This window comes from Coregonus clupeaformis, unplaced genomic scaffold (assembly GCF_020615455.1).
Source record: "Coregonus clupeaformis isolate EN_2021a unplaced genomic scaffold, ASM2061545v1 scaf0041, whole genome shotgun sequence".
Taxonomy (NCBI): Eukaryota; Metazoa; Chordata; class Actinopteri; order Salmoniformes; family Salmonidae; genus Coregonus; species Coregonus clupeaformis.
Window position 1 is genome coordinate 669,358 of NW_025533496.1, and position 61,248 is coordinate 730,605.

Here is a 61,248-nt window from a genome sequence, read left to right on the forward strand (position 1 = left end):
AAAAATCTGTCGATGTGCCCTTAAGCAAGGCACTTAACCCTAATTGCTAATGTAAGTCGCTCTGGATAAGAGCGTCTGCTAAATGACTAAAATGTAAATGTAAATCTAGTGGAAAGCCTTCCCAGAAGAGTGGAGGCTGTTATAGAAGCAAAGGGGGGACCAACTCCATATTAATGCCCATGTTTTTGGAATGAGATGTTCGACGAGCAGGTGTCCACATACTGTTGGTCATGTAGTGTATCTATCAACAGAGAACCACATTTCTTTATGAAAAGAGAAGACAGTTATAGCAGTTTACTCAGTCAGACTAGTAATAGGTACAAGAAAACTGAACCTCATTAGATTTATGAATACTACCCTTTTGGAAACACATATATACTGTAGGGTTGGACAATTCCAGTAACTTTCCCAAAATTCACAGGTTTTCCAGAAATCCTGGTTGGAATTAGGAGGCAATAAGCAGGAAAACCATAGAATTTTGGGAAAGTTACTGGAATTTTCCAACCCTACACATACAGTACCAGTCAAAAGTTTGGACACACCTACTCATTCAAGGGTTTTCTTTATTTTTACTATTTTCTACATTGTAGAATAATTGTGAAGATGTCAAAACTATGAAATAGCACATATGGAATCATGTAGTAACCAAAATAGTGTTAAACAAATCAAAATATATTTTATATTTGAGATTCTTCAAAGTAGCCACACTTTGCCCTGATGACAAAGGGGGTGACACTCTAGATCCAAACTGTTACAGACCTATATCCATCCTGCCCTGCCTTTCGAAAGTTTTTGAAAGCCAAGTTAACAAACAGATCACCGACCATTTCGAACCCCACCGTACCTTCTCCGCTATGCAATCCGGTTTCCGAGCTGGTCATGGGTGCACCTCAGCCACGCTCAAGGTCCTAAACGATATTATAACTGCGATCGATAATAGACAGTACTGTGCAGCCGTCTTCATCGACCTGGCCAAGGCTTTCGACTCTGTCAACCACCGCATTCTTATTGGCAGACTAAATACCCTTGGTTTCTCAAATGACTGCCTCGCCTGGTTCACCAACTACTTCTCAGATAGAGTTCAATGTGTCAAATTGGAGGGCCTGTTGTCTGGACCTATGGCAGTCTCTATGGGGGTGCCATAGGTTTTCTATGGGGGTGCCATAGGTTTTCTTTTCTCTGTGTATATCAATGATGTCGCTCTTACTGCTGGTGACTCTCAGATCCACCTCTTCGCAGACGACACCATCTTGTATACATCTGGCTCTTCATTGGACACTGTGTTAACAAACCTCCAAACGAACTTCAATGCCATACAACACTCCTTCCGTAGCCTCCAACTACTCTTAAACACTAGTAAAACTAAATGCATGCTCTTCAATCGAACGCTGCTGGCACCCGCCCACCCGACTAGAATCACTACTCTCTGCAGGTCTGACCTAGAGTATGTGGACAACTACAAATACCTAGGTGTCTGGTTAGACTGTAAACTGGCCTTCCAGACTCACACTAAGCATCTCCAATCCAGAGTTAAATCTAGAATCGGCTTCCTATTTCGCAACAAAGCCTCCTTCACTCATGCTGCCAAACATGCCCTCGTAAAATTGACTATCCTACCAATCCTTGACTTCGGTGATGTCATTTACAAAATAGCCTCCAACACTCTACTCAGCAAATTGGATGTAGTCACAGTGCCATCCGTTTTGTCACCAAAGCCCCATATACTACCCACCACTGTGACCTGTACGCTCTTGTTGGCTGGTCCTCACTACATATTCGTCGCCAAACCCACTGGCTCCAGGTCATCTATAAATCACTGCTAGGCAAATCCCCGCCTTATCTTAGCTCATTGTTCACCATAGCAACACCCACCCGTAGTATGCACTCCAGCAGGTATATCTCACTGGTCATCCCCAAAGCCAACACCTCCTTTGGCCGCCATTCCTTCCAGTTCTCTGCTGCCAATGACTGGAACGAACTGCAAAAATCTCTGAAGCTGGAGACTTATCTCCCTCACTAACTTTAAGCATCAGTTGTCAGAGCAGCTTACCGATCACTGCACCTGTACACATCCCATCTGAAATTAGCCCACCCAACTACCTCATCCCCATATTGTTATTTATTTTGCTCATTTGCACCCCAGTATCTCTATTTGCACATCATCTCTTGCACATCTATCATTCCAGTGTTAATACTAAATTGTAATTATTTTGCACTCTGGCCTATTTATTGCCTTACCTCCATAACTTGCTACATTTGCACACACTGTATATATATTTTCTGTTGTATTTTTGACTTTATGTTTTGTTTACCCCATATGTAACTCTGTGTTGTTGTTTTTATCGCACTGCTTTGCTTTATCTTGGTCAGGTCGCAGTTGTAAATGAGAACTTGTTCTCAACTGGCTTACCTGGTTAAATAAAGGTGGGGACAGCTTTGCACACTCTTGGCATTCTCTCAACCAGCTTCATGAGGTGGTCACCTGGAATGCATTTCAATTATCAGGTGTGCCTTGTTAAAAGTTAATTTGTGGAATTACTTTCCTTAATGCGTTTGAGCCAGTCAGTTGTGTTGTGACAAGGTAGGGTATACAGAAGATAGTCCTATTTGGTAAAAGACCAAGTCCGTATTATGGCAAGAACAGCTCAAATAAGCAAAGAGAAACGACAGTCCATCGTTACTTTAAGTTCAGTCAATCCAGAAAATTGCAAGAATCTTGAAAGTTTCTTCAAGTGCAGTTGCAAAAACCATCAAGCGCTATGATGAAACTGGCTCGCATGAGGACCGCCACAGGAATGGAAGACCCAGAGTTACCTCTGTTGCAGAGGATAAGTTCATTAGTTACACAGAAATTGCAGCCCAAATAAATGCTTCACAGAGTTCAAGTAACAGACACATCTCAACATCAACTGTTCACAGGAGAATGCGTGAATCCGGCCTTCATGGTCGAATTGCTGCAAAGAAACCACTACTAAAGGACACTAATAAGAAGAAGAGACTTGCTTGGGCCAAGAAACACGAGCAATGGACATTAGACCGGTGGAAATCTGTCCTTTGCTCTGATGAGTCCAAATTTGAGATTTTTGGTTCCAACCGTCGTGTCTTTGTGAGATGCAGAGTAGGTGAACGGATGATCTCTGCATGTGTGGTTACATTTAATACATTTCATACTGGCCCCCCGTGGGAATTGAACCCACAACCCTGGCGTTGCAAACACCATGCTCTACCAACTGAGCTACATCCCTGCCGGCCATTCCCTCCCCTACCCTGGACGACACTGGGCCAATTGTGCGCCGCCCTCATGGGTCTCCCGGTCGCGGCCGGCTACGACAGAGCCTGGATTCGAACCAGGATCTCTAGTGGCACAGCTAGCACTGCGATGCAGTGCCTTAGACCACTGCGCCACTCGGGAAGCATGGAGGAGGAGGTGTGATGGTGTGGGGGTGCTTTGCTGGTGACACTGTCAGTGATATATTTAGAATTCAAGGCGCACTTAACCAGCATGGCTACCACAGCATTCTGCAGCGATACGCCATCCCATCTGGTTTGCGCTTAGTGGGACTATAATTTGTTTTTCAACAGGACAATGATCCAACACACCTCCAGGCTGTTTAAGGGCTATTTGACTAAGAAGGAGAGTGATGGAGTGCTGCATCAGATGACCTGGCCTCCACGATCCCCCGACCTCAACCCAATTGAGATGGTTTGGGATGAGTTGGACCGCAGAGTGAAGGAAAAGCAGCCAACAAGTGCTCAGCATATGTGGGAACTCCTTCAAGACTGTTGGAAAAGCATTCCAGGTGAAACTGGTTGAGAGAATGCCAAGAGTGTGCAAAGCTGTCATCAAGGCAAAGGGTGGCTACTTTGAAGAAAATGTGTTTAACACTTTTTTGGTTTCTACATGATTCCATATGTGTTATTTCATAGTTTTGATGTCTTCACTATTATTCTACAATGTAGAAAATAGTAAAAATAAAGAAAAACCTTTGAATGAGTAGGTGTGTCCAAACTTTTGACTGGTACTGTATACTTACAGTAGTCTAAAACCTTTGAGTTAGACTTTATGGACAAGCCTGCATATTGCTTTTAGAGAAACTCTGTTATGGCACAGTCAAGAAACACCAAAATCCAATAATGGAATCAATCACCTAGGATTATTTGCTTTCCTAACTAGACATATTTTCAATAAGCTGCCAAGTAGACATATGTTTGTTTGCAGTGGGCTCTGTAGATGTATTCCCTTTCATTGGCAGTCACTGCTGTTCTGAAAGTGTGTGTGTGTGTGTGTGTGTGTGTGTGTGTGTGTGTGTGTGTGTGTGTGTGTGGGCCTAACTGAAGTCAGATGTGACAACCTGGTCACAAAACATTAGAACATGAATAATCACTGAAAGCGATATAAAGAATCACACCCTTGCTTCTATATATATGCCATTTAAAATTACTTTGACAAAATGGATGAAGGCATAGATTAGTCTCTTTTGACAGACTGCACGCGAGATTTCATCTGTGTCCAAAATGGCACCATATTCTCTATGAGTCCTGGACAATAGTGCACAGAGAATAGGTTGCCATTTGGGATGCAGACTTGGTTCTGGGTTCTGAGATAACCCATAAATAAAAGTCGATGTGACATTTAGAACCATAGGCCTCACTAAACCTGCCGTTCAGCCTTCAGGAAAGCACAGGTCATAGCTTCCTCTGCACTATGGCACATCTTGATGTGTGACTTAAACATGTCAGCTGTTTTTAGTGCTGACCGTCTGGGGTAGTGCCTGCCGTTTGTGTTTTGTCTGGGCTCACAAATGTCTGTTGAAGGGTGCTTCCTGCTTGAAGGGGACTTCAGCAAGTAACTCCCGAAGTGTATTAACTGGCTCAGCTTTCCTGACGTCCACTCAATACAGTACGGTCCAGTATACTTCATCAGATTAAGAACAGATTAATCCCTTACTTAATCCTTTTTGTATTTCATTCTTTGATTGCTAACACACAGATTATAATCCCATGTTTAAGAAATAATATGATCAAACCTCTCCCTAACCCTTCAATTTGAGAAACTACGGCTGAAATAAAATTTTGAATATTAAAGGAATCAGGGAATTATAATTGTAGATTTTGTCTGTGTGTCTTGCATATGAAAATGGTAATGAACTATAATTTTTATTTTTTATTTATTCCCATGAAAATATGAATGCCTCCTGATCAACCCCATGATCCTTGGAACTAGAGGTTAGAGGTCAGTCCTATTAGCACCCCACTGCTACAGTGCTCATATGAATCAGTGCGAAAGGAAGTGCTCACCACATTGTACATACATTCACAACCAGTGTCTGCGTCCCAAATGGCACCATATTCCCTATATAGTGCACTACTTTTGACCAGAGCCCTAATCAAAAGTAGTGCACTAAATTGGGAATAGGGTGCCATTTGGGACGTATTCAGTGAGTCCACTGAGAAACATTCCTAATGCTTTCACAGAGTTGAAGCTGGAGGTGCACATGGGAAGTGTGGGTGTGTGTGTGTGTGTGTGCGTGTGTGTGCATGTTGTTTTACAGTGTGGATTATTAACCCTACACTGACTGGACCCTAATCAGCGCTATAGGGGCCCTCTGTTCTCTGACACTGGTCCTTGGGAAAGTGATGATTCTGAGTACATCCCAAGTGGCACCCTATTCCCTATATAGTGCACTACTTTAGACCAGAGCCCTATGGGAAACCCTATGGGCCCTGGTCGAAAGTAGTGCACTATATAGGAAATGGGGTGCCATTTGGGATGCAGGCCTGTGCTGGGGCTGTCCAGCTGCTAATCCAATCAGCAGTACTGTGATTATAATAATAATAACCCTCTCCTCGCTCTGTGTCTGTCCAGGGGGCTGAAGGCAGACTGCAGCTGGACTGTGGAGAGGAGAAGAGGAGAGGACGAGAGGGGGATTGTTACAGAGGAATAACAAATCCTCACACAAGCCTTTTAATTCATCCTGTTCTTAGAGTCTGTCAACGCTCCAGACCTGTACTGTTCATCACCTAACATAACGAGGCCTGAGAAAGAACACTCTGGCTGGGCCAGACACACACACACACACACACACACACACAGCCCGTGGCTGTTAAAGCCATTAATTACAGTATAGAACAGTAAGACCTCAGGGTCCTGGGTATTGGACTACCCCATAGAGACTCTGGCCTGGATGAAGTCATGGGGAGAGAGTGTGTTTGAACCCTAGGAGACTGGAGGAGGTAGGGCTGTAGTGTGTAATCAGTGTGTGTGTGTGTGTGTGTGTGTGTGTGTGTGTGTGTGTGTGTGTGTGTGTATGTGTGCTTGTGCTTGTGCTTGTGTGGGTGGGAGGAAGGTAGCGGGGCTGGAACATAATCCCACACAGGGCCGGATGGCCTGGCAGAACAGCTCCAGGTGATGGGAGTGGCTGATAGAGGGGGTGAGAAGGTCATCTGGACACTGTCCCATAGACAGACAGTCATGACCCCATCAGCCACAGCCCCGGCTCTAACCCTAACCCATACCTCAACCACCCATGACCCCTACCACCCATTCATCCTGGCCTGAAGGAAGGGGGGGGTAAGGGGAGCCCCTGGTGACATCATACAGGATGGTGGAGGCACTTTGGGCCGGAGCAGACGAGGCTGAGGATGACAGATCACTGTGTGTGCGGCCCTCAGCCAATCTAGGAGCAAATACAGAGCATCAGTTGTTGGGTTCTGTTCATCTCACATTCTGGTGCAGTCAGGGTTCTAAGTTACAGCAATCAATAAGGCCTCAGACCCCCGTCTCTCTCTCTATCTTTCTCTCTCTCTTGCTCTCTCTCGCTCTCTCTCTCTCTCTCTATCTTTCTCTCTCTCTTGCTCTCTCTCGCTCTGTCTCTCCTTTTGTAATGGGGAAGTTGCTAAATGTGGGCCCTGTCAGCAACAGACTTTTAGAGTTTGTGGGAACTGCTTTTGCTACTCTTTGGCCTATTTATATCCCTGTAAATATTACAGCGGATCTTGATTGAGCATTGTATTCAATTCCAGTATTCAATTCAGAAACATCCCTGACTGTTCTTATGTTAGACATCACTGAGTCATCTTATATTTAAGCAATAAGGCCTGAGGGGGTGTGGTTTATGGCCAATATACCACGGCTAAGGGCTGTTCTTAGGTACAACGCAACGCCTGGACACAGCCCTTAGCCGTGGTATATTTGCCATATACCACAAACCCCTGAGGTGCCTTATTGTTATTATAAACTGGTTACCAATGTAATTAGAGCAGTAAAAATAAATGTTTTGTCATACCCGTGGTATACAGGCTGTTATACCACAGCTGTCAGCCAATCAGCATTCAGGGCTCGAACCACCCAGTTTATAATTACTCTAAGCACATTCTATGTAGATCATTTGACCATTAAGTAGAGAGGGTAGACTAGAGGGACATGTGAAACGATTGAGGCCAGACAAAGTCTGCATATTTAATAGCCCTGACAATACAAATGAAAATGCTAAGTAGGCGAAAAATGTAGAGGGGGTCTGTTCCCTGTAGGTCATATTCTGACCACACACATGGCTCTCTGAGTACATATTCTGGGGAGTCCTGTCTGTTTTTGTCTCCGGGGTTTCTCTCTCTCTCTCTGAGATGTGTTTCGAAATATCACAGCTAAAAAAAATATATCACAAAAAAAATAAAAACATGTCTGCACTTCACTGTACGAGAAGAAGCTTTTAGTTTTGAAAGTTATGAAATGATATACTGTACTATATACAGTAATTCTTCACGTTCACTCATGGCAATAAAGTATTTTTCTTCCCTGCTTCCTGATTCAATTTTAAGTCAATGTGCTTTATTGGCGCAGCAAATATACTCTTGTGTTGCCAAAGAATGTACAGAACTCACAAATAAAGCAATAAACAAAAGAAAGCAATATTCCTTGAGTTTCACCATCCATGTTATTGAACTATCCAATAAGAAGTTACAAAACCTCTCTCTCTCATTCCTCGCAGTATGAAGTACTCTGCTTTTTGTCTCAAAGTTAACCCTCTCTCCCTCTGTCTCTTTCTCTCTCTCTGAAGAGGCTTAGATGCTTTATCAGTTGGGGAATTCTAAGAATGAATGAACTAGCATATTATTCTTGGAGGTTGTGTTTGCATGTGTTTATCTATTTTTCCGTACGTAGTTTTCCCTATCAGTGGGATATTGTTGTGCTTCTTTCTCTCTAGTGCTTTGAGACTGAGTTATATTCATTCGAAAACTAAAATGAGCGTTTCTTATTGGTCAAGTCTAGGTAGTCCATCCCGGTTTCAGTCCCCTAATGAATACGACCCTGGTTCTTGGTGAGTTAAACCAGGAAGCTGTTATAGCCTCCATGGAACATGATATAGACTCTATATTATAGAGCATGATAAAAACACATATTGAAGCCTCATGTGGATAGGGTTCACGATAGGTTCACAATTCATCACGTCAAGTTCATATGACCCTTTTTACACAAAAAATTGAGAAAAAAAACATCTTCACACATTACTATTCTGTTATGTCATAAAATATGGTTAGTCTCAAGAGCCAACACTAACAGTGTGAGGTTGTGTCCCAAATGGCACCCTATTTCCTACATAGTGCAATACTTTTGACCAGGGCCCTATGAGCCCTATAGGGCTTTGGTCAAAAGTAGTGCACTAAATAGGGTGCCATTTGGGATTCAACCTCACACTGTGGGCCTACTGGGAGTCAAAGGTTACATAATGAGGCAACAGGACACTTAAAACATTCATCATGGGGGGGAAATGAGAACTTGTGAACCACTAGCTACTGATGTCCTACAGGTTATCCTACATTGTTTCACCACCAGATTGTCTTTCTATGCATACAAAAAGCCAGGCAGTTCATTGGTATCAATATGAGACACAGTAGATGTTTTCCCCACTTCCCTTCTTGGGAGGTGTTGCTATTGTAAATTGGCATAAAGGCTCAGACAAACCGGTATGATTGTCAAATGTTTGCCTGCCAACAGTACTTAGCACCTCTGAACAGTGTGTCGGCAGTCAATCTCTTTTGTGTTCACACGGCATAGACCTTTAAGTCGTCAGCCACTCAGCCTTGTTAAAATATTCCAAACCAGAAGGTGGCAGTAGCGTTGTTTGGCAATGCATGTCCGTGTGTGTTGTTTTATGGTCTAGATAGCCAATGTTAGCTAGCAAGCTAGCTATCTAGCTGCACTAAGGGAGCGGTCGAAATTTACACAATTGTTATTGTTACCTGGAGGAAAATGGGGTAGGGTCATTATTTTTTCAGTCAGGGGGAGGGTTTAGTATTTTTTTATTTAGTCCAGAGGAGGGTCATGTAATTTGTAATCGATTAAATATCATATTGCTCAGGGTTTGAGAATGGGTTGCTTATTATAGTATCTCTATGTGTGCCTGATGCTGCCCCTCATCCCTGATTCTCTGCTGTAGGCCATAGGCCTTGGCTATATGAAGAGCATGCTCGGAGAAGCACAGGGAAAAGTTAAATTTTCCAAGAAAATGTACTTTCTTCCCAAGTTTTTGCACTGCTGGGATGGTGTATATAAAACTAGGCTACACTGCATTACACACTGCAATGGATAGGCGTTCCCAATCATGAACCCCAGCCTGCCCCGCTCTTGCTGATGTAAACCCTTTTGTGCTGCCTAACCCAATGACTGTGCTGTGTACGGTGGCACTTCAGGAGGCGAGTCAAAAGCTTCTTCCAGAATAAAAAAAATATTTGCCCCAAAAAATGCAATATCTGTGTGTGCGGACTAGGCCTACTAATGTCCTGTTCAGTTTGAGAGGGAGAGTGCGAAGATGAGGACTGCATGTAAGCTTGCTACTGCTATAATATAATGAAGCTATTTATCAGAGTTATTGACCTCATATTAAGCCATATTCTAGTAATTTACATAACTTACATTAATATGAAGCGGCAGCCGCGGAGATGGACAGCGCATGGGTGCTGAAAGTAGGCTAATTCAAGAAGGCCTAATTCATTTAAAGTCTTCATTTTAATTTGACGTTTGGCTACTAACAACAAGAGGGCTTTGTGTTGGAGCCTATTTCTTCCTATTCAAGAAATAAGAGGTATGCCTACCTGTTTGACAGACAAAATTATAGTCTACTATCCATAGATTTTGTCAGCCAATTCCATCAGTCACCATGCACTCCTTAAAAATCTCAGTGTCAGTGAAGAGCTTGGTGTGTTAAGTTAAAACCAGGGCAGTTATGTGAGGGTATTGTATCACGGCTCAGGCTAAGACCCAGATGCAGACACAGGAGGCGGATCGTACGAGTCTCGGGTGACATCGGACTCTCTCGGAAATGTAGACTTCGTGGATTTCCGGGATTCCTCGGAGGCGAGGTGGAAATCGAGGATGAGCGAGAGCGACAGGGAACAGACCCCCTCTCCCTCCTACATTCCCGTAGCCGTCCATCGATCCGGATGGTCAAGGCTATGAGGGAGTTGAGGTCCATGGGCAGCTCCCGGGCTGCGAGCTCGTCTTTAATCACCTCCGATAATCCGTGAATGAACGTGTCGAACATGGCTTCCGGGTTCCAGGCACTCTCAGCTAACGTGCGAAAATCCACCGCATAGTCTGCCACACTACGGGAGTCTTGACGTAGTTGGAGCAGCTTACGAGCAGTCTCTCTCCCGGACAATGGAGAATCTAACACTTTTCGTACCTCCACCATGAACTCCTCCAGACTGAGTCAAACAGTGGATTGTTGCTTCGACACCACCGTAGCCCAGGCGAGAGCCCTCCTGGACATCAGCGTTATAAGGTACGCTATCTTCGAGCGGTCCAAGGGGAACGAAGAAGGCTGCAGCTCGAAGATGAGGGAGCACTGGGAGAGAAACGCCCGGCAGGTTCCAGAATCTCTCAGATGCATATATGATATATTTGGTTTGTCTCTATGACATCCAGAGTCTGCGCTACAACATTCCATAGCCGAGGAGACAAAAGATGTACCTTGCTTGGGAAGTAATGTGTTATTCTGTCACTATCAATTGACGTTCGACATTTCAACAGGCTATTAAGCAACATACTAACTCTAAATCAGTCAGGAGCAAGCCAGTTAGCCTAATTTAGGCTATATTATTATTATTTCAAAGCTGCCATTTAAGAAATCAATTGTGAAGCATTTGTGACATGCTACATGTTGGCAGGAGCACTCAGCATTTCAACAACACATCAACAACAGCACTTCAAAAACATGCCTATACAGTTCACATTTAGGCTGTATAAAATGATATAAAAATATAGAATTACTTAGAATTAAATAATAATTAAATGAAAGAATGCCTTATTAGGCTACAGTGCCTTTGAATTCACTTTTAGAAACATGAGTTTGGCCAGTCTGTGGTTTGAGGATCACGCGGTGAGCTATGCATGCCTAGTTTATTAATTTAGCCTAGCGGATGCTTTTATATTCCCATGCCCTAATCACGGTCAACACAAATCTATTTTGTAACAAAAGTATAATGGGAAAAAGTTTTTTTAAGAACAAAAAGTTACACATGCATATAGGCCTACCTGATGATATGTGGATGCTGTGTTAAACAGCAAATGGCTTTTTCTCTAATTCATTGATGATCCGATACTTCAGTTGTAACTGGTTCTGTTGCGCTCAACTTTTACAGTTGATAGACGACTTTAGCACTGTTCCAAACTTAGACTATCCCCCTAATAGCCTGTATAGAAATCAAAACATATCTGGTGTAATGCTCTGTTGTGGTATTAAAAAAGATTCTGCTTGTCTCCAGCCCTGTAAAATGACATAGAATTGCATGAAATGCGTTAATAAAAGGTCATTTTTTCTCAGACCGCAAATAAGATGATAGATTCATGCAGTGCTTTTATTATAATGGATATATTTTCACCCAGCACCTTGTCCACCGTGGTCTGCGAATCCACAGCCTTCTGGCTACTTTTCCATGTAATGCTTACAAAACGGAGAATCGTTTCTAAAACTGCATATCTAAGGCTCTGGTCTGTCCTAGGAGTGAAGGTAAATGGTAGGCATGTTCTCTGCTATCCACTTATTTTGGGTATGGGGGAGGGTCACTTGTTTTTTTGCCCAAGCATTCAGGGAGGGTCAGGTAAAAATATATTTTGCTGAAGAGAAGGTCATCCATTTTCATTTCAGAGGTCCAATTTTCTCCAGGTATCCCTCATTATCAATAACATACAGTCCCTAATGTTGCAATTGTTGTAAAAAGCCCTTGTTGATATTAGCCAGATGGGCACAGCTAGATAACTAACTAGAAAGATGACAAGGAAACAATTTAATTCACTCTTCATAATCGCATTCAGCCCATAGATAATTTTTTTGCTAGCTGGCTAACGTTAACAAAATGGTTAGCATGATTCGCTAGTTAGTATCAAATCAAATCAATTATATCAGTTATATTACAGCACATTTCAGGCATGGAATGCAACGCAATGTGCTTCACAGGAAAAAACTAATAAAAACAATTAAAATAAAAACGGAAATATTTGCTACACAACATAAGAGGATAAAAAAACTAAAGAAGAATAATAGAATCTGAATGACTAAAAAGCACCGTAAGGAAAAGCAAAGCTAAAAAGGTGTGTTTTACGACCCACTCAGGTTTTCTGGCAGGCTATTCCAGAGGCTGCTTCGCCATGCCTCTAATAACCCTTAGCTGTTGTGCTACCTAGGTAAAGACCTAGGCATTGACTCTTGGCAGCCAGCTGCTTCATGGAAATAAATCCATTGTGATTTAATTATAATGTTACTAGCTACAGTGGCCAGATAGCTGGACTTGGAGGAAGCATTTTGTGTTTTGTGCGTTGTGTCTGTGCACTTAGCTAGCTACCATGATTGTTGGAGCTCGGAGTTTCAGTTTTTCAATGTACCCTGTAATTACACCTGCAACCCTGTACATGTGACTATTCAATTTCTAATCTAATCATAATCCTATAGATTGCATATGAAGTGTGACTGGCTCATTTAGCAAGCTGGAAAGGGGTGAATGATGTCACCGGGAAAAGTTATCCATTTTTTTCTACTTTCGGCTCCCCACTTGTGCTGTTTGATTGGCTCAAATGTCTCTCTACGGATGGCATACCATTTCACCATGAAAGAAATGGGAAAGAATGTCGCAATTTAGTCACCAGTCAAACGCCACCGGCGGGTGGTCCCTATAGCACACCGCAACAAATGATAAACAGCAGACAGACAACCGGTGCGGTGTGCATGTCCCTGGCAACTTCAGCCTGCGTTAGTTAATGAAATCACTGGCCAAACCACAAGACACGACTAGGCCTACCTGACCCACAGAGCTCTCCTCTTCCATTTTGAACAATCGAGGTTTTGTAGGGTGGAGTATTTTTATTCTATGCAGAATACACATATTTATTTAATGATTGTTGTAAAGTACACTGGAGTTGAAAAATATCATCTGCAAGAGGGGAAGGCTATGTGATGTGAATGGGTTTTGAAAAGTTCAAGAGCGTTTGGCCAGTAACCGTAAGGTCGCTGGTTCGAATCTATGAGCCGACTAGGTGAAAATTCTGTCTGTGCCCTTGAGCAAAGCACTTAACCCTAATTGCTCCTGTAAGTCATTCTGAATAAGAGCATCTGTTAAATGACTAAAATGTCAATGTAAAATGTAAAAAATAAGTGAACACAAATGTTATCTTTTGCTAGTCTTTTTTCTTCGTCTCAATGTTCAATACTGTATACCTCGGGATATTCCCAGACATGTCTTGACTCCTGACAACACAGAAAAGTTTTAAAATGTTAAAGGGGGCAATTTGCTATTCAAACAACAAAGCGGTCACACTGCCATTCCGCTGAAGGATGGAAACGGATGTACCAATCCCAGATTGCCCTTTAAGCTACAAATGTTTTGTAAAAATAAAGCAGAAAATCAGCTAATACATAACATTATGGCGATGTCAATGACATGCTGTGGTGGGAGAAGCAGGTCAATCCCACCTCATAATACTTGCATCAACAACCTGGGAGGCTCTCTTTTGTCGTCATGGTCTGCCTTCTTAAAAATTCTGCCGAGTTGTTTCACAGAAAGACCGATTACATCCCAAATTACACCCTATTGATAATATAGTGCACTACTTTTTACCAGGGCCCATAGGGCTCTGGTCAAAAGTAGTGTACTCTATAGGGAACAGGGTGCCATTTGGGATGTAAGTCACCACCAGCTACTGTACTATTCAGCTAGGTGCCGACTGTTCGCTGGTCATCATTTGGTATGCAGTGTTTTCTCCTGCTCCTGTTTGGCTGTTCTTGGTTTAATTAAATATTGAAATGGTTGTTGTATAATTCTGCCCAGGGACACTGATTCTCCCTGGTCCTGAATGAGACATCAGCTCTCCAACAACTGGGCCTAGGTTGCGTGCGTCCAATGGTACCCTACTCCGATGCAGTGCATTATTTTTGACTAGAGCCCTATGGGTCCTGGTAAAAAGTAGTGCACTACATAGGGAATAGGCTGCCCATAATTAACAAAAGAGCAGTTTTGCCTGAAAATGGACCATGTTATGTTACACTAACTGGAGTTTTTTTGTAATCATTAATACTTCATTTTTCAGTCCGTTTTTTTGGGGTAGTACAGTAGACAAGTAGCCTGGTCCCAGATCTGTTTGTGCTGTGTAGCCAACTCTTTCGGCCATTGGCTATACAGCACATAGCACAAACAGATCTGGAACCAGGCTAGAGTTGGCTATAGAGCACAGACAGATCTGGGACTAGGCTAGAGTTGGCTATGGACCGAGTTTGGAAAACGCTGCTCTAAGGCAGTGAGTGAGTGAACCCATGGCCTCATAATAAGCTATTTGGCACCATCTAGTGGAGCAAAGCCTTCATGTCTTCATTTTATGTCTGAGGACATACAGTGCTGAAACGTATCCAACTCCTGCAGCAGTGGAGGCTGGTGAGAGGAGCTATAGGAGGATGGCCTCATTGTAATGGCTGGAATGGAATCGCTGGAACGGAGTCAAACACGTGGTTTCCATATTTTTTATGTGTTTGATACCGTTCCATTTATTTCATTCCAGCCATTACAATGAGCCCGTCCTCCTATAGCTCCTCCCAACAGCCTCCAATGCCCTGCAGTACTTCAGTACTCTAAAATAGTGACTCATATGTACATGACATCCATTCAACATATGGTGACAGTAACTTTACAAACATAATGTACACTCAATAAAGCTGTCATCAGCCCTTCGATGAATAGGGTATCAGGTGACAGAAAAACATTGTATGGATGTCTTTATTTTTTCCCCCCAACCTTTCCCATATATCAGGTGTAGTATTTCAGAGGCAGCCGTTGATGTTGCTTTAGGTTTCAGTTTCTGATGTGTCTCTGACACTCATGCCCTGGGAAATCCACCCAGCATCCGGCACGGCTGCGTCCCAAATGGCACCATATTCCCTGTATTGTGCACTATTTTTGACCAGAGCATAGGGACTAGGGAGCCATTTGGAACGCAGACAGGAAGAGTGAATCCAAAGTCAACACCAACCACCAATCATTATCTGCCTGGCAGCATTATAAGACACACACACGCACACACACACACACACACACACACTGAACAGGACTCTCTAGCTTTAGTCTGATTTATTTGATGCTCCTGATGGATCTGTACAGAGGTAGCCTCTGGTGATGGGAGTGCAAGGGAATCAATGCAATGTTCTTTAGGAAGACAGTAAAGGGAAGGATACTAGTCTATCACAGGATTCAAAACACTGGCCATGTCTCTGAACATTGTGACCTCTATGTAGACAGATATTTACCAAAGGTAAGCTACTGTAAAAATAAAAAGGACTTATTAAAGACATTGGAGAAAGTATGTGAGCTGCTGCTGGTGCCACTATTTGCCTAAAAATAATAGTACATTTTAGCTGAGGAAAGACAAAGGAGCTAGTTTGATGTCCTTTGACAGAGGCACTTGGGCTATGAAAACATGTATCAGGAGAAAAGGTCGCAAGGTTTATGTTTTTGAGGTTAATGTTTTTATTTTCTTGTTCATAACTCCTAGCTTTCAACTAGTCCTAGCACTTCTTTCAATTCCAAAAGTAAAAACAGAGAGTTTGCTGTAGCCTTCTTTTCAGTTGTTGTGAGGAGGAAATTCAGCAGGTTTTGTAGGGCAGTCAGAAGGTGAAAAAAAATGCTTCTTTATTGTTATTTCATTCTATTTATTTCATTCTAGACGGAATTATGCAGAATGCACAGTTACATTTAGACAATACTTTAAAACTAAATTGTTTTAAGTAAAAACAATGCATTTGGCAGCTTTGCCGGTTTAACAGTTAGAGATGGAGACTTTTATATTATAGCGACCTTAACCCAACACCTAGCGACCTCATCAAGGGGTTTGGACCTCTTGGCGTAATGGTTAAGGTGTTGGCTTGACAATCGCTGGAACTGGGTTTGAGTCCTGAAGGGGGCAACTACCTGAATTCGCTAATATATTTCATAATGTTCAGGGACCAATGACAATGGGAATACCAAACAAAATGTGATGTAATGAGGTACACAAATCTCACTAATTATTTTTTGAAGTAAACTGATCAATATATTGTGGGTACATCATGTTATACTGTCAAATGGAGAGAAAAAATCAATGGAAATAGGTCATTTAGAAGAAAAATATATATAAAATCCTCCTTATCTTAACAATTAAGAAGCAGTTTCATCAATGATTGCTAGTATTCATGAGTCTTGTTGTATTGTCTTGCATATCCTACCGGTAAGAAATGTTTTACAGATTATAGGCCTATTCTCCTAAAAATAAATAAAATGCCATAACACGACCAAATCCAAACAGCAGGTGGCAGTACTGTTACATAAATTCATTGTTTTAGGCCTGGCTTTTTCCTTCCCAAACACTAAAAGGGATTACCTCATAATCAGGGAAAGCCCTGTTCATGACGCCTTGTGTTCGATAGAGGGCTCTTCGCGGTGCCACAGATCTCAGAATACAGCAAATCGGCAGCGTCTCCTCCTGAGCTTTTCGGCTCTATAAACGCATACAAATGACATCTTTACACCGACCAGCTGATTTTTATAAGCGCACCAACTACTAGAGCTTTCTATTATTATTTTGAAGAAGAGAGAGACATAAATGTTGATGTCCACTGACAGCCAGGCTGTTGTCAATAATACTTGAGCCAAACTGCAACGACTAAAAAAGGTCCTTTGAAAGGATAGTCTGGATGGAAAACAAGGCTCCTGTTCTTCCTCAAGAAAACTGACAAGCGGTAGTCTGAATCCAAGGTAAACCTGGATACATAACATCATGTTGTTACAATGTAAATGTTACAGATTAGATGTGCATGTTGTTTGGACGCAGCTGTTACATATCGAGGCAGTCTGTGCTCTGCTTGCGTCAACGGAATGTTAATTTTGTTTTGTTTATTATGTGTTTTGCGTGTGTGATCAGCTTTTTGTCATGAGAGGGTTTGTGAAGTAGGATATTTAACTATACTACAGTCACGTCTGTGGAGGTAGGCTGCACATACACTTACAATTCCCAGCATGGATCTTATCCGATTTAGTAGATCAGGGTTGTTTCCTTGCCCAGAGTCCCTCTCCAAGGCAAACCGGCGACCAGGGACCCCATCATACCTTAGCTAACTTTTTTTCTCTTATCATCAGGTGAATGATAATGGCAATGGGAAGTAATCAACATTTTAAAATAAATAGATTTGGTAAATAGTTGTTCATTATTTTGAACTCCCCACATTATAATTGGAAGAGGAAGTATAAACTCTAACATAGCCTAGTAGCTAGAAAGGTACACTACATTACCAAAAGTCTGTGGACACCTGTTTGTCGAACATCTCCTTCCAAAATCATGGGCATTAATATGGAGTTGGTCCCCCTTTTGCTGCTATAACAGCCTCCACTCTTCTGGGAAGGCTTTTCACTAGATGTTGGAAAATTGCTGCAGGGACTTGCTTCCATTCAGCCACAAGAGCATTAGTGAGGTCGGGCACTGATGTTGGGCGATTAGGCCTGGCTTGCAGTTGGTGTTACAATTCATTCCAAAGGTGTTCAATGGGGTTGAGGTCAGGGTTCTGTGCAGGCCAGTCAAGTTCTTCCACACCGATCTCAACAAACCATTTCTGTATGGACCTCGCTTTGTGCACGGGGAAATTGTCATGCTGAAACAGGAAAGGGCCTTTCCCAAACTGTTGCCACAAAGTCTAGAATGTCATTGTATGCTGTAGCGTTAACATTTCCCTTCACTGGAACTAAGGGGCCTAGCCCGAAACATGAAAAACAGCTCCTCCTTCACCAAACTTTTACAGTTGGCACTATGCATTCGGGCAGGTAGCGTTCTCCTGGCAGCCAAACCCAGATTCATCCGTCGGACTGCCAGATCGTGAAGCGTGATTCCACTGCTCCAGAGTCCAATGGCGGTGAGCTTTACACCACTCCAGCCGATGCTTGGCATTGTGCATGGTGATCTTAGGCTTGTGTGCGGCTGCTCGGCCATGGAAACCCATTGCTTCCAGTGGCAGTTTGGAACTCGTTAGTGAGTGTTGCAACCGAGGATAGACGATTTATACGCGCTTCAGCACTCGGCAGTCCCGTTCTGTGAGCTTGTGTTTCCTACCACTTCGCGGCTGAGATGTTGTTGCTCCTAGATGTTTCCACTTCACAATAACAGCACTTACAGTTGACCGGGGCAGCTCTAGCAGGGCAGAAATTTGACGAACTGACTTGTTGGAAAGGTGGCATCCTATGAAGGTGCCACGTTGAAAGTCACTGAGCTCTACAGTAAGGCCATTCTACTGCAAATGTTTGTCTATGGAGATTGCATGGCTGTGTGCTCGATTTTATACACCTGTCAGCAACAGGTGTGGCTGAAATAGCCGAATCCACTAATTTGAAGGTGTGTCCACATACTTTTGTATATATAGTGTAACTCCAATCACATTTTTGCTAAGAGCAGCTGTTTAGCTGTTTAGCAGGTTAAACAAAAGTTAGCCATGTGTTGGCAAACATCTATGTCCGAGTGAAGAAAGCTTACGAGCAGTCAGCGGCACCGCACTGGTAGCCTATTCGCAGGTGCTTTTTAAAAGTCTATGTCAGATACTCCAGTGAGTGTAATTTGCTCAATATTAGAAGTAGAGAAATAAAGTTGACATAATTAGAAATAAGATATTCTTCCTCTTTTCTGCTGTGGGTCGGTTATTCAAAATGTGTTTATTCCGTTGTTGCTAGCGATATTCATAAAAACATTGAAAAATAAATAAATAAATACTTTAAAATGTTGTGGAACCCCTGCAGTACCTTGACCCCGGTTGAACATCCCTGCAGTGGATAATGTTGGGGGACTCGTGGGACACCACCTCCATGGCAGCACTGTGAGCACACCTTTTACTGTTCAATACTCTTTGTTTATCATCATATCAGTCAGCAATTGAAGATCGGGCCAAATTAGTTTTTCTTTCTTCTTCATGTTGTTATGAATATGAATTGGCAAGCCTAATGAGCCTATGTAGGATAATGTCAACCGAATAATTCCGCTGACGTACAGTAGTGGGCATTGCTTGTATAAACCTCTGCAGGAGGTGATTAATGTTTTTGTAAATGTACAGGCTTAGTGGGCTTTGGCTTGTTCTGGCCTTATATGATGAGAACCAGTCTGAAAGAAAGTAAGGATGTGGCCCAAATGCCACTCTATTTCCTACATAGTAGTGTTACTTTTGCACAGAGCCCTATCGACCCTAGTCAAAAGTAGTGCACTGCACTATGGTGAATATGGTGCCATTTGGGAGACATGCTACAACATGGCTCTCCAACCCTGTTCCTGGAGAGCTACCTTCCTGTAGGTTTTCACTCAAATCCCAGCTGTAACTAACCTGATTCAGCTTATTTTATTTTTTATTTTTATTTCGCCTTTATTTAACCAGGTAAGTCAGTTGAGAACAAGTTCTCATTTACAACTGCAACCTGGCCAAGATAAAGCAAAGCAGTGCGATTAAAAACGACAATAACACAGAGTTACATATGGGATAAACAGAAACGTACAGTCAATAACACAATAGAAAAATAGAAAATCTGTATACAGTGTGTGCAAATGTAGTAAGTTATGGAGGTAAGGCAATAAATAGGCCATAGTGCAAAATAATTACAATTAGTATTAACACTGGAGTGATAGATGTGCAGAAGATGATGTGCAAATAGAGATACTGGGGTGCAAATGAGCAAAATAAATAACAATATGGGGATGAGGTAGTTGGGTGGGCTAATTACAGATGGGCTGTGTACAGGTGCAGTGATCGGTAAGCTGCTCTGACAACTGATGCTTAAAGTTAGTGAGGGAGATAAGTGTCTCCAGCTTCAGAGATTTTTGCAGTTCGTTCCAATCATTTGCAGCAGAGAACTGGAAGGAATGGCGGCCAAAGGAGGTGTTGGCTTTGGGGATGACCTGTGAGATATACCTGCTGGAGCGCATACTACGGGTGGGTGTTGCTATGGTGACCAATGAGCTAAGATAAGGCGGGGATTTGCCTAGCAGTGATATCAACCAGCTAATTATTAGATTCAGGTACATTAGATTTGGGATGGAGCAAAAACCTACAGGATGGTAGCTCTCCGGGAACAGGGTTGAAGAGCCCTGGGCTAGAACATGATGAGTGGTGTTTTCCCTATAGCTATTTGTCATTCTTACCAGTCCAGTCACTCACAACCAGTTGATCTTTACAAGAGGAGAAGATACAGCCTCATTGTGGGTAACAGAGTGAGCCACAGTTAATTGAACACGTTTGAGTTAAAATAGTGCACTATTTAGGGAATAGGGTGCCATTTGGGACGCACTCCATGACTCGTCATTAACTCGTTACATCATGTCACACCAGCCAGTGAGGTAACACAGCCCCTTACCTTGTTTGGCCCAGTGGGCACACATAGCAGAGCTTCTGTGTTAGAAGGCTACTTTAGCCTCCACCGTGATCAGACAGGCCTAGTAGCTGCTTGACAGGCCTAGTAGTCTGCAGACACAGAAAAGCCTCTTGGCCCACCAGCCTAGTCTGACTGAAGGCATACTGAAGGTGCAGATGTCCAGCCAAGTCTTTGAAATAGGATTGTTACTTCAGTAGTAGCAATGACCCAAATATTGTAATAGTTAAAAAATATATATATTATGTCTCTCTTTGAGGCACAGTATTTAGGTTCCAAATAGTCTGAAAAAACGACAAAGCAAAGCAGACCCATTTTTACCTCATGATCGCCTTACCTATCCACAGCTCCCATTGGGTTTGACCATACAACTACTAGGCCTATGTCATTCCTCTGTGTGCCCCCTCTCTCTGAATCCCACCTGTATCTCTCTAACAACCAGAACACAGGTCCAAAACCTAGCTCTGGTCCAGGCCGTTATGTGCGGCTTGCTGGCGCTGAAGGCTCCTAATGCTCTGGACCAGAGCTATCGAGAACCATGCTGGGTTGAGCGTGAAAGAGAGTGAAGGAGAGAGCGAGGTGCAGCTGGATTAGTGTAAACAGAGCTTAAGAATGTTTCTTTCATGAGTAGTGAGACGGGCCTGTAGGCCAGGCCAGGGTTCCAGTGCTGAATCCAGAACACTATGTGCCTGCCAGGCAGCTGGCTCCCAGTCTTCCTGCCCACAGCACAGCCCAACAGTACACTGTGCCCAGGCCAAGCCAGCCCCAGCCACACACAGAGAGGTCGGTCTGTCTGCAGACAGCAGTAACCTGCTCTCTCTTCCCAGTGCACTGCCCTCTCAGGACAGACCCGTAGATAAATAGCCCAGACCTGTCAGGAGACCGCTCATTCAGTAGAAAGCCATACGGTTGGTGTGGTTAGATGGACAGCACTGTTAGCTTTTGATGTGGTACATTCATATTGATGGTTTAGGAACTAATATTTTGTGACATCCTTAACATTATTTGGTTATGGGTGCCAAAATTAGAACAGGTTCTTCTAGCTCCTATCTCTATTAGTTATCTGAATTCTGCATCTGAGATCAGAAGTGTCAGTTCTTACTGTCAACTCCCATAGCTGTGATGGTACTTCAAGGGTAAGTCTTCATAATGATTTCTGTCTGATCAATTTATGATCAGTTGCATTGATTGTATGTGTGATGATGGTGAATGGTGGCATGTGTGGTAATCCAGGAAAGGTTAAGAGATTGAATTTGTGTTCTGTTCTGCTTTTACTCTGGTATTTCTTAAGTAAACGTTGTTCTCTTAGTGAACCTTGTCCTCTCTGGTAGACTAGAAGTCATTTCAGTCACATGTCATGCCTGCAGGTCGAATGTGATGGGCTTCGTCCCTAATTTGTATTTGTTAAAAGTAATGCACTATGTAGGGAATAGTGGGCCATTTGGGACGCAACCATGGTGTCATACTTTACAAGTAAACATGGTGTGTTCGCAAAGTAAGTCCTCTAAGCATCTTAAAGATGTTTGTGTGACTGACTGTGAAGAAATTCAGCGGAAAGTGAGAAATCCACCCAGCCTAAACATGAGCTGCTAATATCAAGTTCAGCTTTAGCTCATTTGCACCTTGCAAACTTTTGTCTGACAGCAGGCTACATTTATATGCACTGACAGCAAAGGCTTAGCTCACTGTTCAATCTTCATTCAGTGATGAAATACACTGAACCATTCTCCATGTAAAGGTAGTGAAAACATTGCATCCCTTTATAGTCATATTGCTTAAAAACCTTTGTTTGGCCATAATGCACTATGTGTCCACATTATCCAATGGGCACAAAAGGGATTTAGTAAAGATATACATTTTCATTCCATAGTGTGTGGCCTCTTCCATCTCTAACAGTAGCCAGACAGGAAGACTGATTCACCTGCTTGCTTCACCATAACAAACACCACTAGAGTACATAGCCTATACTCTTCAGATTTGATTAGGCCCTTTTGAGAAATAAAACATTATATCAGAAAACACAAATCATTGGGGATTATGAGTGATCACTAATCCCCCTTGATCCCCAACCAAGCATTAATCTAATCTGGTAAGTGTTTGTGGCCAGCTAGCTAAGTGGATCATGTCCTGCCTAGTTAAATCAAATACATTTCATTCACATGAAATTACATTGCATCTGATAGGCTCATCACTAATGTGGCAGTAGTATATGAAGTATCTATTGATTGTAGACATGCATATATTCATGCATATGTTTGTGTTTACTGTATAGACTAATGCCACACCATTGGTATTGATTCCTGAAAGGGGATAGACTGTATAGGGTTATATGAAGGCATTTCCCTATCCCAACTTCCAATCTCTAAATACTGTGAAGTTAATTGAATACTGTGAACTTGCTATTCAGCACTCCTAGTAGCTTAACCATTGCATGTTTCCCCCCCTCACCCTTTCCCTTACTTGCAATTCCATGTTCTCAGCCTTCCTCAGTCCTCAGCATGCCTGTATCCTGCTGTGTGAATGGGGCCTTTAGGATTCAGCAGGCAGGGTGCCAGTCGTGTCTCGTGCCAACAACAGGAAACGCTGCGGTTTCCTCAGGCTGCTGTCACTTCCTTTCCTTGGCTCCCGGGTCCAGGACTCAGTAGAAGGCAATGTCGGTGTCCCAAATTGCATCCTATTCACTATTTTGTGTGCTACTTTTGACAATAGGGTTCTGGTCAAAAATAGTGCACTATATAGGGAATAGGGTGCCATTTGGGATTCAATCAATGTTTGGGGCTGGGCTATAATCTTGGGAAGGATAGAATCCCTTTCTAATGTTATCACTTCATTGTAAACAGTACTGGAGGAACGAGACATGTTGGATGAGCAGAACATGTTTGTTTAGAAATTTTGTCTGATATAGGCTGAGCACAAAGGGAGGAACAGCCATATTTCCTCTTGTGAACTGAACACATTTCCTGGCTGTGTCCCGAATGGCACCCTATTCCTTATATAGTGTACTACTTTTGACCAGACCCCTATTGGCATTGGTCAAAAGTAGTGCACTAAATAGGGAATAGGGTGCCATTTGGGATGCAACCCCTATAACACAGCCTCTCCTCTCGCCCTGGGGCCAGCCGATCACTCACTGCTAACTCACTGGCTCTCCTCTCGCCCTGGGGCCAGCCTGTCACTCACTGCTAACTCACTGGCTCTCCTCTCGCCCTGGGGCCAGCCTGTCACTCACTGCTAACTCACTGGCTCTCCTCTCGCCCTGGGGCCAGCCTGTCACTCACTGCTAACTCACTGGCTCTCCTCTCGCCCTGGGGCCAGCCTGTCACTCACTGCTAACTCACTGGCTCTCCTCCCGCCCTGGGGCCTGCCTGTCACTCACTGCTAACTTACGTCCATGTGCTCTCTTTTCCTTTCCATCTCTCTCTCTCTCTCTGCCCCTCTCTCTCCTTCCATCTCTCTCTCTGCCCCTCTCTCTCCTTCCATCTCTCTCTCTGCCCCTCTCTCTCCTTCCATCTCTCTCTCTCTGCCCCTCTCTCTCCTTCCATCTCTCTCTCTCTGCCCCTCTCTCTCCTTCCATCTCTCTCTCTCTCTGCCCCTCTCTCTCCTTCCATCTCTCTCTCTCTGCCCCTCTCTCTCCTTCCATCTCTCTCTCTCTGCCCCTCTCTCACCTTCCATCTCTTTTCCTTCCATCTCTCGCTCGCTCTCTCTCTGCCCCTCTCTCTCCTTCCATCTCTCTCTCTCATGCAGTACAGTAGTAGTGTGTAATGTGCCCAGGCAGAGCAGATGGAGCAGCGCTGTTCCTGGTGAAGGGAGGGCTGGTGATGATGTAATCAATGCAGATCTCTCCCTCCCTCATAATTTTTTTCTTTCTTTCTTTCTTTCTTTCTTTCTTTCTTTCTTTCTTTCTTTCTTTCTTTCTTTCTTTCTTTCTTTCTTTCTTTCTTTCTTTCTTTCTTTCTTTCTTTCTTTCTTTCTTTCTTTCTTTCTTTCTTTCTTTCTTTCTTTCTTTCTTTTCTTTCTTTCTTTCTTTCTTTCTTTCTTTCTTTCTTTCTTTCTTTCTTTCTTTCTTTCTTTCTTTCTTTCTTTCTTTCTTTCTTTCTTTCTTTCTTTCTTTCTTTCTTTCTTTCTTTCTTTCTTTCTTTCTTTCTTTCTTCTTTCTTTCTTCTTTCTTTCTTTCTTTCTCTTTCTTTCTTTCTTTCTTTCTTTCTTTCTTTCTTTCTTTCTTTCTTTCTTTCTTTCTTTCTTTCTTTCTTTCTTTCTTTCTTCTTTCTTTCTTTCTTTCTTTCTTTCTTTCTTTCTTTCTTTCTTTCTTTCTTTCTTTCTTTCTTTCTTTCTTTCTTTCTTTCTTTCTTTCTTTCTTTCTTTCTTTCTTTCTTTCTTTCTTTCTGTCCCTGTCTGTCGCTCTCTATATATTTGTTCAATTCAAAATGCTTTATTGGCATGAGAAACATAGTTTATTAAGTACACCACCCCGTTCACGAAAATGATTTGGCCCCAATTACTACCCGTACACGGTGCTCCAAGCTGACCATGCACAAAACAAAGTCCAAACAAAATGCCAAAAAAACAAAACAAATTTGCCAAATAACATACTACCATATAACCAACATCATCAATTAGACGAGACCCCACTGTGTTATGACCTGGCTCATAGTTCGTAACAACAAAGGGCCATGCATGACTTAAATGTAAAAAGGAATAAATGCATTAAACTAAACACTTTTTTTTTGTTTTATTCTACTTTTTTATTAAAAATAAATGCACTGTTGGTTAAGGGCTGTAAGTAAGCATTTCACTGTAATGTCTGCACCTGTTGTATTCGGCGCATGTGGCCAATAAAATTTGATTTGATTTGGACGTCTGTAGGATCAGTAGTGTATGCAGTGAGTGGAGAGGGTGTTGTATGGTGAAAACAGACCATAAAACGAAAGGTGGTGGAAGCCAGCGTGCCAGTCAGGGAAAAGAGAGTGTTGGCTGATGTGGTCACACTTTATAGCCTGCAGGCCAAGCCTGGCCAGATGCGCCACATCAGCTGACGATCCTCCCAGCTCTGCCCACTGGCCTCCTGCAACAAGCAGACTACCAAACAGGAGATCCCAGCAGACAGAGTGGGGGGACGTCACAACCTAATAAACATTGCCAAAGCCAGTGAAATAGACAATAAACAATCTGAAATTAACAGTAAACTTTACTCACAATTTTTTTTAAAGAATGTATTATTATGTACAGTGTTGTAACAATGTGCAAATAGTTAAAGTACAAAAAGGAAAATAAATATAGATTGTATTTACGACGGTGTTTGTTCTCCACTGGTTGCCCTTTTCTCATGGCAACAGGTCACAAATCTTGCTAATGTGATGTCACACTGTGGTATTTCACGTAATAGTTATGGGAGTTTATCAAGATTGGATTTGTTTTCAAATTCTTTGTGGGTCTGTGTAATCTGAGGGCAATATGGTCATACATTTGGCAGGAAGTTAGAAAGTGCAGCTCGGTTTCCACCTCATTTTGTGGGCAGTGGGCACATAGCCTGTCTTCTCTTGAGAGCCTATGGTGGCCTCTCTCGATAGCAAGGCTATGCTCACTGAGTCTGTACTATGTACATAGTCAAAGTTTTTCTTAATTTTGGGTCAGTCACAGTTGTCAGGTATTCTGTTTAGGGCCAAATAACAATATCTCTATCTCGCTCGCTCTCTATTTCGACGTCACTCTCTCTTTCAATATCTCTCTATCTTTCTCTCTCTCTCTTTTTCTATCTCTCTTAGAAGCCAGGTACAAACTAAAGAGGAACTATTAACTGACTACTCGATCACAGTATTTTATTCTAGTTTGCTGTTTCATTAACCTGAACTAGTTGTATTATTTTCTTGGTGCTGGATGTCTCACCATTGGCCTTATCAAGTGAAATACCACTGGCTGAGGTTTCTGTTCCCTTTATGTAAGAGCCACTGAAGGGGATGTGTTGTATTACTGTACAAAAGGTTTGAACTTTAGCTGAACTTTTCACTTGATTGAGGAGAAAGGACTCACTCCCTGCAGTGTTTTAGTGATTCACAAGGGGAGAGATCTCACTTGACTGTACTTGGGTTGGTCTCTGAAAAGGCAAAAGAGCATTTGCACACAGACTCGAGAGAAGAGATAAGAACACTTTTTATAATTCAAATGGTCTCTCATGAATTGCCTCTAGTGTTTTTTATCTACAGTGGGGAGAACAAGTATTTGATACACTGCCGATTTTGCAGGTTTTCCTACTTACAAAGCATGTAGAGGTCTGTAATTTTTATCATAGGTACACTTCAACTGTGAGAGACGGAATCTAAAACAAAAATCCAGAAAATCACATTGTATGATTTTTAAGTAATTAATTTGCATTTTATTGCATGACATAAGTATTTGATACATCAGAAAAGCAGAACTTAATATTTGGTACAGAAACCTTTGTTTGCAATTACAGAGATCATACGTTTCCTGTAGGTCTTGACCAAGTTTGCACACACTGCAGCAGGGATTTTGGCCCACTCCTCCATACAGACCTTCTCCAGATCCTTCAGGTTTCGGGGCTGTCGCTGGGCAATACGGACTTTCAGCTCCCTCCAAAGATTTTCTATTGGGTTCAGGTCTGGAGACTGGCTAGTCCACTCCAGGACCTTGAAATGCTTCTTACGGAGCCACTCCTTAGTTGCCTTGGCTGTGTGTTTCGGGTCGTTGTCATGCTGGAAGACCCAGCCACAACCCATCTTCAATGCTCTTACTGAGGGAAGGAGGTTGTTGGCCAAGATGTCGCGATACATGGCCCCATCCATCCTCCCCTCAATACGGCGCAGTCATCCTGTCCCCTTTGCAGAAAAGCATCCCCAAAGAATGATGTTTCCACCTCCATGCTTCACGGTTGGGATGGTGTTCTTGGGGTTGTACTCATCCTTCTTCTTCCTCCAAACACGGCGAGTGGAGTTTAGACCAAAAAAGCTCTATTTTTGTCTCATCAGACCACATGACCTTCTCCCATTCCTCCTCTGGATCATCCAGATGGTCATTGGCAAACTTCAGACGGGCCTGGACATGTGCTGGCTTGAGCAGGGGGACCTTGCGTGCGCTGCAGGATTTTAATCCATGACGGTGTAGTGTGTTACTAATGGTTTTCTTTGAGACTGTGGTCCCAGCTCTCTTCAGGTCATTGACCAGGTCCTGCCGTGTAGTTCTGGGCTGATCCCTCACCTTCCTCATGATCATTGATGCCCCACGAGGTGAGATCTTGCATGGAGCCCCAGACCGAGGGTGATTGACCGTCATCTTGAACTTCTTCCATTTTCTAATAATTGCGGCAACAGTTGTTGCCTTCTTACCAAGCTGCTTGCCTATTGTCCTGTAGCCCATCCCAGCCTTGTGCAGGTCTACAATTTTATCCCCGATGTCCTTACACAGCTCTCTGGTCTTGGCCATTGTAGAGAGGTTGGAGTCTGTTTGATTGAGTGTGTGGACAGGTGTCTTTTATACAAGTAACAAATTCAAACAGGTGCAGTTAATACAGGTAATGAGTGGAGAACATGAGGGCTTCTTAAAGAAAAACTAACAGGTCTGTTTGAGCCTGAATTCTTACTTGTTGGTAGGTGATCAAATACTTATGTCATGCAATAAAATGCAAATTAATTACTTAAAAATCATACAATGTGATTTTCTGGATTTTTTTTTCACAGTTGATGTGTACCTATGATAAAAATTACAGACCTCTGCATGCTTTGTAAGTAGGAAAACCTGCAAAATCGGCAGTGTATCAAATACTTGTTCTCCCCACTGTATGTAGCTTACATTGTGTACTTAGGCTAATAAGGCTCCACCTGAGACATAGTCCAGACATCCTAGAGACAGAGACCAGTATTGGTTGTGTCTCTAGTTAACTGTGGGCCTCTGTAGCTCAGTTGGTAGAGCATGGTGCTTGCAACGCCAGGATAGTGGGTTCGATTCCAGTGACCACCCTTATGTAAAATGTATGCACGCATGACTGTAAGTCTCTTTGGATAATAGTGTCTGCTAAATGGCATATATTATACACTGCTCAAAAAAATAAAGGGAACACTTAAACAACACAATGTGACTCCAAGTCAATCACACTTCTGTGAAATCAAACTGTCCACTTAGGAAGCAACACTGATTGACACATTTGACATGCTGTTGTGCAAATGGAATAGACAACAGGTGGAAATTATAGGCAATTAGCAAGACACCCCCAATAAAGGACTGGTTTTGCGGGTGGTGACCACAGACCACTTCTCAGTTCCTATGCTTCCTGGCTGATGTTTTGGTCACTTTTGAATCCTGGCGGTGCTTTCACTCTAGTGGTAGCATGAGACTGAGTCTACAACCCACACAAGTGGCTCAGGTAGTCAGAAACAGACTCCATGAGGGTGGTATGAGGGCCCGACGTCCACAGGTGGGGGTTGTGCTTACAGCCCAACACCGTGCAGGACGTTTGGCATTTGCCAGAGAACACCAAGATTGGCAAATTCGCCACTGGCGCCCTGTGCTCTTCACAGATGAAAGCAGGTTCACACTGAGCACATGTGACAGACGTGACAGAGTCTGGAGACGCCGTGGAGAACGTTCTGCTGCCTGCAACATCCTCCAGCATGACCGGTTTGGCGGTGGGTCAGTCATGGTGTGGGGTGGCATTTCTTTGGGGGCCGCACAGCCCTCCATGTGCTCGCCAGAGGTAGCCTGACTGCCATTAGGTACCGAGATTAGATCCTCAGACCCCTTGTGAGACCATATTCTGGTGCGGTTGGCCCTGGGTTCCTCCTAATGCAAGACAATGCTAGACCTCATGTGGCTGGAGTGTGTCAGCAGTTCCTGCAAGAGGAAGGCATTGATGCTATGGACTGGCCCGCCCGTTCCCCAGACCTGAATCCAATTGAGCACATCTGGGACATCATGTCTCGCTCCATCCACCAACGCCACGTTGCACCACAGACTGTCCAGGAGTTGGCGGATGCTTTAGTCCAGGTCTGGGAGGAGACCCTCAGGAGACCATCCGCCACCTCCATCAGGAGCATGCCCAGGCGTTGTAGGGAGGTCATACAGGCACGTGGAGGCCACACACACTACTGAGCCTCATTTTGACTTGTTTTAAGGACATTACATCAATGTTGGATCAGCCTGTAGTGTGGTTTTCCACTTTACTTTTGAGGGTGACTCCAAATCCAGACCTCCATGGGTTCATACATTTGATTTTCATCGATAATTTTTGTGTGATTTTGTTGTCGGCACATTCAACTATGTAAAGAAAAAAGTATTTAATAAGATAAAAAATGTGTTATTTTAGTATTCCCAGTGTATATAACTGGACTGTCTGCTGCACTGGGGAACTGGCTACTGTTACTAGGAGGCAGAGTTCTCAGTCTTTCCTGGTTATTCCACTGAGTTCTCAGTCTTTCCCTCTTCAAGAGAGTTCATGTAGAGCACATGTCAAACTCAAGGCCCGCGGGTGGAAAAGAAACCTCAGTAATTATCTTTTTGTTTTCTCATGATTTGGTTAGGTCTAATTGTGTTGCGCTCTCTCTCTCTCTCTCTGTCTCTGTCCAAGTTGTTCCTAGTATTCTTGCACTCCCACCAGTATCTGAGCCAGGCTGGATCTGAGAGATCATCTTGTTCTACTGTAATAATTGTCTCAGTGCTGCTTCTTCTTCCCCTGTGGAACAGACCATTATTTTCCTTTGTTGATTTCTGCTGTTCAAGCTAAGTGGATTACTCTCTCCTCTCTCTCTCTCTCTCTCTCTCTCTCTCTCTCTCTCTCTCTCTCTCTCTCTCTCTCTCTCTCTCTCTCTCTCTCTCTCTCTCTCTCTCTCTCTCTCTCTCTCTCTCTCTCTCTCTCTCTCTCTCTCTCTCTCTCTCTCTCTCTCTCTCTCTCTCTCTCTCTCTCTCGCTTATCTTCCTTGAAGACTGTTCTTCCACACACACAACACACACCTTCCTCTCCTCTTTGAAAGCTGTGTGCTTCTTCTTGTTGTAATCCAATTATAGACACTAATTTAGGAGACCTACATTTCACTTTTCTGACAGGCCAGAGCTAGAGTTAGATTCAGAAGCCAGAGATTCTCTCTTATCTCTGTGGACTTCTACTAAGGAAATCAAAGACCGTGTCACTTCGTGTGCTGCGAAAGGGCCTTGAGATCGCTCCCATGGGGTTTAACTTTATTCAAGTTCAGTTTTATATAGCATGCATGCAGGCCCTTTAACATTGAAGAATCTCTAGTCTACAGATAAAGATATCAAGAGATTGATCCACTTTTCCTCAGTTGTGTACTTGAACACAATAATCCTAAAGATACCCGAGGTGGAACCCTTTCTAGAAATCTGTGGTTTACAGGTCAAACAAGTGCAAGCGAATAATTAAACAAAATTGGGATCCTTAACATTAAGAAAAAATCCCTAACCAAACATTTTAATCACCATTAGCAGGTCGCAGTCATCATCATAAAGGGCAAATCAAGGCAACAGCAAACATGTCTGCCCCCATGAATGATGCGGCGCCCCCCCCCCCTTGGGCCAATTGAGATATTGTCTGTGACTAGCACATTTCAGTTATTGTCTGTGACCACAGATTATCCATTATGTGGCCGCTCTATCAATGGAAAAAAAAATGACTTCAACAATGGAAGGCAGTTAGCCTGGGTAACAGTCTCTTTAGCTCACAGGTGTAAAACTCATTCCACAGAGGGCCGAGTGTCTGCGGGTTTTCGCTCCTCCCTTGTACTTGATTAATTAATTAAGGTCACTAATTAGTAAGGAACTCCCAACACCTGGTTGTCTAGGGCTTAATTGAAAGGAAAAAATAACTCCGTTATAGTGTTTTTTCTTAAAGTTGCTGGGATGTCACGTGTCATACTTATCAATACACTCGGAACAACCTAAGCACTACAAAACGTCTATTCCATCAAATAAGCCATTACATTTTTGCTAACCAAATTCGACTCTCCATGCAAAAACTCCTCGCTTGGTGAGTGAAAAAAATCTAAAAGAATCACCACCTGCTGGAGAAGACAGATTTTGGGCCCAGTTATCCCTCTCGCTTCACCTCTTCCTCTCTGGTGTGACTCACACATTTATGCTAATTACTATGCTGTAACGTTAGTAGGAGAAGAAAAGCTATTTTTTTGCTACTTTACTTTACAGAGCTGTAATGCACGAGGGAGAGCGAGAGGCTCAAAGCAGAGCCGCAGCTCAAATGTGAGTGACGAGGCGAGCATTGAGTTGGAGAGAGTGGGCGGCAGGTAGCTTAGTGGTTAAGAGCGTTGTGCCAGTAACCGAAAGGTCGCTGGTTCTAATCCCCGAGCCGACTAGGTGAAAAATCTGTCGATGTGCCCTTGAGCAAGGCACTTAACCCTAATTGCTCCTGTAAGTCGCTCTGGATAAGAGCGTCTGCTAAATGACTAAAATGTAAATGTAAAAATGAGAGATAGCAACCAAGTTGACTCGTGCTGGTAGAGTAACTTATTGGTAGTTATTTATCATCTCATCTGATTACAATAGTACCTGTCTTGACTGCATCAAACCAAGAAAAGCTAGTTAAGCTAGCTTGCCAGCTAGCTAGCTAACACTTTAGCTAGGCTAATTGAGACTACATAATTTTAACTGTGCGCATTCTCCCTTCCGAATCCTACAGTAAATAACAGCAACTCCATTCAGATTATTAAATAACAGCCTACCTGTTGGCTCTTTGGTTTTGTAGCTCAGTTGGTAGAGCATGGCGCTTGCAACGGCAGGGTTGTGGGTTCGTTTCCCAAGGGGGCCAGTATGAAAATGTATGCACTCACTAACTGTAAGTCTGCTAAATGACAAAAATGTAAATGTAAATGTAGCCTGTCCTTTTCATTAAACGTTTAGTTCTGTCATTTCAATTCCATCTTCCATTGATTAGCCACGTGGAGGCTCTAGCTAGCTCTGACTGTAGCCTAGTGGCAGTTTGATGACTTGTGATTGGATGACAACAACAAGCTACATGCGCCACTTTCGTGAAAAGCAAGAGCAGCAGCAGCGATACAATTTTCTCTCTTTGGGGGAAGCGCGATGTAGACCATCTGCATTGTGAATACACGTGGAATTGTATGCATTTTTCTTATCATGTTAACAGAAAAACTATTTTTTTTAAAGGTCAGTGTAAACGTTAAGAAAAAATGACAATTTGTCACATCCCTAATCCATTCTGTATGTGATGCCTATCTAGGCCTACACACCCAGACAAACAAACAACATCTCTCCTGGTTGGGGATGAAGGGAGAACCAGATAATTGTCCCCCACGATGAAAGCGGGGAGGGAACTGTGGATCTGTCTCCATCCATTAGTACGTTAGGAGGTTAGTGCGTTCGTACGTTAGTCATGCGTGATATCTGACAGCACTGGCCCGATTTTGACGAAACTTGCATCATTCGTGGGGGATGACATGTTTACTGTTGCTTTGTTTAACCTAGATGGATTATACTTAAAAAGAGCTTACGTAAGACTTTGATACCGACATTATGTAGCTACAGTATATGCTTGTCGGGACTGAAATGAAAGCTGTCAGTTCAATTAGATTCAGAAGACAGGTGCTTTGATGGAGATCGACACTGACTGACTGACTGCCTAAATGACTGGAGAAATGCTCACAATATTGATTTTCCACTACAGTTGTTGAGTTAAAGGGAAAATCTGGGATTCTAACAACAACAAAGCTGTCACCTTGCCACTTTTTTTGGTAAACAGCTGAAGGGATGGAGCTGGAATTAAGCTCATGAGGCATTAATAAATTAGATTCTTCAAGAATCAATGGCTATTTCTCATTAATTTAAAAGTCCAAAATGGATGTACCAATCCCAGATTGCCTCTTTAAGAGTTTTTTTTTAACTAGCAGATTCAGCCTCAGATTCTATAAATCCAGTCATTGTATTGTCAAGTATAGAATTTACAATCGAAAAGAAATTATAGCATTATGCATATCTAGAATGAGGCATATCTAGTTTATCTATTTCTCAGCAGTGTTCTCCTAGGGCTAGCAGGACAGGGACGTTGCTCTGACCCACTTGTCCAGATGGAGGGTTAAAGCAGGAGAGAGGCTGGTAACAAGCTGGTCTGGTCTACCATGCAGAGAGAGGAATCAATCCCCATTTCTGACTCACAGTAAATGAATGAGAACAAACTACTAAAATGTTCAATTTCCATACAGTCATCACGATCTTCACTAAAAATATGAGTGATCAACTAATAGCCAGCCATTATAGCATATTGACTTACCTTTCTGCATGTCAAAACACAGATTTTGTTTCTTTCCAAGCTTCGGAAGTGGCAATAACAAGAGATTAACTCCTGTAGACAATCCTAATTGGCCTAAACATAGCTGGGGTGCAATTACAGGGTGTCACTATCAATTATACAAATGGCCAGTCAGTCAGAGAGGTAGTACCCACCTCACTGTTCTCTATCTGTCACAGGATAAAGAGACAGAGAGAGAGAGAGGCAGAGAGAGAGAAAAAAAGAAATAGGGCTGTCATTCCACCTCAAAAAGCACAAGAAAGAGGATTTCAACACTCACCTTCTCAGATTGTTCTGAAATCGTTTCTGTAGTTAGAAACCGATAAGATGAGCATTCCTGCAACATTATTTTGTTGAAATATAATTTGATCTCTGAGAAATTAACCTAATTGATTACAGTATCAGTTCTCTATATCTGACAAGTAGTATGGAGCTGCTGCATGGAGTATTGCTTCTTCATCCTTTGTAATGTATACCCTGTGAATCTGGGGATGTTTTTTTTCCCCCTGTTCAGAGAAATTTGCCATTGAAGTCGCTTGCATTATTTACCATAAATGAGTGTGAAAGTACCACGTTTTGCCCAATAGATGCCGCTGTTCGTGCTACTGCCACCACACCCTTTTATCCATGTTGCTGGTGTCTTGTGTTTATTATACTGAACAAAAATATAAACACAACATGTAAAGTGTTGATCCCATGTTTCATGAGCTGAAATAAAAGATCCCAGAAATGTTCCATACGCACAAAAAGCTTATTTCTCTAAAATGTTGTGCACAAATTTGTTTACATCCCTGTTAGTCAGCATTTCTCATTTGCCAAGATAATCCATCTACCTGACTGGTGTGGCATATGAAGAAGCTGATTAAACAGCATGATCATTACACAGGTGCACCTTGTGCTGGGGACAATAAAAGGCAACTCTAAAATGTGCAGTTTTGTCACACAACACAATGCCACAGATGTGAGTGCATACATTTTCATGTGTCCCATTCATTCTTACTGTTGTTTGTCCCATTCATTCTTACTGTTATGTGTTCCCATTCATTCTGTTGGTAAATCTTTTCCTTTGCAAAGTGAATAATGACTTTACTGGAAGACAGGATTCACGTAATAATGTATTCTAACATTGTGGCCAAGCAGGGCAGCCTTCATCTGTATACACACAGCATTCATTCATGTGATTATGGCAATGTTGATAAAATGATTTAGAAATTAGCGAAGGGCTGAACATAATATGTTTAATATCCTGTTCTATTGCTGTTGGAGTCAACCTGGTAGTCTATGGTCATAATGGGTTTGCTACGAAATGAAAGACTCTCTCCATCCCACCCGCTCTGAACCGTCCCTCACTTTCTGTGTATTAATGTGATAACATCAGTTAGGATTATGTCTACCTTATTTCTGGATACATTTTGTCATATCTGACTTATTTTCAAATTTTTATCGTAATGTCCCTCTGATTATTATATAGTAGAAACACTAAGACTGAGTCCCAAATGGCACCTTATTCCCTATATAGTGCACTACTTTTAATCAGGGCCCTAACTATGGTTGCATCCCAAATGGCATCCTATTCCCTACAAAGTGCACAATTTTTGACCAGAGCCCTGTGGGCCCTGGACAAAAATAGTGTACTGTATAGGGAATAGGGTTCCATTTGGTACGAAGCCACTATGAGACATGTTGTCTGGAGTGATATCCATATAACACGTATTTTCTCATCTGTACTGTGTTTGAAGGAAAAGGTTGTTGTAATGACACTTTGTGGAGGATGTGATATGCCATGTGTCCATGTGTCATCAACATGTTCCTTTTTATAGTTTCAGACATTCATACACGGTCACATACTCTCACTCATGTTCCTAATATTAGAGTGGTGGGGGTGGGAGGGGGGTCTGGCTGTGGTTATTTTGGTCATCCACACACAAACACACACTCCTCCAGGAGGTCCTCCTACATTACCTCTAGTGACCGTGCACCAAGTCCTTCAGTTCCATCTGTCTCCAACCCTGTCTCCACACTACCAGTACCAATCCACATGAATCACCGTAGGGTATGAAAGAGAACTCACTAGCTGTGTAGTCTGGTTACAGTAGTGGGGCATGGCTCTGTGGAAAGCAAGCTACACTCATTTCCATCTTTGTTCGTCAATAGGAACTTTGGACCGTTAAGGCTTGAACTTGTCCCTGCTTTCATAACCCCCTGTGGTTCCAGTTCCACGGTAGCTTGTCCCTGCTTTCATAACCCCCTGTGGTTCCAGTTCCACAATAGCTTGGTCCTGCTTTCATAACCCCCTGTGGTTCCAGTTCCACTGTAGCTTGTCCCTGCTTTCATAACCCTTGTGGTTCCAGTTCCACGGTAGCTTGTCCCTGCTTTCATAACCCCTTGTGGTTCCAGTTCCACAATAGCTTGGTCCTGCTTTCATAACCCCCTGTGGTTCCAGTTCCACGGTAGCTTGTCCCTGCTTTCATAACCCCTTGTGGTTCCAGTTCCACTGTAGCTTGTCCCTGCTTTCATAACCCCCTGTGGTTCCAGTTCCACGGTAGCTTGTCCCTGCTTTCATAACCCCCTGTGGTTCCAGTTCCACGGTAGCTTGTCCCTGCTTTCATAACCCCCTGTGGTTCCAGTTCCACGGTAGCTTGTCCCTGCTTTCATAACCCCCTGTGGTTCAAGTTCCACGGTAGCTTGTCCCTGCTTTCATAACCCCCTGTGGTTCCAGTTCCACAATAGCTTGGTCCTGCTTTCATAACCCCCTGTGGTTCCAGTTCCACTGTAGCTTGTCCCTGCTTTCATAACCCTTGTGGTTCCAGTTCCACGGTAGCTTGTCCCTGCTTTCATAACCCCTTGTGGTTCCAGTTCCACAATAGCTTGGTCCTGCTTTCATAACCCCCTGTGGTTCCAGTTCCACGGTAGCTTGTCCCTGCTTTCATAACCCCTTGTGGTTCCAGTTCCACTGTAGCTTGTCCCTGCTTTCATAACCCCCTGTGGTTCCAGTTCCACAGTACCTTGGCCGTTTCAGGGCTCAACACAGTCATGGTGCCTGGCCAGTCAATTCACAACTTCCCTCTACTGTGAAGTGAGAGGAACGTGTGGTATATTTGAATAACGCTTCTCACATTCACTCACTCTTGGTTGAAATGATGTCTCTGAAATGAAGTCTCTCTCTCCCTCTCTCTGGAACTGTGTGGAGTGGAGAGAGGCTGGTCTGTGCTGTACTGTAATGAACAGCTGTAGTGTTCTGTAGAGGCTGGTCTGTGCTGTACTGTAATGAACAGCTGTAGTGTTCTGTAGAGGCTGGTCTGTGCTGTACTGTAATGAACAGCTGTAGTGTTCTATAGAGGCTGGTCTGTGCTGTACTGTAATGAACAGCTGTAGTGTTCTGTAGAGGCTGGTCTGTGCTGTACTGTAATGAACAGCTGTAGTGTTCTGTAGAGGCTGGTCTGTGCTGTACTGTAATGAACAGCTGTAGTGTTCTATAGAGGCTGGTCTGTGCTGTACTGTAATGAACAGCTGTAGTGTTCTGTAGAGGCTGGTCTGTCCTGTTCTGAACAGCTGTAGTGTTCTGTAGAGGCTGGTCTGTGCTGTACTGTAATGAACAGCTGTAGTGTTCTGTAGAGGCTGGTCTGTCCTGTTCTGAACAGCTGTAGTGTTCTGTAGAGGCTGGTCTGTGCTGTACTGTAATGAACAGCTGTAGTGTTCTGTAGAGGCTGGTCTGTACTGTAATGAACAGCTGTAGTGTTCTGTAGAGGCTGGTCTGTGCTGTACTGTAATGGCCAGTCAGTTAGAGAGGTAGTACCCACCTCACTGTTCTCTATCTGTCACAGGATAAAGAGACAGAGAGAGAGAGGCAGAGAGAGAGAAAAAAAGAAATAGGGCTGTCATTCCACCTCAAAAAGCACAAGAAAGAGGATTTCAACACTCACCTTCTCAGATTGTTCTGAAATCGTTTCTGTAGTTGGAAACCGATAAGATGAGCATTCCTGCAACATTATTTTGTTGAAATATAATTTGATCTCTGAGAAATTAACCTAATTGATTACAGTATCAGTTCTCTATATCTGACAAGTAGTATGGAGCTGCTGCATGGAGTATTGCTTCTTCATCCTTTGTAATGTATACCCTGTGAATCTGGGGATGTTTTTTTTTCCCCCTGTTCAGAGAAATTTGCCATTGAAGTCGCTTGCATTATTTACCATAAATGAGTGTGAAAGTACCACGTTTTGCCCAATAGATGCCGCTGTTCGTGCTACTGCCACCACACCCTTTTATCCATGTTGCTGGTGTCTTGTGTTTATTATACTGAACAAAAATATAAACACAACATGTAAAGTGTTGATCCCATGTTTCATGAGCTGAAATAAAAGATCCCAGAAATGTTCCATACGCACAAAAAGCTTATTTCTCTAAAAGGTTGTGCACAAATTTGTTTACATCCCTGTTAGTCAGCATTTCTCATTTGCCAAGATAATCCATCTACCTGACAGGTGTGGCCTATGAAGAAGCTGATTAAACAGCATGATCATTACACAGGTGCACCTTGTGCTGGGGACAATAAAAGGCAACTCTAAAATGTGCAGTTTTGTCACACAACACAATGCCACAGATGTGAGTGCATACATTTTCATGTGTCCCATTCATTCTTACTGTTATGTGTTCCCATTCGTTCTGTTGGTAAATCTGTTTCCTTTGCAAAGTGAATAATGACTTTACTGGAAGACAGGAGTCACGTAATAATGTATTCTAACATTGTGGCCAAGCAGGGCAGCCTTCATCTGTATACACACAGCATTCATTCATGTGATTATGGCAATGTTGATAAAATGATTTAGAAATTAGCGAAGGGCTGAACATAATATGTTTAATATCCTGTTATATTGCTGTTGGAGTCAACCTGGTAGTCTATGGTCATAATGGGTTTGCTACGAAATGAAAGACTCTCTCCATCCCACCCGCTCTGAACCGTCCCTCGCTTTCTGTGTATTAATGTGATAACATCAGTTAGGATTATGTCTACCTTATTTCTGGATACATTTTGTCATATCTGACTTATTTTCAAATTTTTATCGTAATGTCCCTCTGATTATTATATAGTAGAAACACTAAGACTGAGTCCCAAATGGCACCTTATTCCCTATATAGTGCACTACTTTTAATCAGGGCCCTAACTATGGTTGCATCCCAAATGGCATCCTATTCCCTACAAAGTGCACAATTTTTGACCAGAGCCCTGTGGGCCCTGGACAAAAATAGTGTACTGTATAAGGAATAGGGTTCCATTTGGTACGAAGCCACTATGAGACATGTTGTCTGGAGTGATATCCATATAACACGTATTTTCTCATCTGTACTGTGTTTGAAGGAAAAGGTTGTTGTAATGACACTTTGTGGAGGATGTGATATGCCATGTGTCCATGTGTCATCAACATGTTCCTTTTTATAGTTTCAGACATTCATACACGGTCACATACTCTCACTCATGTTCCTAATATTAGAGTGGTGGGGGTGGGAGGGAGGTCTGGCTGTGGTTATTTTGGTCATCCACACACAAACACACACTCCTCCAGGAGGTCCTCCTACATTACCTCTAGTGACCGTGCACCAAGTCCTTCAGTTCCATCTGTCTCCAACCCTGTCTCCACACTACCAGTACCAATCCACATGAATCACCTTAGGGTATGAAAGAGAACTCACTAGCTGTGTAGTCTACTTACAGTAGTGGCGCATGGCTCTGTGGAAAGCAAGCTACACTCATTTCCATCTTTGTTCGTCAATAGGAACTTTGGACCATTGAGGCTTGAACTTGTCCCTGCTTTCATAACCCCCTGTGGTTCCAGTTCCATGGTAGCTTGTCCCTGCTTTCATAACCCTCTGTGGTTCCAGTTCCACGTTAGCTTGTCCCTGCTTTCATAACCCCCTGTGGTTCCAGTTCCATGGTAGCTTGTCCCTGCTTTCATAACCCCCTGTGGTTCCAGTTCCACGTTAGCTTGTCCCTGCTTTCATAACCCCTTGTGGTTCCAGTTTCACGTTAGCTTGTCCCTGCTTTCATAACCCCCTGTGGTTCCAGTTCCACGTTAGCTTGTCCCTGCTTTCATAACCCCTTGTGGTTCCAGTTTCACGTTAGCTTGTCCCTGCTTTCATAACCCCCTATGGTTCCAGTTCCACTGTAGCTTGTCCCTGCTTTCATAACCCCCTGTGGTTCCAGTTCCACGGTAGCTTGTCCCTGCTTTCATAACCCCCTGTGGTTCCAGTTCCACAGTACCTTGGCCGTTTCAGGGCTCAACACAGTCATGGTGCCTGGCCAGTCAATTCACATCTTCCCTCTACTGTGAAGTGAGAGGAACGTGTGGTATATTTGAATAACGCTTCTCACATTCACTCACTCTTGGTTGAAATGATGTCTCTGAAATGAAGTCTCTCTCTCCCTCTCTCTGGAACTGTGTGAAGTGGAGAGAGGCTGGTCTGTGCTGTACTGTAATGAACAGCTGTAGTGTTCTGTAGAGGCTGGTCTGTGCTGTACTGTAATGAACAGCTGTAGTGTTCTGTAGAGGCTGGTCTGTGCTGTACTGTAATGAACAGCTGTAGTGTTCTATAGAGGCTGGTCTGTGCTGTACTGTAATGAACAGCTGTAGTGTTCTATAGAGGCTGTACTGTAATGAACAGCTGTAGTGTTCTGTAGAGGCTGTAAGCTCTTACGTGGAGGGGGAGAGGGAGAGGGAGGGGGAACGCTCTTAGTGATATGGGCTCCGCAAAACTGTTCACTCTCAAAAGCAGCAACTAAGGATGACAGTGTTGCTTTCATGACTCCATAACGCCTTCAAAAGTGCTAGACAGATTTGAATATTCATTACAAAATAACCTAAATGAATTTTTAGACAAGCTGTTGTTATAAAGAACTTGTTGTGAAGAACCTTAGAAGAAACACTGTTCATTCAATGAAAAGTTGATGGACGGTCAAATTGAAAATCATCAAACCAGTGATGTCATCTGATGGTATTAATTTCCAATGAAGACAAATAGAAAGATAATAACAATAATAATAATAACAATAATCATAATAATCTAGGCTGACTTGCTCACTGGTATTCTACAATGAATGAATTATTAATTATTACAGTATTACTGATCTTATGACCCTCTGTGTTCCAGGTCACCTGTACCAGACATTATGACGACGGGTCCGTCGGCACGGTACCGTCCCACCTGGGACCTGGCCCTGGACCCCCTGATGTCCTGCAAGCTGTGCCTTGGGGAGTTCCCCTGCGAGCAGATGACCACCATCAGCCAGTGCCAATGTGTCTTCTGCAGCCTGGTCAGTAGATACAACTAACACACCTGAATGGGTCATGTTCATTAGGCACAAAATGGAAGAAAACAGACGGAATCACACTCTTCACCAAGCACAGATCTACTTAAGTCAGTAGCAGTATTGAATTGATCATTTCTATTCACATTAATATATAAAAGTGGTTAGAACAGAACAGGGAAGGAAGAGGAATTTTTAAGCATTTTTAAGCTATTAAACAGATAGAGTACATGGCTTTATTAAGACGGTTGTGTTAATTAAGTACCAAACAGAAAACAGAGTGAAACAGGGAGGGACTACCTGAACTTGTCCAGTAGGAAATGCACGTTTTCGTGTTCTGTTGCAAAACGTTTTGCTACGGTGTGCCTTAATGAATAAGACAGAAAGTGAAAATGTTTATTTTATTTTATTGGATACTTCTAGGTAGTCCCTCCCCGTTTCAGTCTGTTTTCTTTCGTTTGGTACCTAATGAACTCAACCCAGTCTTAATGTATCCTGATATAGCCATGTACTCTGACTGTGCACTTTCCCCTAGTACTCCTACACTTGAAAGGAAGTGTGCCTACTTAAGTAGAGCTGCACTTAGTGAAGAGTGTGATTGAGAACAGGACAGCACTCAGCAGTGCTGAACATACTGTACTATAGGGCTCTGGTCAAAAGTAGTGCACTATAAAATGAATAGGGTGCCATTTGGAACACAGACCTATTCTGATGCGGAGGAGCAGCTTGGACTGTGATGATGTAACTGCCCTGTTCTTGTTCCTCCTAAGTGAGAGTGTGACTAGTTAAGAGTGGACGTCAACATTATGTAACGTCTGCCTGCCTGTGTCATCATGTAGGCTGAAAGCTAAACTAGAGAACTGGGCTAAGTCCTGTTCTGTTCTGTTGTGTCATGTGCTGTTCTGTCCTGTTCTGTCCTGTTCTGTCCTGTACTGTGCTGTTCTGTCCTGTGCTGTCCTGTTCTGTACTGTGTTGTCCTGTGCTGTTCTGTTCTGTGCTGTGCTGTTCTGTACTCTCTGTGACATAACAGTAGAGAAGGTGTTTCCCCTAGCTATAGCATACTTGATGATAATACTGTTTGCATCCCAAATGGTACCCTATTCCCTTTAGAGTGCACTACTTTGCTCTGGTCAAAAGTAGTGCACTATATTGGGGAAAAGGTGCAATTTGGGACGCACACACTATCCATTGTATTTTATAATCCTTTGCTTCTCCCTTGCAGTGCCTGAAGCAGTATGTGGAACTTCTGATCAAAGAGGGCCTCGAAACCGCTATTAGCTGCCCAGACTCTGCCTGCCCAAAACAAGGTCACCTGCTAGAGAACGAGGTAAAGTAGTCCTACCAGGCTTCCTATTGAACTCACTGGGCCTGTCCCAAATGGCACCCTATTCCCTATGTAGTGCACTACTTTTGACCAGGGCCTATAAGTAGGGAATAGGGTGCCATTTGAGATGCTGCCACTGAGATCTCCAAGTACTGTAGCTATTTGACTCTATTCCCATTCAACCTGGATGTGTCTTCAACAGATCAGGAGTGCAACAAGCAGGGTGATGAGAGACTTAACCAATATCTGTGTATGTCTCTACGTATGTCTCTCTCTTGCAGATTGAATTCATGGTGGCAGCAGGGAGCATGCAGAGGTATAGGAGGCTGCAGTTTGAGAGAGGTGCGTACAGGCAACTTCCTTGACCTCCAACCCCTGACACTGTTGCTGGGTCACAAGCTATGGTAGTGGAGAGAGCGAGTCATCAATGTGACTCCCTCTTTCCTCCACTGTAGACCTATCTTAACCTCTCAAAACATTATATAAGACTCTCAGAGAGAAGAGACAGAGTGGACACCGGACGGGTCACAGCCCTGATCACTAACCCAGTAACCCTTGAACCTTAACCCTGACACTGACCATTCAGGCTGTAGGAGTAGATAGAAGGGAGACACTGGACTGTTTATGCAGTAATGTGTCTTCTTTCTCCTCTACTTTGAGACCTATCTTAACCTCTGGGAGCGTTTTCTCTCCAGCTTAACTAATCAAATTCAGTTTCATTGGATTTGTGTAGGATTTAATTGGCAACCTCTTCAGAAAAACAATCCCAAGACATCTGGCTCATGGATAATGAGAACTTTGTAATTTTAGTGGATACACACACACACACACACAGCAGTTGTTGTTATATGTCCTGTACTGGAAGAGTGAGGCTTTTATTTTGACTCCTGACCACCGAATAGTTCAAGAAGATTAGCATAATCGTGATGAGAGGGAGATCAAGCCAGGACACAGAATCATACTGTATCTCAGAATAGCTTTTATTGAGATGCCAAAGATGGAGAAGTGAAAATGGCTTCAAAAGTTGTGCTAGTAGTCTTGTTCTAAATCAAATCAAATCACATTTTATTTGTCACATGCGCCGAATAAAACAGGTATAGACCTTACCTTGAAATGCTTACTTACAAGCCCTTAACCAACAATGCAGTTTTAAGAAAATAGAGTTAAGAAAATATTTACTAAATCAACTAAAGTAAAAAAAAAAATTAAAAAAAAGTAACACAATAAAATAACAATAATGAGGCTATATACGGGGGGTACCGGTACCAAGTCAATGTGCGGGGGTACAGGTTAGTCAAGGTAATTTGTACATGTTGGTAGGGGTAATTGACTATGCATAGATAATAAACGGTGAGTAGCAGCAGTGTAATGCAAATAGTCCAGGTAGCCATTTGATTAATTGTTCAGGAGTCTTATGTCTTGGGGGTAGAAGCTCCGGTACCGCTTGCCGTGCGGTAGCAGAGACAACAGTCTATGACTTGGGTGACTGGAGTCTTTGACAATTTTTTGGGCCTTCCTCTGACACCGCCTGGTATATAGGTCCTGGATGGCAGGCAGCTTGGCCCCTGTGATGTACTGGGCCGTACGCACTACCCTCTGTAGCACCTTACGGTCGGATGCCGAGCAGTTGCCATACCAGGCTGTGATGCAACCGGTCAGGATGCTCTCGATGGTGCAGCTGTATAACTTTTTGAGGATCTGGGGACCCATGCCAAATCTTTTCAGTCTCCTGAGCGGGAAAAGGCGTTGTTGTGACCTCTTCATTACTTTCTTGGTGTGTTTGGACCATGATAGTTTGTTGGTGACGTGGACACCAAGGATCTTGAAACTCTCGACCCACTCCACTACAGCCCCGTCGATGTAAATGGGGGCGTGTTCGGCCCTCCTTTTCCTGTAGTCCTCGATCATCTCCTTTGTCTTGCTCACGTTGAGGGTGAGGTTGTTGTCCTGGCACCAGACTGCCAGGTCTCTGACCTCCTCCCTATAGGCTGTCTCATCTTTGTCGGTGATCAGGCCTACCACCGTTGTGTCGTCAGCAAACTTAATGATGGTGTTGGAGTCGTGCTTGGCCACGCAGTCATGGGTGAACAGGGGGTACAGGATGGGACTAAGCACACACCCCTGAGGGGCCCCCGTTTTGAGGATCAGCGTGGCAGATGTGTTTTTGCCTTCCCTTACCACCTGTGGGCGACCCGTCAGGAAGTCCAGGATCCAGTTGCAGAGGGAGGTGTTTAGTCCCAGGGTCCTTAGCTTAGTGATGAGCTTTGTGGGCACTATGGTGTTGAACGCTGAGCTGTAGTCAATGAACAGCATTCTCACATACAGTGGGGAGAACAAGTATTTGATACACTGCCGATTTTGCAGGTTTTCCTACTTACAAAGCATGTAGAGGTCTGTAATTTTTATCATAGGTACACTTCAACTGTGAGAGACGGAATCTAAAACAAAAATCCAGAAAATCACATTGTATGATTTTTAAGTAATTAATTTGCATTTTATTGCATGACATAAGTATTTGATCACCTACCAACCAGTAAGAATTCCGGCTCTCACAGACCTGTTAGTTTTTCTTTAAGAAGCCCTCCTGTTCTCCACTCATTACCTGTATTAACTGCACCTGTTTTAACTCGGTACCTGTATAAAAGACACCTGTCCACACACTCAATCAAACAGACTCCAACCTCTCCACAATGGCCAAGACCAGAGAGCTGTGTAAGGACATCGGGGATAAAATTGTAGACCTGCACAAGGCTGGGATGGGCTACAGGACAATAGGCAAGCAGCTTGGTGAGAAGGCAACAACTGTTGGCGCAATTATTAGAAAATGGAAGAAGTTCAAGATGACGGCCCTCGGTCTGGGGCTCCATGCAAGATCTCACCTCGTGGGGCATCAATGATCATGAGGAAGGTGAGGGAACAGCCCAGAACTACACGGCAGGACCTGGTCAATGACCTGAAGAGAGCTGGGACCACAGTCTCAAAGAAAACCATTAGTAACACACTACGCCGTCATGGATTAAAATCCTGCAGCGCACGCAAGGTCCCCCTGCTCAAGCCAGCACATGTCCAGGCCCGTCTGAAGTTTGCCAATGACCATCTGGATGATACAGAGGAGGAATGGGAGAAGGTCATGTGGTCTGATGAGACAAAAATAGAGCTTTTTGGTCTAAACTCCACTCGCCGTGTTTGGAGGAAGAAGAAGGATGAGTACAACCCCAAGAACACCATCCCAACCGTGAAGCATGGAGGTGGAAACATCATTCTTTGGGGATGCTTTTCTGCAAAGGGGACAGGACGACTGCACCGTATTGAGGGGAGGATGGATGGGGCCATGTATCGCGAGATCTTGGCCAACAACCTCCTTCCCTCAGTAAGAGCATTGAAGATGGGTTGTGGCTGGGTCTTCCAGCATGACAACGACCCGAAACACACAGCCAGGGCAACTAAGGAGTGGCTCCGTAAGAAGCATCTCAAGGTCCTGGAGTGGCCTAGCCAGTCTCCAGACCTGAACCCAATAGAAAATATTTGGAGGGAGCTGAAAGTCCGTATTGCCCAGCGACAGCCCCGAAACCTGAAGGATCTGGAGAAGGTCTGTATGGAGGAGTGGGCCAAAATCCCTGCTGCAGTGTGTGCAAACCTGGTCAAGACCTACAGGAAACGTATGATTCCGTCTCTCACAGTTGAAGTGTACCTATGATGAAAATTACAGACCTCTACATGCTTTGTAAGTAGGAAAACCTGCAAAATCGGCAGTGTATCAAATACTTGTTCTCCCCACTGTAGGTGTTCCTTTTGTCCAGGTGGGAAAGGGCAGTGTGGAGTGCGATTGTGATTGCGTCATCTGTGGATCTGTTTGGGCGGTATGCGAATTGAAGTGGGTCTAGTGTTTCCGGGGGGATGGTGTTGATGTGAGCCATGACCAGCCTTTCAAAGCACTTCATGGCTACCGACATGAGTGCTACGGGGCGGTAGTCATTTAGGCAGGTTACCGTCGCTTTCTTGGGCACAGGGACTATGGTGGTCTGCTTGAAACATGTAGGTATTACAGACTCGGTCAGGGAGAGGTTGAAAATGTCAGTGAAGACACTTGCCAGTTGGTCCGCGCATGCTCGGAGTACACATCCTGGTAATCCGCCTGGCCTTGTGAATGTTGACCTGTTTAAAGGTCTTGCTCACATCGGCTACGGAGAGCATGATCACACAGTCGTCCGGAACAGCTGGTGCTGTCATGCATGCTTCATTGTTGTTTGCCTCGAAGGGAGCATGAAAGGCATTTAGCCCGTCTGGTAGGCTCGCGTCACTGGGCAGCTCCCGACTGGGTTTCCCTTTGTAGTCCGTAATAGTTTGCAAGCCCTGCCACATCCGACTAGCGTCAGGATTCAATCTTAGTCCTGTATTGACGCTTTGCCTGTTTGATGGTTCGTCTGAGGGTATAGCTGGATTTCTTATAAGCGTCCAGATTAGTGTCCCGCTCCTTGAAAGCGGCAGCTCTAGCCTTTAGCTCGGTGCAGATGTTGCCTGTAATCCATGGCTTCTGGTTAGGATATGTACGTACGGTCACTGTGGGGATGACGTCGTCGATGCACTTATTGATGAAGCCGGTGACTGAGGTGGTACACTCCTCAATGCCATTGGATGAATCCCGGAACATATTCTGTGCTAGTAAAACAGTCCTGTAGCGTAGCATCCGTGTCATCTGACCACTTCCGTATTGAGCGAGCCACTGGTACTTCCTGCTTTAGTTTTTGCTTGTAAGCAGGAATCAGGAGGATATAATTATAGTCAGATTTGCCAAATAGAGGGCGAGGGAGAGCTTTGTATGTGTCTCTGTGTGTGGAGTAAAGGTGGTCTAGATTTTTTGTTTTCCTCTGGTTGCACATGTGTCATGCTGGTAGAAATGAGGTAAAACAGATTTAAGTTTGCCTGCATTAAAGTCCCCAGCCACTAGGAGCACCGTTTCTGGATGAGCATTTTCTTGTTTGCTTATGGCCTTATAAAGCTTGTTGAGTGTGGTCTTAGTGCCAGCGTCGGTTTGTGGTGGTAAATAGACGGCTACGAAAAATATAGATGAAAACTCTCTTGGTAGATAGTGTGGTCTACAGCTTATCATGAGGTACTCTACCTCAGGCGAGCAATACCTCGAGACTACCTTAATATTAGACATTGCGCACCAGCTGTTATTGACAAATAGACACACACCCCCACCCCTCGTCTTACCGGACTTGGCTGTTCTGTCCTGCCGATGCACAGAAAACCCAGCCAACTGTATATTATCCGTGTAGTCGTTCAGCCACGACAGTTTTGAATGTCCCGTTAATAGGATAGTCTCGAACGGAGCTCATCCAGTTTATTCTCCAGTGATTGCACGTTGGCCAATAGAACGGATGGTAGAGGCAGGTTACCCACTCGCCAACAAATTCTCCCAAGGCACCCTGATCTCCTTCCCCTGAATTTCCTTATTTTCTTCATGTGAATGACGGGGATTTGGGCCTTGTCTGGGAGCAACATTATATCCTTCGCGTCAGACTCATTAAAGAAAAAGTATTAGTCCAGTTTGAGGTGAGTAATCGCTGTTCTGATATCCAGAAGCTATTTTCGGTCATAAGAGACGGTAGCAGCAACATTAGGTACAAAATTAGTTACAAACAATGTGAAAAAACACACAAAATAGCACAATTGGTTATGAGCCCGTAAAACGGCAGCCATCCCCTCCGGCGCCATTATTCTTCTGCTTGATCTTCTGTTGGGTGTGCCGTTCCCACATGTTCCCCAGTGGAGGTATGAGGTCCCAGCCATAGAAATACAATGACTAGTACGTGATTCCCCATTTTAAGTCAACGTTCCTGTGATGGGTGGACCGGCGGCCGATTTGACTGTACCAATAAGTCTATTTCTATGGTATCAGGCAGCTCTGTCCCTGTGTGATGGGAGGAAAATGGTGGAAAATGGACTGAAACAGGGAGGGACTACCTGAACTCATCCAATAAGAAATACATATTTTAGTTTTCCACTGCAAAACGTTTTGTTACAATGTGCTGTAATGAATACGACCCTGTCCCTGTGTGTGTTCTACAGAGGTATTGCTGGACCCGTGTCGGACCTGGTGCCCGTCCTCATCATGCCAGGCAGTGTGCCAACTGAAAGAGGGGGAAGTGGCGCTGCCACAGCTGGTCCAGTGCTCCGTGTGCAGGCTGGAGTTCTGCTCGGCATGCCGGGCCAGCTGGCATAAAGGACAGGCCTGCCAGGACAACATGCCCATCATCACCTTCCTACCCGGGGAGACCAGGTAGGCTACTACATTACTACTACTACTACTACCACCACTACAAACATACCTACAACACTACTACTACAACACACCTACTACATTACTACTACTACCACCACTACAAACATACCTACAACACACCTACTACATTACTACTACTACTACCACCACTACAAACATACCTACAACACACCTACTACATTACTACTACTACCACCACTACAAACATACCTACAACACTACTACTACAACACACCTACTACTACTACTACTCACCTACTGTACACTATCACACCTTCCTACCAGGTCGGCTTCAACACTGGATAACACAACACTCCTACTGTAGGCTACACTATCATCATACTGATACACAAACTCTGTCTCACAATAGTATCACAGCACAGTGGGAAAATATGGATGGTCTTCAGCCATAGATGGTAGTGGTTGAGGGTAGCTAAAGGATGGGGAAAATATATATGGGGGATTGGAAGCCACAATCTATCTGCAATATTAAAGCTGATATACCCCCCCCCCACACCCCCGTCACAATAACACTCAGGACTACACACCAGGGTAGGGTTCAGTAGGGACCAGGTTAGGGTTCAGCAGGGACCAGGTTAGGGTTCAGCAGTGACCAGGGTAGGGTTCAGTAGGGACCAGGGTAGGGTTCAGTAGGGACCAGGGTAGGGTTCAGTAGGGACCAGGGTAGGGTTCACTAGGGACCAGGGTAGGGATCAGTAGGGACCAGGTTAGGGTTCACTAGGGACCAGAGTAGAGTTCAGTAGGGACCTGGGTAGGGTTCGGTAGGGACCAGGGTAGGGTTCGGTAGGGACCAGGGTAGGGTTCGGTAGGGACCAGGGTAGGGTTCAGTAGGGACCAGGGTAGGGTTCGGTAGGGACCTGGGTAGGGTTCGGTAGGGATCAGGGTAGGGTTCAGTAGGGACCAGGGTAGGGTTCAGTAGGGACCCGGGTAGGGTTCAGTAGGGAAGAAACACAACACAGCCCAATATAGAGTCAATGACGGAGTGATGTCTAGCTGTTAGATTCACTCTTATTATCCTTGACAGTGCAGTATGTACTGGTCTATCTATGCCCTATCCCCTGACGTTCATTGTCTTTCAGTTCCTTCTACAAGAGCGATGATGACGACGCGCCCATCAAGCGCTGTCCCAAGTGTAAGGTGTACATCGAGAGGGATGAGGGCTGTGCTCAGATGATGTGCAAGAACTGTAAGCACGCCTTCTGCTGGTACTGCCTGGAGTCTCTAGACGTGAGTAGAACACATAAACACTGAACACAAACACACCCTTCTGCTGGTACTGCCTGAGCCTGCCATAGCGATACGGTCTAATACTCTAATACTCTAGTGTTCTATTGAATTGTGTGGAACCTGCACACAGTGACCAAATAACAGAGCTTGTAAAACAGATGATGCCACTGCCACATAAACTCAGTGGCCAGTTTCACAAAAAAAGTTTACTTCTACAGACATTGAATGACGTGTACCGTGGCTTGCGATATAAAGCAGGCAGACAGGCATCGAGGCATTCAGTTACTGTTCGATTGAACGTTAGAATGTGCAAAACGAGTGACCTAAGCAACTTTGAGCGTGGTATGACTGTCAGTGAAAGGCGCGGAAAAACATTGCCTGGTCCGACAAATCCCGGTTCCTGTTGCTTCATGCTGATGGCAGAGTCAAGATTTGGCATAGGCAGAATGAGTCCATGGCCCCATCCTGCCTGGTGTCAACGGTACAGGCTGGTGGGGGTGGTGTAATGGAGTGGCAAATGTTTTCCTGGCACACGTTAGGTCCCTTGATATGAATTTAGCAACGTTGGAACGCCACACCTTGTAGAATCCATGCCCCGAAAAATTCAGGCTGTTCTGGAGGCAAAGGGGGGTCCGACCGGTACTAGATGGGCGTACCTAATAAACTGAGTATATAATTAAAATATATATATATATATATTTTATTTTACTTTTTTGTTGCCGTTTTTTTACAATAAACAAAAACATACATAGACAAAAACAATAGACAACTTAACATTTACATACAGTTCCAGTCAAAAGTTTGGACACACCTACTGTGTAACATTTCAAGAACTTTGAAAGTTTCTTCAAGTGCAGTCGCAAAAACCATCAAGCGCTATGATGAAACTGGCTCTCATGAGGACTGCCTCAGATATGGAAGACCCAGAGTTATCTCTGCTGCAGAGAATAAGTTCATTAGAGTTAACAGCCTCAGAAATTGCAGCCCAAATGCTTCACAGAGTTCAAGTAACAGACAGATTTCAATATCAACTGTTCAGAGGGGACTGTGTGAATCAGGCCTTCATGGTTGAATTACTGCAAAGAAACCACTACTAAAGGACACCAATAAGAAGAAGAGACTTGCTTGGGCCAAGAAACACGAGCAATGGACATTAGACCGGTGGAAATCTGTCCTTTGGTCTGGAGTCCAAATTTTAGATTTTTGGTTACAACCGCCGTGTTTTTGTGAGACGCGGTGTGGGTGAAGGAATGATCTCCGCATGTGTGTTTCCCACCGTAAAGCATGGAGGAGGAGGTGTTATGGTGTGGGGCTGCTTTGCTGGTGACACTGTCAGTGATTTATTTAGAATTCAAGGCACACTTAACCAGCATGGCTACCACAGCATTCTGCAGCAATACGCCATCCCATCTGGTTTGGGCTTAGTGGGACTATCATTTGTTTTTCAACAGGACAATGACCCAACACACCTCCAGGTGTGTAAGGGCTATTTTACCAAGAAGGAGAGTGATGGAGTGCTGCATCAGATGACCTGGCCTCCACAATCCTCCGACCTCAACCCAATTGAGATGGTTTGGGATGTGTCTGACGGCAGAATGAAGGAAAAGCAGCCAACAAGTGCTCAGTATATGTGGAAACTCCTTCAAGACTGTTGGAAAAGCATTCCAGATGAAGCTGGTTGAAATAATGCCAAGAGTGTGCAAAGCTGTCATCAAGGCAAAGGCTGGCTATTTGAAGAATCTCAAATATTTGTTTAACACTTTTTTTGGTTATTACATGATTCCATATGTGTTATGATGTCTTCACTATTATTCTACAATGTAAAAAATAGTAAAAATAAAGGAAAACGCTCTAATGAGTAGGTGTGTCAACTTTTGACTGGTACTGTACATCCATTTCAACAAATATTAATGACATCACACTTGCTCAGACCCACATGTTCCCAATGTATCCACACATAATGTTGTTTCAAATGCTTGTAAGACTTTGCCCGATATGAATATAAATATGTTTTATATTGTTTCTAACATGACTCAGCGGCTCCTTGGGACTCAGGATAAGACCCAGATGCAGACACAGGAGGCAGACAGTTAGAATATCAGATGTTTATTACAAGACAGGAAGGCAATCGGCAGGTCAAGGGCAGTCAGAGGTCCGTAGTCCAAGGCAGCGTGAATAAGGGACAGAACGACAGGCAGGCTCAGGGTCAGGAGACAGGAGGGCTGCGAGACAGAGGTTTAATCCTAGACACATGAAAAATGGGATGTATACTGAGGGTGCGGGGCAACAGAAGACGAACAGCAGAGGGGCTAAGAATCTTAGAGATGGGGAAAGGGCCGATAAAACGGGGGGAAAGTTTACGGGACTCCACCCGGAGGGGCAGATCCCGAGTGGACAGCCATACCCTCTAACCGAGACGATAGCGGGGAGCAGGGGTCCGGTGGTGGTCCGCCTGTCTCCGAAACCTGGAGGTGGTCTTGAGAAGAGCGGACCGGGCTTTCTTCCAGGTGCGGCGACAGCGGTGGACGAACATCTGGGCCGAGAGTATGCTGACATCTTCCTCTTGCTCAGGGAAGAGCGGGGGCTGATATCCCATGGAACACTCGAAAGGTGAGAGACCAGAGGCCGAGCAGGGAAGGGTGTTGCGGGCATATTCCACTCACACGAGTTGCTGGCTCCAGGTGGTGGGGTTGGCGGAGACGAGGCAACAAAGAGCCATCTCCAGGTCCTGGTTGACTCGCTCTGACTGGCCATTAGACTGGGGGTGAAATCCGGAGGACAAGCTGGCCGCGACCCAATGAGGGTGCAGAACGCCTTCCAGAACCGGAATGAGAACTGAGGACCACGATCGGAGACCATGTCCACCGGAAGTACATGGATCCAGAAGACGTTCTGCACCATGAGCTGGGCCTTCTCATTGGCTGAGGGTAACTTGGGAAGGAGAATGAAATGGGCGGCTTTGGAAAACCTGTCCACCACTGTAAGGATAGTGGTGTTGCCATCTGATGGAGGGAGACCTGTGACGAAGCCCAGGGATATGTGGGACCAGGGGCGTTGAGGAACAGGGAGTGGTTGAAGAAGGCCAGCCAGAGCTTGCCACGGAGTCTTATTCTGAGCATGCACAGTGCAGGCGTCGACGAACGTGGAGATGTCAGGAACCATGGTGGGCCACCAGAAACGTTGTCATACAACGGCCAGGGTCCAACGAGAGCCAGGATAGCAGGCATGTCTGGAGGAATGAGCCCATTCCAGGACCGGGGAAAGGACAGAGTCCGGGACAAACATTCGGGTCCGGCTGGGAGCGCTGCGCTTCACGGACCTGGTTCTCTATACCCCAGATGAGGGCAGCCGCTAGACAAGAGGTAGGGAGGATGGCCTCGGGGTCCGACGGTGTAGCAGCGGGACTATAGAGACATGAGAGCGCAACCGGCTTCACATTCTTGGACCCCGGGCGGTAGGAGATGGTAAAGTTGAACCGCCATCTTCACCGTGAGTAGTTCTCGATTTCCCACGTCATAGTTCCTCTCAGCAGAAAGAGCAGGGATGCAGCTTTTGGTCCTGGACAGAACGCTGGGACAGGACGGCCCCCACTCCGATGTCCGAGGCGTCAACCTCCACCACGAACTGACAGGACAGGTCCGGATGGATTAGGATGGGGGCTGTGGTAAAACGGTGCTTCAGATCCAGAAACGCCCGGTCAGCAACTGGGGACCACACGAACGGAACCTTGGGAGAGGTGAGTGCAGAGAGGGGGGAAGCCAGGGTGCTGTAACCCCGGATGAAACGGCGGTAGAAATTAGCAAACCCCAGGAAGCGTTGCAGCTGCACTCTGGATGTGGGTTGAGGCCAATCCACCACCACGCTCACCTTGCCAGGATCCATCTGCATGTTACCTGCAGCGATGATGTATCCTAGGAAGGAGATGGTGGAGCGATGGAATTCGCATTTCTCAGCTTTAACAAAAGCTGGTTTTCCAGGACTTGTCGGACATGTTCTTGAGCTGAGCGGGAAAAACAAGGATGTTACCAACATAATGGAGAACATTGTTAACCAGAGCCTGGAACACTGCAGGGGCGTTGGTCAGTCCGAATGGCATCACCAGGTACTCATAGTGCCTGCTAGCCGTGTTAAAGGCTGTCTTCCACTCGTCTCCTTCCCGTATCTGCACCAGATGGTATGCGTTTCGAAGGTCCAACTTAGAGAAGATTGTAGCCCCCGGGAGAGGCTCGAAAGCCAAGGCGAGGAGTGGTAGCGGGTAACGTTTTTTTATCCTTGATGTCATTCAGGTGCCGGTAGTCGATTCACGGGCGCAGGGTTTTGTCTTTCTTTTCCACAAAGAATAGCCCTGCGCTGGCGGGGGAGGCAGAAGGACGGATACACCCTGCAGCCAGGGAGTCCTCAATGTACCTTTCCATCGCCTTGGTTTCCGGACCCGACAGGGAATAAAGCCGCCCCCGAGGTGGTGTAGTGCCCAGGAGAAGGTCGATAGCGCGGTCGTAAGGCCGATGCGGAGGAAGCGATGTGGCACGGGCCTTGATGAAAACCTCCCGGAGGTCCTGGTACTCCACGGGAACGGTGGAGAGGTTCGAGTCTTCTCCCAAGCCTGCAGGAAGACGTCCCGGGGCAGGCTGCGCCGACTTCAGGCAATGAGCATGGCAGAATGGGCTCCAACCCTTGAAAGAACCTCCAGTCCAGTCGATAAGGGGATTGTTCCTCTGGAGCCATGAAAACCATGGGTACCTGAGGAGACTCGATGAGCAGAAATTGCATAGACTCACTGTGGTTACCTGACACTCGCAGGTTGATAGGAACCGTATTATGGGTGACTTTACCAATAGAGCGCTCTGACATCCTTGGGAATGGAGAGGGGTTGAGTGGGGATTCCCAGCTCTGACACCAGGGTAGTGTCCATAAAACTCTTGTCGGCCCCAGAGTCAATGAGTACCCAGAGATATTTAGACCGGTCACCCCACAGCAGCATGGCATGGAGAGGGGTACGAGTAATGGGAGATTGGGCATTCTCCGTATGGCCCACCAGCGTACTCGTACCTACTGATGAGCCTGGTCTTTTAATGGACAGGTAGAAATGTAATGGCCTGTAGTCCCACAATACAGACAGATCTTGGTGTTCAGTCTGCGTAAACGTTGGGCAGGAGACAATCTAGCTCTGCCAAGTTGCATAGGCACCGGAGGAGGCGAGTCAGCAGACCTAGGTGATTCCCGGGGGAAACCTCGGATTCTCTTGGTAATGTAGACGCCGGGTACTTCCGGGATTCCTCGGAGGCGAGGTGGGATCCTTGGATGAGCGAGTGTGACTGGGAACAGACCTCCTCTCCCTCCTACGTTCCCGTAGCCGCTCATTGATCCGTATGGTCAAGGCGATGAGAGAGTCGAGATCTATGGGCAGCTCCCGGGCTGCGAGCTCGTCTTTAACCTCCTCCGATAATCCATGAAGGAACATGTCGAACAGGGATTCCGGGTTCCAGGCACTATCGGCGGCCAACGTGCGGAAATCGACCGCATAGTCTGCCACACTATGGAAGTCTTGATGTAGTAGGAGTAGCTTCCGAGCAGCCTCTCTCCCGGACAACGGAGAATCTAACACCTTTTTCACCTCCGCCATGAACTCCTCCAGACTGAAGCACACGGTGGATTGTTTCTCCGACACCGCCGTAGCCCAGGCGAGAGCCCTCCTGGACATCAGCGTTATAAGGTACGCTATCTTCGAGCGGTCCGAGGTAAAAGAAGAGGGCTGCAGCTCGAAGATGAGGGAGCATTGGGAGAAAAACGCCCGGCAGGTTCCTGGATCTCCAGCGTAGCGCTCCGGAGGAGATAAGCTGGGTTCTCGGGAAGCTGTGTAGGCTGGGGTAGGCTGGGGAGAAGCGCCGCTGGTAGCGGGGTTACGGAGAGTCTGGGGGCTTACTGTTGTGGCCTGCTGCCTGGTAGATAATCCGCAGAATTGCTCCAGCAATGCAGTGAAAGCGTGGTCATGGCGTCCCGCCAAGGTCTGGAGTCCTTCCTTAAGGTTTTGAAGTAACCAATGGCGGCTCCTTGGGAGGAGACAGCGTTGCGGAGCTGGTCCGAGTCTGCTGGGTCAGTCATGGCCAGTTCGTACTATCACGATTCAGGATATGACCCAGATGCAGACACAGGAGGCAGACAGTTCGAATCTCAGATGTTTATTACAAGACAGGAAGGCAATCGGCAGGTCAAGGGCAGGCAGAGGTCTGTAGTCCAAGGCAGTGTGAATAAGGGACAGAACGGCAGGGTCAGGGCAGGCAGAATGGTCAGTTATTCAGGGCAGCGTCAATCAGGGAGAGAACGGCAGGCAGGCTCAGGATCAGGGCAGGCAGAATGGTCAGAACCGGGAGGACTAGAAAACAGAAACTAGAGAGACAGTAAAACACGCTGGTAAGACATGGCAAGACAAGACGAACTGGCAACAGACAAACAGAAAACGACGGGATAAATACACAGGGGATAATGGGGAAAATGCGAGACACCTGATGGGGGGTGGAGACAAGCACAAGACAGGTGAAACAGATCAGGGTGTGACAGTTTCTGTCTGTAGCCAGTTATATTTCAATAATAAAGCATTTGATTTTTCCATGCTCTTAACGTTGGGGTATGATTTGACTTGCAGTATTTAAGTAATAGCTTCTTCAATATAAGTGACAAAAATAATATTGTCCAACCCATTGGGTATCTCACCACACCCCTATATGCCATGTCTTGAAATATGCAGATAGACGGATTAAAAGTAAACTTCCATTGTTAAACTTCTGACAGACGGCTTTCTAACGCCGCACATAACTTTTTGTCTTTGTAACATTCCCAGAAGGCATGAATTATTGAGTCATTGTTAGTTTTACACTTAAGACATGACTCTGCCGTTGTGCTGTAGAATTTGTGAATTTTGTCTCTTGTATAATACATTCTATACATTAGTTTATACTGGATTAAACGTACATTTTCATTAACTGTAATTTCTTCATTCTTTTCCAACACTCCATTCATCTTGTGCCAATATCAGTTCAATTGGTTCCAATAGTTAATTATTATAGTTAAGGTTTTTTATATCTTACCTATCAAATGAGTATCTGTTTCTGACTCGAATAGGATTCCCTCAACATTGCTCTGATGTCCCAAAGCTTTCAGGTCAACATTTTGTGATCTAAAACTTGATCAGTCCAAAATTGCTTTTTAATTCTGTCATGGAAATAATTGTATTCAGGCAATTACCACGTCATTTACAGTTTCTATGCTTTTAGTTTTCCATGTGGGCAATTTATCGGTGAATTCTGAATGTATAATTCAATAGATAACAATTTGAACAGAAAGTATCAAAACAAGTCTAATCTTAATGTGTCTTATAAAAACGTACATATGATCTTGGCCAGTGTCCATTTTTCTAGTGGACATGCCCCCACATTTAACCCTGACTTTTAAAACATTTAATCCAGGCTTTAACCCTGATAATGATTCTTTCTCTCTCTCCAGGATGACTTCCTCCTGATCCACTACGATAAAGGGCCGTGCAGAAACAAACTGGGCCACTCCAGAGCTTCAGTGATATGGCACCGGACACAGGTACTGTATTGCAAAAATATGGCATTAGTTGACTTTAGCTCAGCGGGCTAACAATCTTCTGGCATGCTTAGTGGGCGGCAGGTAGCTTAGTGGTTAAGAGCATTGTGCCAGTAACCGAAAGGTCGCTGGTTCTAATCCCCGAGCCGACGAGGTGAAAATTCTGTCGATGCTGACGCTGGAGTCCCGGTTTCAAACCCAGTCAGGAATGGCATCAAACACATGGTTTGATGCCATTCCAATTAATCCGTTCCAGCCATTATTATGAGCCGTCCTCCCCTAAGAAGCCTCCACTGTCAGAAACACTGTATACGCCAGCCGTCAGTCGCAATGTACATTTATGTTTGAGGAACTACAGCCACCTTGTGGATATTCAGTGTACTACTGCTCGGGCAAATGAAAGATGGAATAATGTTGTGTTGATGCATCTTTGTACTGTACATCACTTCCCTCTTATGTCTATGTGATGACTGGGTTAAAACAAGCACCTCATGAATCCCATGTTACAACTGGTGACATAAAAAGGGCTTAGATACATTTGGTTGATTGTTAATGTGTGTATGTAATAAAATCATTCTCTCGCTCTCCAGGTGGTGGGGATCTTCGCTGGCTTCGGTCTGCTCCTACTGGTGGCCTCTCCCTTCCTTCTCCTAGCCACACCCTTCGTTCTGTGCTGCAAGTGTAAATGCAGTAAAGGAGATGACGATCCTCTGCCCACCTAACCAACCCGCCCTGGGCACAGACAGGGGCACCAGGCCTGTTGATGGACAGGGTGTTCGGTGTTTGGTTAGTCATCCACTCCTTATGGTGTTTTAATCCCACCCACCGGCCCAGAGGACTTTTAGGGATTGGTGGGTTTGTCGCTGGGGCAGCGCAGTGCAAGTGGATGAGGAACATTGACTTTGGGCGGAGCCAGCAAGTTGGGTTGAGAGGACACTCTGAACACTCTGTGGTTTTGTTGTGATGTGTTAAGAAGGACTGGGCCTGCATAGGAGAGGAGAACAGAACACGGCACCAGTCAATGTTGGGCTGGGTTGGTTGTTGCTTCAGAGGACTTATGAGTTGTCAATATGGGATCGGTGGTTATAGCTCTGTCTATGTGTGTCAGGTTAAGGTTATTTTGTCTTGTACAACTGTCTTGGTGCTTGTTTGGGGGACTGCAAATATAATTTAGGTATATTTGGAGGGAGCAGCCTTGGCTATCAGCCACGGAATGTGGAAGTGTCTCCTATAAGGGTAGAGTCTGTGTCCCAAAGGACACCCTATTCCCTATATTGTGCACTATTTCTGAACAGGCCCCATAAGGCTCTGGTCAAAAGTAGTTGGGGGTTATTTACTTACCAACCCCTTCTCCCTCTTAAGCTCTTTAGTTTTCTATAAGAACATAAACAATCAAGGGTCTCGTCAGAGAAAACCATTTTAGATTATCCATTTGTATCATGTAAAACTCTGAGGATTCACAACGTCCCTCCAATATATTTTGAACGTTTTGTTTTCTATTATAGACTTGCTGGGAAAAATTGTCAGGTAGCTTAGTGGTTAAGAGCGTTGTGCCAGTAACCGAAAGGTCGCTGGTTCTAATCCCCGAGCCGACTAGGTGAAAAATCTGTCGATGTGCCCTTGAGCAAGGCACTTAACCCTAATTGCTCCTGTAAGTCGCTCTGGATAAGAGTGTCTGCTAAATGACTAAAATGTAAAAAATGTAAAAGATGAGACTGTTGTTCAACATAACCTACAGGGTGCATGTCTACTATATGCTTGAGGATGTTGTATAATCTACTCAGATTATAAAGAGTCAACTCTACCACCATCTTGAATTTACTGCCCGTTCTCCTGAAGAAAAATATTTGGAAATGTGCAAACTTCCATTGCAACTATTTACCATCGAATAATTTGCTAAAATCGAGAGTGAATGGTGTAACATTGATATCTCAGTATTTCTATCCACACAGAGGAATAAACAGCATACAGGCCGCCCAGATGTAGCAAGCAGGGTTGGAGTCGATTCCATTTCAATTCAATCAATTCAGGAAATGTTCCTCAATGCATCTTTATGAGAAATATTTGGAATTGGAATTTCAGTTTACTTCTTGAATTGACTGAATTGAAAAGGAAATGACCCCAACCCTGGTCGCAAGCGCTAATATCCACCAAATAACCCCTTTTGTAGCAGCTCAACCTCCGTCCGTTATCTTTACTACCAGTGAAACCCCTTTACCCTTTAATGAGTTAAACTAACCTTCTTATATTAGACAATGCACTTGAGTTGATGTAGCCAAGGTGCCACAAAATGCCTTTCAAATCTACTTTGATATGAGTGTGATTGATTCACACTCCCTTTTTACCAAAATGCTCTTATTTGATATTGTACAATTCCAAATATGTTCTGAACAATACTGTTATTTATCCTACAATTTGTTACATGTACTAGCATTCTCCTGTTACTCTCGACACCAGTTATGTTTAGAAAGGCTTCATTGCTTGCATGTTGTATTTTTGTGTATAGAAAAGTATCAGAATAGTAGCTTTAATTCTGTGACATTATGACAGTGTTGTACATTCTTGGTTTTAAAAGTTTAAAAGTATTCTATCACATTGTTTTCTGTATTCAGATATAACCTTGTCCCCAGGTTCAAGTGCTACCACAGAGTGAGAGCCAGCTAGTGGACGAGATTAATACGGATGTATTTCCATGATATGATTTTAATTTTTAAATGTACTGCTTAATTTATTTTGCTCTGTAATTTCACAGTATTCCATCACAAAACCTGACCAATTGAGTCAGCCTCCAAATATGGGCTCAACACATCCTGGTCCAGTTTTATAGCAGCAATTGGGTCAATACAGCTTAGGGGACTTATCTGTGCAGCGAGGAGGGGGGGGTGTGTGTGTGTGTGTGTGTGTGTGTGTGTGTGTGTGTGTGTGTGTGTGTGTGTGTGTTGGGGGGAACAGGCTAATAGGCTTATTTCTCATTGGTGGTCAAATTTTTTGAGCCAAATGTAGCCTAAATGATCCTTTAAGATGTCTAGGTCAGGACCACTTGTAGTGTGTGTTCACAGATGTTTTCATTTAATATTTATTTTGTATTTAGGGGGTATTGTGTTAAAAGAATATTGCATTGCACTCAACTAATTATATTTAAACTGTATGAAGAACAACTTTGTTACTGTAGCATTTCTGCACATGAGTTCTGTTATGTTAAATGGATACTTCGGGATTTTGACAATGAGGCCTTTTGTCTACTTCCCCAGAGTCTGATGAACTCGGGGATACCATTTTTACAGTATGTCTCTGCGTGCAGTTTGAAGGAAGTT

The 61,248-nt window shown here is 44.3% G+C and overlaps 1 protein-coding gene across 1 annotated transcript; it reads left to right on the plus strand.

Moving 5' to 3' along the window:
- The first annotated feature begins 16,933 nt into the window (after window positions 1-16,933).
- LOC121552632 (probable E3 ubiquitin-protein ligase RNF144A-A) lies at window positions 16,934-59,529 on the plus strand. Its single transcript, XM_041865604.2, has 8 exons — window positions 16,934-17,268; window positions 41,330-41,492; window positions 42,709-42,813; window positions 43,092-43,152; window positions 48,886-49,096; window positions 50,200-50,347; window positions 57,848-57,937; window positions 58,525-59,529. Exons 2-8 carry the CDS (start codon window positions 41,349-41,351, stop codon window positions 58,654-58,656), a joined length of 891 nt encoding a protein of 296 aa, XP_041721538.2. The 5' UTR covers window positions 16,934-17,268; window positions 41,330-41,348; the 3' UTR covers window positions 58,657-59,529.
- The last annotated feature ends 1,719 nt before the right edge of the window (window positions 59,530-61,248 follow it).

Coding starts and splice junctions, on each gene's coding strand:
- LOC121552632 (XM_041865604.2), top strand. CDS start 41,349: ATGACGACGGGTCCGTCGGCACGGTACCGTCCCACCTGGGACCTGGCC. Junction 41,493..42,708: donor AATGTGTCTTCTGCAGCCTG/GTCAGTAGATAC, acceptor TCTCCCTTGCAG/TGCCTGAAGCAGTATGTGGA. Junction 57,938..58,524: donor TGATATGGCACCGGACACAG/GTACTGTATTGC, acceptor CTCGCTCTCCAG/GTGGTGGGGATCTTCGCTGG.